Source organism: Porites lutea, chromosome 7 (assembly GCF_958299795.1).
Source record: "Porites lutea chromosome 7, jaPorLute2.1, whole genome shotgun sequence".
NCBI classification, from domain to species: domain Eukaryota; kingdom Metazoa; phylum Cnidaria; class Anthozoa; order Scleractinia; family Poritidae; genus Porites; species Porites lutea.
The window spans coordinates 5059888-5131976 of NC_133207.1; the positions used below are offsets into that span (position 1 = coordinate 5059888).

The window sequence follows — 72089 nt, forward strand, 5'->3', positions numbered from 1 at the left end:
TTTTATGCAGTTTTTAAAAACGTTTAACGAGTAAAAAGTTTTAGTTAAGTAAATCTTTCTTAATCATAGTAGTCGACGCTTCTGCACCACATTATTTAAGCCAAACACTTCAACAAATTTAATGTCGGATGACTTATTCAGCTTCAACCCTAAACTTCAGTGGGACTGAGGGAGAAATAGTTGTCAAGTTACTGGATCCATTTGCACAAACCTTAAATCCCATGGGAGGAAAAGCTAATATTTGATGGGTTAAGCCTAAGCAAACCCTACATTTTAACGCATGTCGTCAGCATTTTCTTCTGAAGTCAGTTTCAGTTGTGAACCTGCTCCACTGGTAAAGATGGGCTTATTAAATGCTTATGTCACGCTATTTGTTACCTTTTTCAGAAGCTAAAACGTGTCTTCGCATCAATTGAATTCCAACAATAATGGTCCAGTTTTGTTATTTAAGACTAAATGCGGGCATTAAAACTGTTTCCCGTCGTCTGTTGCAACCGATGGCATGGATGGACACGGATTGAAACATGAAAGAGTTACGCAACCCTTTTCATTTTTTAATGCCATGCCTGCAAAACACCGAAAAATTTTTATGGTTAGTTCTCCCTGCTGAAATTTGTTTGCTATCTTCCTTATATCTCTACGGAAGCATTTTGTGCGTGGGGTAAGGCACTAAGTAATGACTCTAGCACAGAATTGATCTCAAACAGCAATATTTCCTTTAATAGACGTTGCTAGGATCTCCACAAACCTGCAAGTTGATGGTATGAGATAACTGGACGGGTCATTACCTTTTTTTTTTAATACGAAAGAAGGTCGGCAGGAAAATGAGGCATAAGAACAGAGATTCTCCATGTCTGTTTGTAATGGTCAAAACGTTTTGAGAGTTTTTCTTCACCAAAATTGCCAGCGTTGCTTTTCTTTGCTTACATAGCACCCAATTTAGTATGAATTTCATTACTTTCCAAGATACACCGTACCCCGGACAATTTGTCGTGTTTTTTGTGGCATTCTGCTGCATAAAACTTTACACTATATATATCACATGGGTAGTAAAGTGTTAAGAAGAGAAGACCAACTTTAACTGAAAGTCGACAGATTAATTGAAGAGCGTGCAAAAATGCAAATGGGAAACCATATTGTATTCAGTTTAGTCAGTAAATTCCTTCTACCGCACTAACACCGGTAGCGAATGAAAAGGTAAAGGAATTTTTTTTTTTGCGTGCAAGGAAGAAGGTTTTTTTTCCGTTTTGAGGAAGAAGGAAGGAAGACGTGTGTTGTTGACGCGAATCTATAAATAACAAAAATTGTTATGCACTGACAGCGGTAAGCGTGAACGAAATAGTAATTGTCCTCAAAAATGTTTTATGTAGTGGTTTAGGGAGCAAGGCAAGTGTACATGGCGTTTCATTTAATGCCAAGCCCGTGATTTCTTATAACTTGATCACGAAAACACGTTTTTTTTTAAGTCTTAGCTTCAAAAAATATTTTAGTCTGGTCTGCTCATTTTTGTTTTGAAAGCAAGATAGATTCAAGAGAACGAAATAACCCCAACAGTTGTTAACCGCAGTTAGACTCCGTTAACCCTTTCACTGCCGGAGTACTTGATGGAGTTTTGTAATGTGACTCTAACTTTTGAGTCTGTGGACGAAATCGTATGATGTGACCATTCAAATGAAAGCTCTCTGCCTGTACTTGCACGTGGTGCTATTTATTTTTCAAAATTTCACAAAATGAAATTTGGAAATTTGGTCGAAATTTGCTTTTGGCTAAATTTGGCAGTGAGAGGGTTAAGTTGGTGTCTAACATCAAAGGCATTTTGCCAGAGGAAAATGCTGGTAGTAAATTTTCTCATGATTTAACCTCCCTTGATCCCAATTATGACATTCGATGCCCCCAAAGCATTTTCTACTGGCTTTAAAGGTTCAACTATCATATAAAAAGCAATTCAATCTCTCAGTCACGTGCACCGTGGATGAGTTCAAGCCCCTTCTATGAATAGATCCCTCCACGATATTTTCAGCTTTTGACTATAACAAGTTAGCAAAAATCCATCAACAAGGCTGAAGAGAACTACTTAAAATCAGTAAAGTTGCTAAGTTTGAAAGTGATTTGTTGACTAAGTGAGGAAAATATAGCTCTGTAAAGTCGCGGAATTTTACAGGACAGCGTTAGTATAACTATTCAGTCGATTAAAAAGATTCCAGCGCTCTAATTGGTCGAGATATTTTTGGTTGAAATATTAAAAGACAAAGATGATTACCTTGATGCAACCATGATAATACGAGAAAGAAAATCGTGAAATCCTAAACCTTAGCTTCTTTAACAGGTTGCGTCAAACAGATTTGTCTTTCTTGCTTTTGAATTTATTACACATATTTGTTCTTTTCTTTTTCTTTTCTTTTTACTTATTATCTGTAATATCTGATTTGTAATAGAATTAATTTGGCACGCCTCGACTAGCGTTCTTCGTTTTTTTTTCGCTAACTGCGTGCCAAGAAAATGTACTTGCAATATTGTGATAATAAATGTCTTGTCTTGATCTGTGGCTATATTTAACTCGCGCGTTGTGGTAAAAGCAATCTCTGATGACCATGACGAGTGCAAACTGAGAGCAGCCGCCGTTAACTATGCAAGAAAATTTGATTTCGAAATCCTCATAAAAACGTGTCTTATTTTGGGATAATGGCTATAAAAGTCTTTTAAACACTACTGTAAAGGGAAACGTTGTTGCGAGTGAACTAAAGCATGTCATAGAATCAAATCAATTCAATTTTCGAAAATCAAGTGAGTCTTTCGTAGAAGTACAACATGACACGTTTTTGCATTAATAAAATATGGAAACTCGGAAAAAAAAACTCGAGCTCAGATGGGATTCGAACCCACGTCGCTCCATGATCTTGTCTCCCTCGCAGCCGTTTTTTGGATGTCACGCGACGCTCCCCTAAAAGAACTTTCTTTTGGGGGAGCGTTGCGTGACATCCGAGAAACGGCTGCCAGGGACTCAATGGCGAGCAAGAGGGATATGTGAATCTTTGACTAGAACCGCATCACGCCGTCACACAGTCAGGATAAGGACTTGTATGGTTCCAAATCCGTTGTCTGAAGTAAATTTACAATGCATAAACTGGAGCTTCGCTTTTAGCTCTAGCTAAATATATATATATATATATATATATATATATATATATATATATATATATATATATTACATAATAAACACGATATTTCCGTAACTATCTCCACAGAGTCCCGAGTGACCAGGTTGCTGTTTACATTGAGTCCAAGAGAGGTTTTATCGCAGCTTGGCCTTAAAGTAAAGGCTACTGAAAACTATTCACATCAGAAGGCAGACACACCTGTAGAATATTGCCTGTTCACGCTGTCATTCACAAAAGACAACGCGATGAATTCCAAACGTCTCATCATCTTCATTATGCTGTGGCTGATCATAAGTTGCGAGCTGTTAGACTTCACCGAAGGATTTGTCATGTCAATGTGCAGGAAACGTCCCAGATCAAGAGGGTGTGTGCATAACAAAAGGCCAAGAAGACACAGAAAAAAAAATCGTCGTGGTCCTTCTAACAATGGACGGGGTGATTTGAATCCGACTAATAACTGGGTAAGTGCTTGTTTGACTTTTCAATTCAGCAACTGTACGCATATCACCCCATTTAAGGTTATTCGGATTCCGGAATTCAACAAATAAACATCAGTTTATTTCTGCCATGACTGTGGACAGACAAATAAAATTACAAGAAATATTATTAACAAATCTACCACAGTTTTCCACGATCTGCACTCTTATAGACCATAGAAATGACGTCATAAAATGTCCAAAACTCAAGTGGAACCACGAGCCGCAGACGAAACTTGTCAAGTTTTGAACTCGAAAACTTTTTCAAAGTCGTGCTTGCGTGATTAGCACGCGAAGCAGCAAAATATCTTGACTCCACAACCATGTTTACATACTCTCATGCAAACACTCCTCTCCGCCAATCAGAGCGCGCGTACTATCTTAGTTACTTTATAAAATGTCATAAACCATAGTTCTTGACCAATCAGCGCGCGCGGATTCGCTCAGTTACTGTAAAATTATAAATAAACAATACATACAGTAGTGGGACACCCAAGATAACTAAAAAGCTTAACTAGTTGGGCGACCCTAATTATAATAATTGAACATGTGAAAAGCTTGGAAAGATGGACAACAAATACATTGGTACACATAACCACATTGGTACAAAAGTAAATAGACAGAACAAAGCAAAATATCAGTAAAGATTAGTGGAGACATAAACGGACACTTTGGGACACCAAAAATAGTCCTGAAGAAAAAAGCCGTAAGAATCTGCATTAAGCAGTGAGCAAAACACGTCACCTGCAGTAAGAAAAAAACATCCGCCATCTCTGCTGACCGCTGACCACTGATTTCGGGAAAGTTTTGCTGGAGGAATATGCAGGAATGGGTTTTGGAATCCGGAACTTAGTGTATGGAATCCAAAACCCCGCCTACCAGTGAAATCTGGAATCCAGGTTCAACTAACTAGGAATCCGCAACCCAGTACCTGGAATGCCATGAATGACGAATCCAGTGCCTCATACAGAATCCAGGACTGGCTTGGATTTCTTTACATAAGGCGCGTGTAAAAACTAGCTTAACTTTTTTTGTGCTTTAAGATCAAAGGAGTCCAAAATTGGAAGTAAAACTCGGAACTTTTTCTTGGCTCTTTTGGTATTCAAAAATAGTGTTGGGAATAAATCTCAAAAGTGTTTGAAATAGACCATTTATATGATGACGTCATTTTACTGCTACGACCAGAATCTTTCATTGTTTTTGCTTTCTTGTGCAAATTAGGGCTATTGTTATCTAATGAGTCTAATTACCAAATTTAAATGTGAGAGAAAAACGAAAAGTATTCTGGTTGCAGTAGTAATTTGTAAAATGACGCCATCTTGCATTGAGAACAAAGTAACTTTTTTTTCCCTCTTTTTGCAATTTGCATCGATGATTATATTCAACAGAATCAAAATAGAATTATATTGAGCAACCTTTTCAAATGTTAAATAAGGGCGGTTCGGGGGAAAGAGGGTCCACATTGAGGCCACATTGAGGTAAGCGTGATTACCAAGTAAACTTATTTATTTATTTATTTATTTATTTATTTTTATTTATCTTTTTAGAGCACACCAGTGGAACGTCAAGCCGAAATGCCAAAACTTCCCGAAAGACCCCCTGAATGAAGTTTTAAAGCAACATTTCTCTTGTGATGTGGGCTGACCAACATGTCACTGTTCTGAGGCGCTAATTTCTTTTGACCTATATTAAAATACTGATTAATCACTCTTAAAATTTAGTCTTCTTCACAGCCGTTCTTTGTGTTTTTTGTGACGTCACAAAGAACTGCTGTGGAGCAGACTATTTAAAATTCGGCACATGTAGACAATATATTCCCAGCATTGACAACCCCTTGTAGATGGCTTTCTTAGTGACAACGTCTTGTCAAGCATATACTTTTGTTGTTGTTCTTGTTGCCGCAGTTTCTGTTTTTGTTAGTGACTTTTTTTGTTGGTTGGTTTCGTTTCTTCGTCTTTTTTTAAGTCACCCAGCAGCTTCAGTTAAAAAGAAGAAATAGCAGGGTTTGTCAAATAATATGTATATATTGCCAACTTCTTTCGCTAAATTAGCGTAGGGTTATGACATTATACAGCTTCCGCAATTAGACCTTGACCGGTAACGTACAAAATCAGCCATGAACATGGTTATTCAAGATTTGACTCGGTTTGTTACTCCGAAAGTTGTGGGGAGAACGTTTTGATGCAAATGACGGGTTTCACCACACTTAATAAAAAAAACTTGATATCGGAGACTCTTGGTTTGATGAAAGAGGTCTCTTGTAGAAGCTGAGTTAGTTAATATGGTTTAGATCTTATTAGTAATCAGCTCCGGATCTTATTGAATGGGCCGAGAATTCGACGCGAGGCTTTCGCTATTTACAGCGCTTAAGTCAAAGAGCAGTTGTTAAAGTTAAGGAAAATCTTGTTAGTAGCTGAAACCCTACTTAAACCAACGTTAACTTTCCAAAAAAGGTAATTTAGCAGAATCTGTACAGTCTTCCGATCAATGCACAAAACAAACCATTGATTATTTCATAATAATTGACAAGCGTCTTTAAAATTAAAATTCCTACTGAAAAAAAAATTAAGAATGACGAGAAATAACGGACATAATCATTTATATGAAATCTTTTGACAAGTTTGGACTCCCCTCGCCCCACCATAGCCACACCCCTTTTTAATCGGTAACTTTAATTTCTACCTGAAAATGAACGATCCTAAAACTGTACGCCGAATAAGTTTCCTTGTGCAGATTTTCTAACAACTCTTAGCCTGGAGTATATAAAATTCTTTAAACGTTTTTGTAATATTGGTTTGAACGGGTTATTAGAGTATTAAACGACCGTGTAAATATATTTTACTGAATTTTCGTAATGAAAACAAAATTGGGTTAGTTAAAACCCGCCAAGTGTAAGACGGATCTTAAGTCTGCTTCATTTGCTGTCAGATGGCATGTAAAAAGCTTTTTTTTAAATTGTGTGATAGATACTAAAAGGAATATTACCAGTATCTACGACGCAAAGCGAATAAATGTTTTAGTGTACTTTATCAATGTCTCTTGATAACCGAGGTTGAGGTTAATATTCATGGGCAATATCTCTACAAAGATTGAAATGCTCCTCTATAACAGAAAATTTACCACCCATATATTGCGTGCGCTGAGTCCCACCGAACGCACGGTGAATATTACAGCAACATAATTATGATTCAGTCTTGTGCAAATAAATTATAAAATCATTACTACAAGAGGATATGTATAACCAATTAGGCCGTTGTTCTACGTTCGCACAATAGTAAGTAGCTTAAGATATTTTAACCCGTCATTTATTTTTTAAACAGACAGTGTTATTTCTGATTTTCTTTTATTCCAATGTACAAATAAAACTGTGGAAAAGTTGGCAAACAAAGCAGCCTAAGACATCACTTTGTTGTATTTGTCCAGAAACTCATAAGGGGTTGAACAACCTCTTATTGGTATCGGATTTGTCACAATTATCTTATATCAGTATGCACTTTATGTGAGAGCTAAGCTAAGGGTGTTGGGCCTAGGCCAAACGTCGAACTTTTCATGAGACGAACCAAACTCTAATTTGGGTCGACCTAAATCAAGTTAAGATCGTCTGTTGGGTCAGAAGTCGAACTTAGGACGCGTCGAGCCAATCAACTGAATGAGAGAAATAAGCAATTTTAATCATTAAATTTTCTCCCGAACAAGGTTAAATAAACGTTATCACACAAAGTTTTCATTTATTAGTTTAGTTCGTCGCATGTGAAGATCGACGTTTGTTTCCTAGACGATCTTCGGACGTTCTATCCGTCTGAAGCAGACGGATAGAACGTGTTGGACGATCCAAACTCATTCAGACGAACTTAACAGAGCTAGAAGTCGAACTTTTCATGAACGTAACTCACTAGGTTTGTTTCGTCTCATGAAAAGTTCGACATTTAACCTAGGCCTTAGGCTCTGGGCCAAAATTATTGCATGGAGGTTGGTGGAGGGGCCGTGGAAGCCAGTGAAGTAATAACGGATCACAAATTTAATGAACCTCTAAATTCGTAACAAAAATTGGCCACAGGCGTAGAAAAGCGCTTAAAGTAACCAGAATTGACCACGAAGGTCGTAAAATATTATTTTCCATTGGTGTTTATGAGTGATATTTTGAATGTTTCCCCCGGGATTTTGCCTTCCGCATGCGTTTGTCAGGGTGCACTCACAGTCGTTACTTCCCGCCGTTTAACGAGAGCAAAATCTCCACCAAAAGTGAAGCAAAGCTAAGGTTTTATAAAGGTTAATTTATTACTTTAACGCTGTTAACTAACTTAAGTACCAAAAACTTCCAAAAAACTTCCAAACTATCTTTAAAAACAGAAACTGGAGAGGTTTCTTTTTGTCCATCCCAATTTGTTAACATAATTTTACTAGTATCGTTTTCAACGAAAAGTGGCTCATAAATTTGAGAAAAATACGAACAACATTAACTGGACTCCAGTTTCAACTACATGTACGTGGTAAACGAAATCCAACTAAATAATAATAATAATAATAATAATAATAATAATAATAATAATAATAGTAATAGTAATAACAATAATAACAATAACAATAATAATAATAATAAACGTCCCAGTGGTTCATCACAGTGAAAAGCCCCTTTTTTGAGGAACAGGATTTCGCGCCAGTCATATATTGCAAAGCAATTCTTAGAAACAAGTTGTCTTTGTGGTATGTTGGACTGCAAATGTTAATAAATGTGATTCCGGCGTTTGACTGTTCACACTCTTGTATTGTTTCACCTGCAAGCAGAGCCTTTGTTGCGTTCGCTCGATTTTGGCGTTGACGCGAAAGAATATGCTTGAATCGAGTAACATCTTTGTTTAGCATGCGCTACATGCTGCTAGGATACAGTTTAGAACCCAGGCCTAATGGCCGTGCGCTTGTTATAGAGGGCTCAGTTACGACCATCAGTATATACAGTCGAACCTCCACTAAGGGTCACCTCTCTAAAACGGCCATTTTTTTTTTGGCCAACAGTCCACACATTGACTCTTGTTTAAACCTCTCTACAGCGGTCAGCTCTCTACAATAGCTACTTTCTCCTGTCCCCAAGGTGGCCGTAGAGAGATTCAACTGTATATGTAAACTGATTCTCGCAGCCGAAAAACCAGACGAAATAAAACAAGATTGACTAGTCCAGAAGCTCGGGCTAAGGCGACTGCTAAGGCTTAACGCAATTCAGGCATGCGCAGAGCCTCCTTTCTCCACCTTGAACAGGAAGAAGGCAAAAGGAAACTCTGCTAGCAGGGTGGTGGTCCGCCACTCGCTGACATCTTGGTTTCTCATAACCATGGTAACAAGCGAATTCTAAGGACAGTACCCGTCCCTTGGGACATTTGTGCTCTTACCCTCGATTTGACTTCCCATAAGGGAAGGACTATTAGGAAACTTAAGTGAGAAGGTGAGGGCGAGCGACTACAAAAAATATTTGACATACATATTTTAAATATATTCATGCACTGGCCTAAGAAATTTCCTACAAGGGAAATGTTACCGAAAAACATTCATGCGGCCCGAAATGACATCTGACCCATGGCGAGCAGTTAACAAGGGGAGGGGGTGATTTGCTGGGAAAATAGAGAAAATCCCCCTCTTCGAGTTCCAATATAATGGAATTTAAAGAGATGAGCCTTCAATCATTGAGGTCATTCGCACCGAACTGTGTCTAACGGTGCAGCAGAAATAACCCTTTCCTTGACAAGGCTCATCAGTATGTCTTTTCTCACAGGAAGGGTTTCTTGTGACTGGAAGACAGCTAAAGTGGTACTATTGTTCAAGGCAGGCAAGCATGACGATATGCGGGGATAATTATCGCCCCATATCCCTATTATCTTAGTGTCTAACGTTCTTAAGAAGGCTGTCCACAATCAACTCGTTAACTGCCTAGAGTCAAATTACCCCCCTCTGTGGGAACCAGTAAAGGTTATTCTACGCAAGCCGCTGTAACACGACTAGTGGGATTTATAAGAAAGAATTCGGAGCTTGGTCATTCAACTGATGCAATCTTTATCAATCTTTGCTAAGCGTTTGACGATTCTGTTCCCCATATTCACCTCCAGAGTAAGTTCACTAAATACGGGATACAGGATAAACAGTTACAATGGCTTACAATTTATCTAACAGCAAGAAAACAAGTCGTGTGCCTTAACGATGTAATATCCTGCCCCACAAATGTCACCAGTTGAGTTCCGTGGGAAAGCATTTCATTGCCCTCTGCTATTTAGCAAAACCAGTGAAGGAAGAAGTGTCAGGGAAGCTTTCAAGGACACGTCCATTAAAAATGAACAGTACAAGGGCAGAAACACCTTGGGGGGTGGGGGGTGGGCAACAATAGGTTCAAGGGAGTATTTAGACGATCATGTTAGCAAAAAGGTGACCAATTGGATCAATGACATAGCTTAGTTAGCTGAATTTGCCCTATCTCAACCACAAGCTAATGGCTCTAATCTATTACAGCCATTAGAGAATGCAATATCTCATATGCTCATGGGAAACCCTTCCCTTGAAGCAACTGGCACGAATATGCTTCGTCTGTCAAAGTAACAAAGCCCCTTGTTGAACAAATTGTATCTCAGTCACATCAGTTACCAGAAGATTCCCTCGCAAATTAAAAGTAGCACAGCAGGAATTAAGAAGTGAAAGGTCAAAGGACTTCGAACACAGGGCAGAGCGTATTAAGGAGATGGCACTATGAAAGACTCAGCGAGCAGCTAGAAGATCTGGCGGCAGAAAGATCATCAGCATGGCTTACAGTGCTTCCTCTCCAGGATTTGGGCTTTAACCTGAATAAGAGGGAGTTCCGTGATGCTGTTAAACTACGTTACGACTGGCCAGTGGAAGAAATCCCCTCCACATATGCTTGTGGGGAAGCCTTTACGGTTGATCACTCTATGATTTGAAAACTAGGAGGTTTTATTACTAAACGCTACAACGAGCTAAGAGCTATCGAAGCTGAATTTCCGAGTGTGGTGTGCAGCGATGTCAAGATCGAGCCAGTCCTCCAAGACATCTCCGGCGAACATTTTGAACAGAGGATCTAATAAAGCTCAGGATGCGAGGTTAGATATCCACGCACGTGGGTCCTGGGAGCGCCATTCATCGGCATTCTTCGATGTGAGGGTCTGTCGCCCTAATGCTGTATCGTATAGGGACCTAAAACCACAACAAATTTATCGTATCCATGAGAACGAGGAAAAGCGTCTCTACTCAAGGAGAGTTCTTGAAATCGAGCATGGAACATTTACATCTTTGGTCTTCACCACAACTGGCGGAATGGGACGGAAGGAGTGCTTGATGTATCATAGCCGTTTAGCACAGCTGATTGCCATCAAAAAAGGGAGCAGTATGCCAAAACCATCTTATGGATCAGACCCAGAACCTCATTCGCACTCTTGAGATCTGCGTTGTTTTGTCTTGGGGGCTCCAGAACAAGAAGAGTGCCATGTGAAATTAAGAATGTTGATATTGACGTCGAAATTGTTAAAGGAGCCATTAAATAGCACTGTTGATGTGTTTCCTTTCTTTTAAATGTTTACGTCTTCTTATCGGGAAATTGGTACGGAAAATGAACAGCAATAGATATATATCTCGCCTCATGGATCAGAAACTTATCCGTATTATTTGAATCACTTGACTTTATGTCATCCACTGAGACTTTTGACTTGATTTTTTATAACTCTATGTGATTTCTTAGAATTTTGAATTGCGAAGAAGTTTGACCGGAAGTTTGTATTAATATTGACGTTTTCTTTTTATGAATTCTTTGCTGAAGTTTTGTGTGCAGCTTTTTATAAGATTATTATTATTGTGACACGACTCAATCACTAACTTCATTGCCAAGTCACTTCAACCTGTAATTTAATAATGTTCACTCTTCACTCTATGCCGGTGTTAATTGTTTTCTGAATCCCTCAATAATAACTGGTGAAAATTATCGTCCAGATCTTCTTTTCCTAATCCAGTCCAAATGCCTATATGTTCTAGAATTAACAGTTGGTTTCGAGTCTAACCTTAATAACAATGCAGTGCGTAAAAAAAGAAAAATATCTGAACTTGATCAAAGAAATGAGTAGAAATAACAGATGTGTGAAATTTTTAAATCTCTCCACGAGCTCCCTTGGTGTTTTCTCCGATGAATGCTCCACGTTCTTAGACATGATGAATGACATTGCAATTGACAAAAAGCAGCAACTTTATATAATCAAGAAAACGATCAATATAACCACTGGAGCAACATATTACATCTTTTGTTGTAGAAATAGGAATTGGGAAAGCCCAGACTTAATGCAATTTTGATTTTCTTTTCTTCTTCTTCTTCTTCTTCTTTTTGAATAATTCAATCACAAGAAGCATTTGTAAATTGGCTAATGTATATGTAGCGAGATTTACAATTGTACATTCAAAAACACAAATAAAGTTTCCGTTATTATTTCATTACTGAAATTGGAAGGACCATCCTCTCTCCCTCCTCACCTTTGGAACCATATTTTGCTTAACTTTCCCTATTATATATTCAGGACAGCGTTAATATTAAATTTCCAGTATGATTCAATTGCTTGATATAACTCTCTTTTCTTAACTTTATAAATATAAAAGTACATGTCGTAAATCATGATCAAAAGTCGGAAGTCTGAACCAAGAAGTCGAGAGGCGGAAGTGGCCCTTATCTGCCACGGTAGCCTGGTATCTACTCGCAGCACTTGGTAAGAGTTTTTTTTTTTTAGGGTCATCAACCGTATTATTCATCGCAATGGCGAGCCGCAAGCCTTAGCGACCGAAATATGGGGGAAAATTTGTCCCCCATCTGACCAGAAGGCCATTGTTTAAATTCAGCCAAGCATAGACCGTTGACAGCTTGAAACCATACTTGAGCTGAAATGCGAATCTCTTTTCGTGGCCTCCTGTGAAGCTTTTTCCGACATATCTGTCAACCGCTCAATTTACCACACACTACTAAAAAGCTGATGAGACGAACACAACTAAAAAATAGAACCTGATAGAATGAAAGTCGCTCCAAAACAGTGCATCAGTTGGAAAACTTGTGGCGGTGTAGAGGAGTTTTGCAACAAACAGGGGATACCTCAGAATCAATATGCATTTATTTACCGAAGATGAAGGAAGTGCAGCGATTTAAAGTTAATAGAATTTACATTAACTATAAATTCAAATAGTTTTTACAGTAGCTTTCTCTGGAGAGCAGAATTTAAATAGGAGACTTCACCGGCCTTTTCTCAAAAAAGGGAATAGTCCCGCTTTTAATTCTGCTCCCCCGAAATTTATATTTCTAAATCTAAGTAGCTTTCTTTTCCTTTTAAAAAAATTTTACGGGGGAATCGAAATGAATTTTGGTTGATTGGTTGCGTCCATCGCGGTTCCCCCTATTTGTTTTTTAATAAAATACTATTGCACAAACGGTCTCTATTATTTTTCACGAGCCATAACCAACCAAGTTCCCTTGCACTAAGCGAAGGCGACACACCCGATCGCTTGCTTTTTCAGACGACTCACCCAGAAGAGCACGTGTAGACGGAACTTTGGTCGTTGTTTAGCTTTATTTTGAATCACTCAAAGAATAAGTTCAATTACGAATTCTAAGCGTTTAGTTGACTCAATACAATCTTAGCAAGTCCCAAACAAAAGAAAAATATATTTGGCAAACCGTTTTCCAAGACTATTTTACCTTATAAACTTTCCTAAGGCCTCGTTTTTTTACAGAAAGATTCATTTAATATACACGTTTTACAAAGTCTTCTTGCACTAAGCGAAAGCGACTCACCCGATCGCTCGCTTTTAATCAGGCGACACACCCAACATAAAGGCACGTACAGAATACCCTGAACCATGTTCATGAATTTGTTTTCGGTGAATTATATCAAAGCTCTCTGCTTGTGAAAAATAATAGAGACCGTTTGTGTAGTCGTATTTTATTAAAAAAAAAAAAAAAAATAGGGGTGAACTGCGATGGACACAACCAATCAACCAAAACTCATTTCGATTCCTCCGTAAAAATTTTTAAAAGAAAAAGAAAGCTACTTAGATTTAGGGCCTTACAAATAACGAGCAAATTTAACACTCAGCCCTCTATCTGTGAAGTACCTTAGGTAGGTCGGTAGGGGTATGGGTAACACGAGCGTCTGATATTTTTAACGCGTTTCATTTCATTTTTGATCAAAATAAAAAGCTTTTACGAGGTTTATACTTGCATGGAATAGCCCTTATTAATGGCTTTGTAGCACAATTTGCTACAAGTGGGAGTCATATCCGCCTATGCGATACTAGGAAAACGATTATTTTCATAGGCAGAGCTCCGTCCGGCTGTGTTGAGAACGCATGCAACAACGCAATATTACGCGATAATTACTGGCCTTATTGTTGTGCAAAGAGTGTTTTAACTGTAAGATAATTTTCTCATTAATTGAAACAAAGATCTGAGCATGAAGTGACAACTATAAATCGCACTGGATCATGATGAATCATTTAAACATCGGCAACAAGCAAAACAGTTGAAAAAAGGTCAGAGATATAGCAATTTGGCCACTACGTGTGTATGTGTATTATAAAACACGAACGTCTATAATTTTCAACACATTCCTTTGTTTATCAAGAAAATGTCGCACGAAATTAATAGAGCTTTTCGACTTCTTTTTAGGGTACTTTTTGTACACAAAATTGCCTCCAGTGGAAGTTGTGCTGGGCCTGTTTCTTCCTAAACACGAGCTGTACGATCGGGAGCGCCACATTAAATTTGGCGGGCATTTAGGAGGTTTTGGCGCGGATATGTTCGAAGCAGAAATAAATAAATCGAACACTGTGCTTACCTTCAAGGAGTCTTACGATTAATCAAGTCATTATACAAACCAGAATTAATGTGTCGCAAGGTAAACCTACTGATCTAAGGCTGAATTGGCCTCGCATTTGAACCAATGTGAAGAAGGAAGGCTGGCCATCTCCGGTTTTCAGAAGAGAAGCTTGAATTCTCCTAACCTGTCCGATCTGTTTACAGTCAAACCAGGTCAAGCGTACCCCCCAAGAATCCATTAATGAATTTATTATTCAAAAGTTGAATCCGTTGCTAGTTGTAGATTTCAGATTGATCTCTGCATTCTTGTATGTGTAATGAGCCGTGAATTCACACGCGAGGCATTTATGAAATTTCTACCAGCTCCATTTTCCTGAAATTGATGTAAATGTCTTCTAAGAAGCTTAATCCATTCAAAGATTTCCAATCTGACCAAATACAGAGAAGTTCTCGTAAAATATTCACTGCTCATTACGCATGCAGAAATGCCGCTTTGAATTTGACACCAGTTACGGTAACGACTAACGGATTCATTTTTCAAATAATCAATTCACTGATAGAATCTTGGGGGGTACGCTTGACTTGGTTTGACTGTAAATGTTCTTGAAATACCAATCGCTTCTAAGGGAAGCGATTTTGATCGCGAATCAACACAGAAATTCTCAACCAGGAAACGGCAAAAAGTAACCCACATATTCTCCATACAAGGTGGCTTGATCGGGCTGATCCGATCCGGAGAATAGTTGAAAAGACCGCGCTCGACTTTATTTACATGTATTTACCCCACCTTGTATTGTTTTAACCATATTAACAGACAGTTGCGAAATTTAGAATTGTTTCATCGCCTCTGTGAAGATCACTACCGATGACAGCTAATCTGACCCCTGCTAACATGCACGAGGTCGGAGGTAAAATTCTAACAGGAAATTGAGCATAGCAACCGTCACTCAAGATAATTAGAAAAGGGACTCTACGCGGCAAGTAATGAAAGTAATTAGTGAAATTGCAATCGAAGGTTTCAAAGTCCAACCATGAATAATACTTCTGAAGTTGCCGAGGCTTTTAACAAATATTTTCGAGTTTCGAGTCACAGCCTACAATGTAGCTAAGGGTGTAAGAGATATCGTCGAGACTAATTGAAACGTGTTCCTAAAAGAAAGGAAGCTAATCAGAATTTTCAGCATCGCATTTGAAATGTACTTTGATTATTGTTAGGTAGCGCTGTGCGCGGTTTCCTTAGGAAAAGGCGGGTATCATCACCTTGTCAAATCACGTCTGCAAAATGGATATCAAACCACATTCATAGCGTACCTACACGCAAAAAAGGTAGGAAAACCTGTCAGAAACCTGTCAAATCTGTCAGTTTTCTTAAAATAATATATAAAACAATACGCAGTTATACCTGAGCTATAATGAGCGCGTAACGAGTGATGTTGTTCTGCGACAAAACTTACACCTGCATCAAGGAAGTTAGATTTTCACAAGTGCAGTTCCAATGTAAGTGAACACTTTTCTTTTTTCCTAATTATACACCTGTAACTTGGCATCTTTGTAAAACAGACGTTGTTTTTGTTTGTTTCTTTTTTTTTTTCATCTTACTGAAGTTAATTTTGTGCAGATAGTGTAGTAGAGCACGTTTGGGCTCCTCACGAAGATTTGTTTTCAAACCAGCGTGCCGGGCACAGATAAATGACACTTATTAAGCGTCCTGCCAGTGCTGCTAAGATTACCCATATAAACACACATTGTCTGACAAAGAGAGACGAACAATGCTATTAAGCAAAAAGCCTTAAAGACGGGATTTATTTACCGACGTCTGATTCAGAAGGCGCACCGCGTGTCGAGCCTACGTTAAGTTCGATTAACGTTCGACAGACTCTGTCGAACTTAACGCCTTTGTCGCACCAAACTCACTAAAACTGCCGTGCCAAATTGATTAAGACGCCGCTCTTTTTCCGTACTTAAAGCATCGGCGAACATCGGCATTGTTTCATAACATTCGAAATATAAGGATTTGTATGGGAGAAAAACCTATCGTTTCAGTAACCTACCTACTTCCTGTGTGGTCCATGGTTTTCCCTCTTATATAAAGAGAGAGAAAACCGTTTACAGTTTAAATTCGTGATATCTCAATAAACCTGATGAAGACTGGTATTGGCCAGTCGAAATATCGCAACTTACATCTATTCCACGTTGTTTGATCAGTCCCTGCAAAAGTCTTCTTGACTGTAACGTTTTCAATTTGATCTATTTTGACTGATCATGATCTTTTTGGATCCGACGTTGAGCAAGGACAGCAAGATTGATCGTACACGGTTTTTGCAGTGTTTTTTTTTTTACCTTAACTAAACATAACTCTTCTTGATGTGTAAAACGTTGAAGAGTAACAAAATAGATGTAGATGCAGATTGCCGGTGTTCGCCGATACTCATATTTCGAGCTTGGGCTACTTGTGGTTAGGTTCTGCATATGCCTGGAGCGGTGTCTGAACCAGGCCTAAGGGGCGGACCATTAGAAATAAACGGAGAGCGGGTGAAAATTTTTCGATGCATGAATTTTTTTCATAAGACAATGTCTGCATGATTTTTTTTTCTGGGGCACAAGTTTTGCACCATTTTTTAGACTGCGAGCAGTCTCTTATTTTTCTTTGCAAAGTTACTACACGCAAAACCTAAGCACGCGAGCGGCCGGGAGGAGAGGGACCAAGCTAGCGAGTGGTTGAGTTGTTGGAGAAAATCGCGATAATGTTAAAGAAAACGCGACCATATACTGTCGCAGTTTGTAATAATCATCGCACTTTGTAATACCTGTCGCAATTTGCAATAAACCGTGCCGCACATTTTAATAAAAAAGCTGTCGCAATTTGTAATAACTGTTCATCGCACTTTGTAATAAACTAAGCTGTCTCAATTTGTAATAATTCCATCACACTTTATTATCAACTAATTATTTTCTTTGGTCAAACATGCATGTCTTCCGTTATAAATTTTCCTCCCTTGATTAATCACGTGACCAACGAGAATCGCCTTTTTTATGAAAGACATGAAACTTCCTGTGACATGTCACCAAAACTGAGGATATGAATCACTGGAATTCAAAACACTTAAATAACAAAAGCAACATTTAACAGCAGAAAATTCATGAATAATCCGGCATTCGTCGTCCAAATCCATGTTCAGTTTGCTTGCCTCGTGACACGTGAAGTCTTAAGGGGGCGGGGGGGGGGGGGGGAGGGGGGGATCCCATTTATGGACTAGGTAGGTAAGTACCTCTGAAGATCTCGAACTTAAATAGGGTATCATTTTTTGCCTTGTTGGTTTTGTGTCTTTGTCCTTAGATAGCGTAACTCAAGTAGTAATGGATGATTTGGTTTATTATCCTTTCCATTTTGTGGTAAAAAGTACTCCTGAGCACTCTCGGAAGAATTGCAAGGTCTTTCGTGATGTACGCGGGGAAGGGGAATTTTTTACTATCCCAACGGTATTTACCAGAAAGAAATTGTTTTAAGATGGAATGACACTCCTTTCTCCTCCGTTCTCCCCCTTTGTGTCTAGTGTGTCTAGATTTTGTACTAGGACAATACTCTGTCCGGATTGGCCATATGAGGGAGTATGCCCCGCCCCTGACAGGTTTTACAAAGTGGGATGATTATTACAAATTGCGACAGTACAGACCATAAGAAATATTTTCATTGCCATCCCGTTCAGTATCTTAAACTTCCTATTACCGCAATTTGACCACACAGGAAAAGGTTTAAACGATGAATGTTCATCCTGCTTTGATAAGTGATAATCCGCAAAGCTCAGTTAAACTCAGTACAGATAAGTCGAGGAAAGTGGCACGTATATAAATAGACATCGATCCTCTATTTCCACGTCATTTAAGATATTACTTTCACAGATGAATGCTGAGCAGGGTCATTGGTGACGTTAAATCCGACAGACATAAATGCTGCTTTTCAACTGACTGACTAGTGTCCTTTTCTGATCTCTTCCCCCAGTCAGATTCGAAGTGGCACTGTGAAGTTTGGATGTTTCAATAGCTGGAAGTTTTAAGGATCGAAGAATTATCATTGTGTTACGCACTTCAAACTGTAAGTGAAACTTATTTTAAAGTATTAAGCATTCTATGAATCAACGCCAGTTGGGAACACGTTGGAGAAGATTCGGTACATTCGGTACATTCGGTGACGTTAAATCCGACAGACATAAATGCTGCTTTTCAACTGACTGACTAGTGTCCTTTTCTGATCTCTTCCCCCAGTCAGATTCGAAGTGGCACTGTGAAGTTTGGATGTTTGAATAGCTGGAAGTTTTAAGGATCGAAAAATTATCATTGTGTTACGCACTTCAAACTGTAAGTGAAACTTATTTTAAAGTATTAAGCATTCTATGAATCAACGCCAGTTGGGAACACGTTGGAGAAGATTCGGTACAATGGAACCGAGAAACGTGAAGTCAGTTGCAGAGATACTTTTATTTATAGATTGCATTTCCCTTTTTTGTAAGTACCAAAAATTTGAATACTTCAAACGAATAGCAACTAAGCAGTTGGAGGCTTTGATGTGCTCAAAGGTTTTCTTTCTTGCCCTCTCTAGTTCATGCACCTTTTAAGTTCTAATTACTATACATAGTGTATATCTGCAAGCTGTGCCTAAGAGCCAGTGCAAGAAATACAACCTACGAGCACAAAAGCCACGGATACATTTGACTACAGCTTAACAGCCAAAATAGATGGCGAATGGCTTAATTTCGTCATCGTTTGGTCATTCAATTTGTTCTTTGATAACTGAATTATATTATTAAGTAGGGTAAAAGGGGTGGAAACAGAATAATGTAACGATTTCTTTACAATTTTATCGTGGATGAAAGCTTGTTTGTTTGCAACTGCCACGCAATAGTTTAAGATTTCGTTATAAACCTGAAAAAAGCGTTTAATTTCAGTTGATCTGTGGTTACAATCAGTACTACTCGCCTCCAGGGAGATGGCGTTTTCGATTCCCAAGCCCAAGCGCGCAATAGCTTTGAAGAGCGAGGTTAAAGTTAGTGGCTTGCCTTGCAAACGGCTAAATTAACCTTTACGTAGTTCGATAGTCAAAGTAGAAATCATTGTCGGACACTTGTCCGTCAGAGAACACAATAGTGTCCTGTACTACATTTAGCGTCATATCAAATGCGTTTCTGCATAATTCAAGGACTGTCTCAGGTGGATCGAGGACAATAGGAAAAGTAACTCGCGCACCGTTAGAAAACGACCGCCAATGACCACCAATGACTTTTGGATCAATGCTTGTCGTGCTGGGGTACGTCTTGTGTCTTAAGAATCGCATTTGAAAAGAGCGTTGGCAAAAAAATAAATACAGAATTAACGGAAAACTTCACGCGATTTGCTCCGGTCATTGACATTGGTGCAAGTGGAATCCAGTTGCAGCTGGAATAGTTCGGCAAGGCTCTTAAACATGAACTGGAAAGCTTGTTCATTCCCCCGGAAGTTGTTCCTTTCTTAATACTAGTATTGCTCGTGTATGGTAGATATTAGTGCGGAAGACTTCTCAAAGAGCACACTTAAGTCAGAGATACGTGGAAGAATCAAAGATATTTTCTTAAGTCAACGATGATTTCCGGTTGGCCAAGGCCAACGAAAAAAAGAAACTACAGAAACAAAAATAACGTAGAAGATAGACAAACTCAGTATGCACACAAACTATTTACAACTAATTGAGTGAAACATTAATAAAAATAAGCGCTCCGAAATGCAAAAGAACGCGCGGATGGAGAAACTTAAAGAACATTAAAGCGCACTGAAATTGTGGTTTTTGTAAGCTTGTTACCCTAAACTAAAGTTTTCCAAATTTCTTTGTTATCATAATTAACGTTTGATGTAAATTCCTGCTTGGGAGGTACATTTTTGAGACAAGAATGATTGATGTTGATGGTTTTTTTGTTTTTTTTTGTAATTCACGTCAAATAATTTCTCGTTCACAACGTATAAGACAGAGTTATTGACAATATTAACAAAATAAAGAACTAGACAGCCGTCACACAACCGTGCTGGCACTCATCAGAAAGTTAAAAATTCCCTCACTTTCCCGGACTTTTCACTGACTTTTAAACAGTTTTCACTGACCTTGTATCAATGAGAAACAATCAATGCTTGTATTCGCTTTAGCTTTTTTTGCAGGCCATCGATATTTTTCTCTTCATTTTCAACCTCTTTCCGCGACAACGAAAACCACTGACCTCAACTACTACATGTGTCAGGCGTAGAGTGTCAAATTAATCAATTTGCTTGCTTTGCAGCATACTTTTCATCTTTTCCGAAAGAAAATGCATTTCACAGTCTTGAAGAAGACTTATGAACTATAAACCGGAAAACAGAATTCCCTGACTTTTCACTGAAATTGACAACATCAATAATTTTCCCTGACTTTTTAAAAATTCCCTGACTTTTCCCTCGACCGATAGCAACCCTGCAATCAAAATTAAACAAAAATTAACAAAAATTAAATACGGATAGTGTGTCTTTTGACACTGCCAAAACGGTCGTCTATTCTAGCCGCTCACATGTTCACTTCCCGGGGTTCACTTACGTACGTGGTTATTTAATAACTCAACCGGGCGGCTACTCCGGAATTCCTCCTCCAGTTTTAGAACGGAATGACAGAGAACTTTTAAAACACCCCCACAATCTTGGACAGGATAAAAAAAATGACGCATGTTTGGTTTACGCTAGGGTTTATCCTTCATTTTCATTTATTGTTTATAAACGGTAGTGTTAGTGGGCCTTAGCTTATGTTTTGCTTTCCAGTCAGCATCTGGCTATTATTTAGGGACAATGAAGTTTCTAACATAGAAAACTTTGCCGACGACACTACTCCACAGGTTAAAGTACCGTATTTATTAGATTAAACGCCGCGGCGTTTATTAAATTTTTCCAATGCGGCGTTTATTCAAGGGCGACGCTAGTTCGAGGGCGGCGTTTATTTCGAAATCACTTTTTTTTTAATCACTGACAATAGTTATTGTAAATAGTTTGTAAATATTACGTAATATAATGGTTCCAATATCTCCCTTTTTTGCTGAGATAGAATCGTAAATGTCTGGATGGTGTAAATTACCAAGTTGTACCGAGGTTTTTCTTATTATCCTCAAGTAAACACCGCATTCTTCGTATTACGTGCGGCGTTTATTCTAGGGAGGCATTTATTGGTAATTTTGCTTCCTGCGGCGTTTGATCGAGGGCGGCGTTTATTCGAAGAATGTAAGAATAAAATAGATTTTTTTCAGGAGGTTGTCAAACAGTTTTTCAATTGGTAACAAGCGGTGAATTCGATTACAACATACGCGGAAAGCCGTCTCATTTGCTTGCTGGAATATTTTCATTGTTTTTAAGCTCAAAAATTATAAAAAATATATCATATAGTTATGTGCCGCTCCAAAAGGTAAGGTTTTTGTGCCGTTTTGGTCTGAAAACGGGTATAGTCTCCGCCCATTTTGGCCTGGAATCGGGTATGGTTTTCGAGGGAACTACGGGAGTGTATGAACGCAAGAGCCATAATGGGATGGCTCTTGATGAACGCTGATTTATCATTTCATTCCAAATGAAGAAAGAAAGAGAAACATACGGAATCGAAATGGATTAAACCGTGAAAAGGCTCTCTGTTTCCCCAAACAGAGAAAGAAATCTTCTTTTGTCGCTGTTCTAATCTAAATAATGATGACATAATTTTTTAGATCACCAAGAATTCCCAGGAGTTCCCACGGGTTGTTTTGGTTCTTTCTTGCCCTTTTAAGGCATACTGCACTAGAAGCCGAAGTATTTTTGTAGCTACATCAATTTAGCTTGGGTCGCCAAGCCGCCGAAATCCAAGTTCCCCTGACAAGGAATCCTGAATCCAGTACCCGGAATCCGGAAAGTGGAATCCATTCTTGGATTACCTCGGAATACCTTGCATGGTTGAACTCGGGGTTCATGTGTTTCTTTTTGGGTTCGATTCGCGCGGAGTGCCGTGTTCGCCTTTCTTGGCTCTTAAAGTGCCAGTTATGCAGGTTACAGGATGTGGTTTTACAAAAGACAATAAAAGTTAGAGAAACGTAAATATATGTGCAAAGGCAGAGCGGCTTGGGTTTCAGTTAGCGTAGCGCCTCTGAGAAAACAATCCTGGTTTTCCTTTTTTTTTTCTTTTGGCGGTTAGCCTATGATAACAAACTATCATCAGCCACCAGTATTCACCTAAACTCGTGCAAACGCAGATGTATTTCCGTCGCTTTCTCTGTCCACTCGAAAAGCAACAGCCAGAAATACGTCTCGATCTGCGTTCGTAGGCGGGTGTTCACATTTCTTGGGCAATTCTAAGAGGGGGGCGTAAGGGTTTGCGGTATTGCGGTATTGGGTTATTTTTGGTGCGGTGTTGCGGTAATTTTTATTTCAAAGTACGGTATTGCGGTTTTCAGAGTCCAAGCGGTGTGCAGTGAGTTTAAATTTTATGTCACGGTAGTCGGTGAAAAAATCGTTGTGTCGCGGTGATCTGCATCTTTTTCATGACAAGAGGATACAAATCCTAAAAGGTCTCCATCCCTAGCTAGCCTGTGTGACCAGCGTGTCTTCCTATAGTTGCACAGTCGGGGATCGTATATTGCGCAAACAGTCCAGACAAATCGTATGGCTTGTAATTTCAGTTAATACTTGATATGATTAACGACATTAACTTTTTTATCCAACGATACGTAAACAGGTCGCATTATTTATGACCTCATGGACCTTGTGGGAATAGTCAGCTTGGTTAACCTCCTTACCAATCTTACCGCCACTTTCATGCCAGTCGCGAAACAATGGCGAGCGATCCAGATGGTCAACTAAGTGATCAGTCAGATATCCCAGCAAATAGTGAGGTCATTAAGGTCCTTATAAATTACGTAGTGTCGAAAGATAATCTATGAAGATGGTGTGGTCTAAAAATTACTACTAGTCCTTCTCGTTGTGCATGTAGGAACATAGAATGTACAAGTATCCGTGTGTGCTTAGCCTACGTAGCATGGCAGCCGGGGGGACGAGTTACTTCCTTGTAAGAGGCTAGTGGGGATGTGCCGCTGGATTGGGTCGCATTTTAAGAGAGTTATTAGAATGGGGTCGCACATTTTCTGATTTTTGGGGGTAAGACAGTTCTTCACATTCACGGTTAGCAAATGTACCAGAATGTTTGTACTGTAGATGAAAAGTCAAGTGTTCTTTATTCAATCGAAAAAAATGGTCAATTCATAAAATTAGAAAGTGGCTAAGCTGGGATCGCGAAAATTAATTATTTGTCCAAACGTGACTAAGATGGGGTCTACAATTAGCCACAGAAGAGACTATAATGGGGTAGGAGCTCTGAGAGGCCAGTGCCACATACCCAGTAAAAATTAACCCAAGTACCCCCGTTGTATCATTTATGTAAACGCATACATGTAATGAACAAAATTAAACGAGTGCGACGATCTTATGTTTTTTGCACGCTTGACTTCGACGCACCTTAACTTGGAAACACTGACATAACAGTATTATTTCTATTTGAAACGAGGATTTGTAATATTGACAGCGTCAACTTTTTCCTATTTGTAACTGCGGTTTCGGTATTTGGCTAAATTTTGATGCGGTATTGCGGTATTCTCGCGCTACTATGTGCGGTATTGCGGTATTCGTACCCCCCTTACGCCCCCCTCTTCTAACAACAGTTCTTTCATCACCATCGAAGTGGCTAAAATAATAATTGAGCCAAAAATTGAGAAACAAGATCGGGATCACCCAAGTTTCCTCTTCAAAAATGTTAGGGGTTTCCTCACAGAGCAATAATAGTTTCAATGAGCATATCAAGGTTAGGATACAGGGAACCAACAAGTGCCTTCGCGTGATTTAGTGGTGTAAAGAGGAATACCAACAATCAGATATAGGTACGTTTTTAGATCAATAGTTTACCGAAAACAATTTACGGCTGCGTCAGTGAATAAACAACGATCTAAGTTTTCTACAGCGAGGGAATGAGCGCAAATACTTATCTTCGCGCTATTCAAGATCTTCAGGAGGCCCTGCCACCCTCTGTGTCTTTCTCTCCCTTAAAGGTCGGGTCAATACCCAGCAATTTAAGAAGAGCTTTGTTTTATCAATAGGCGCTATTTTAAATACAAAGCGTTACTCTTTATATTAATCTAAATCTAATTATGTATTCAATGTTCACCGTTAACTGTTTAACCCTTTTTTAGCTTAACGAAATGTAATTTTAAAAGTTAAGCATAATAACCTTTGCTCAAACAAAGACTACAACGGACTAACTGGCGCGTCAGTATGTCGCCTGCGCGCAGACGCACGTCTCACGCGCGCAACAAAGGAAATAGGAGACGTCTACACATAGGCAATATAATATGTAGACTAACTACAAGTAACAATAGGCTACTTTATTATTACATTCAACAGCTGTCAAAAAATTGTTAGAGAAGTAGCTGCAATGAAGTAGGGGGCTTAAGCAACCACGACTGCGATTAGAGTTTAAAAAGTCGCACTTCTAGAAAGTGAATTCGCTCTATTTCAAACTTCATCGCCAATCTTCAACCTGAGGGTTCTTTCAACTTGTCAAAGGTCGGCGAATTTTTTTGGAGTTAAATTCCAAAGGTCTTATCCAAGTCTCAAAATAAGAAAAAAATACTGCTTTTTTTGCTTACGTCATCCTTAAAACGTGAGGTTTTGTAGGAAGTTGGATTCATGTTGTCCAAGACCGATTACTGGCTTCTTTGCGGTGACGTGCAGCGACGTGGAGGAAATGTAAAAAACAGTGTGCTGCTCGTGCAAACTTGTATTTTCTCCGGGGGTGGGGGGGGGGGGGGAGTGGGGTGGGGGCCGAGGACACTGCCTTTCGTTAATTATATAGTTATGTGCCGCTCCAAAAGGTAAGGTTTTTGTGCCGTTTTGATCTGAAAACGGGTATAGTCTTCGCCCATTTTGGCCTGGAATCGGGTATGGTTTTCGAGGGAACTACGGGAGTGTATGAACGCAAGAGCCATAATGGGATGGCTCTTGATGAACGCTGATTTATCATTTCATTCCAAATGAAGAAAGAAAGAGAAACATACGGAATCGAAATGGATTAAACCGTGAAAAGGCTCTCTGTTTCCCCAAACAGAGAAAGAAATCTTCTTTTGTCGCTGTTCTAATCTAAATAATGATGACATAATTTTTTAGATCACCAAGAATTCCCAGGAGTTCCCACGGGTTGTTTTGGTTCTTGCCCTTTTAAGGCATACTGCACTAGAAGCCGAAGTATTTTTGTAGCTACATCAATTTAGCTTGGGTCGCCAAGCCGCCGAAATCCAAGTTCCTCTCACAAGGAATCCTGAATCCAGTACCCGGAATCCGGAAAGTGGAATCCATTCTTGGTTTACCTGGAATACCTTGCATGGTTGAACACTGAGTTCATGTGTTTCTTTTTGGTTCGATTCGCGCGGAGTGCCGTGTTCGCCTTTCTTGGCTCTTAAAGTGCCAGTTATGCAGGTTACGGGATGTGGTTTTACAAAAGACAATAAAAGTTAGAGAAACGTAAATATATGTGCAAAGGCAGAGCGGCTTGGGTTTCAGTTAGCGTAGCGCCACTGACAAAAACAATCCTGGCTTTCCTTTTTTTTTTTCTTTTGGCGGTTAACCTATGATAACAAACTATCATCAGTCACCAGTATTCACGTAAACTCGTGCAAAGGCAGATGTATTTCCGTCGCTTTCTCTGTCCACTCGAAAAGCAACAGCCGGAAATACGTCTCGTTCTGCGTTCGTAGGCGGGTGTTCACATTTCTTGGGCAATTCTAACAACAATTCTTTCATCACCATCGAAGTGGCTAAAATAATAATTGGGCCAAAAATTGAGAAACAGGATCGGGATCACGCAAGTTTCCTCTTCAAAAATGTTAGGGGTTTCCTCACAAAGCAATAATAGTTTTAATGAGCATATCAAGGTTAGGATACAGGGAACCAACAAGTGCCTTCGCGTGATTTAGTGGTGTAAAGAGGAATGCCAACAATCAGATATAGGTACGTTTTTAGATCAATAGGTTACCGAAAACAATTTACGGCTGCGTCAGTGAATAAACAAAGGTCTAAGTTTTCTACAGCGAGGGAATGAGCGCAAATACTTATCTTCGCGCTATTCAAGATCTTCAGGAGGCCCTGCCACCCTCTGTGTCTTTCTCTCCCTTAAAGGTCGGGTCAATACCCAGCAATTTAAGAAGAGCTTTGTTTTATCAATAGGCGCTATTTTAAATACAAAGCGTTACTCTTTATATTAATCTAAATCTAATTATGTATTCAATGTTAACCGTTAACTGTTTAACCCTTTTTTAGCTTAACGAAATGTAACTTTAAAAGTTAAGCGTAATAATCTTTGCTCAAACAAATACTAAAACGGACTAACTGGCGCGTCAGTATGTCGCCTGCGCGCAGACGCACGTCTCACGCGCGCAACAAAGGAAATAGAAGACGTTTGCACATAGACAATATAATATGTAGACTAATTACAAGTAAGAATAGGCTACTTTATTATTACATTCAACATCTGTCAAAAAATTGTTAGAGAAGTAGCTGCAATGAAGTAGGGGGCTTAAGCAACCACGACTGCGATTAGAGTTTAAAAAGTCGCACTTCTAGAAAGTGAATTCGCTCTATTTCAAACTTCATCGCCAATCTTCAACCTGAGGGTTCTTTCAACTTGTCAAAGGTCGGCGAATTTTTTTGGAGTTAAATTCCAAAGGTCTTATCCAAGTCTCAAAATAAGAAAAAAATAATGCTTTTTTTGCTTACGTCATCCTTAAAACGTGAGGTTTTGTAGGAAATTGGATTCATGTTGTCAAGGACCGATTACTGGCTTCTTTGCGGTGACGTGCAGCGACGTGGAGGAAATGTAAAAAAAAGTGTGCTGCTCGTGCAAACTTGTATTTTCCCCGGGGGGAGGGGGGTGGGGGTGAGGACACTTCCTTTCGTAAATTATATAGTTATGTGCCGCTCCAAAAGGTATGGTTTTTGTGCTGTTTTGGTCTGAAAACGGGTATAGTCTTCGCCCATTTTGGCCTGGAATCGGGTATGGTTTTCGAGGGAACTACGGGAGTGTATGAACGCAAGAGCCATAAGGGACCGGTCATTATTTATCGCCTGGGGGGGGGGGGGGGGGGGGGGGGGGGTCGGAGGATTTTGAGCTAAACACGATGAAATTTAGCCGATCCCCCCTTTAAATGTTATTTTAGTGAAGTGATCCCCCCTCATAACTATATATAACTTTCGTGATCCCCCCCCCTATGTCTTTGTACCCATATTCACCTTTCGACGTGTATATTTAGTGTTTTAAACGTTCATATACAGGTAGGATTTCTAACTATGATGTACTTACAGCATAATAAAGCCGTTATCGCGCAGTCTTTTTTTAAAAGTGTCTCTTGATCCGTGTCTTTTTCTAGTCTGGATCCAGACATCTGAATTCAGTTGACATACAAGCAATCTTGCGTAAAACTGCAAAGTGCTTGAAACTGCAATCAGTGCTTGAAACTGCAAAGTTACTTTTTTTAGAGTGCCAAGTAGCAGTTCGCCAAGTCCCTATCAGCAGGTCATATTTAGCGACAATTCGGCCATATGGAAGGGCTAGGATCGGAAACTTGACCTCAATCGAGGTCGCGGGGCAAATTTTCGGTTCAGTCGAAGAGAATGATAGAGTTACTCCTGTAGATAGCATCAATGCTGACTTTGCTAAGAAACTAACAAGGAGTTTGCATCTAGACCCTTTGCTATGGCTACTAGAAAAGGGTATTTTTAGCACGACCCTAGCAAAAAATCTAGAGCAAGTAGCGGCCATTTTAAGGGCACAAAGTCCAGGGTCAACCTGCCGAAGGGGACTAAATGTTGCTGTTGAATCGGATGACGAGGCTCAAGAGGCAAATGAAGTTGTTGAATGGGATGATGAGGCTCAAGATGAGGCAGATGAAGTAGTTGAATCGAATTTAGTATAGAGCTGACACAGGACGCCCATTCCTGGAGAGGCGATAAATGGTTTATGTTTAAACAAACACGCTTTTTACAATGTTTCAGTTATCAGAAGTTTATATAGTTCACAATTTAGAATTCACCTGTCATGTTTAAAGATGAATATTAGCTAAGTCATGAGCACGTTATAAAAGGAAAAATATAAAGCGTTAAAACAAAGCTTTCTCGATATAAATTGAAATGCACACATTCGCCAGTGTGACAGACTTCCGTTTTTAAATAAAGTTGTGTTAATAGAACAAATTGAGATTGCAAAAGCCATCATCTCCCAGCAGAATGGGCACATTTATGTTGTATGTTTTCAAACTGGCATTGTTCAAGCAAATTTGAGTTGTCCCCCCTCTGAATCCTTCCAAAATTTTCAGTGATCCCCCCCCCCCCCCTTTTGGGCTCTCAAATACGACTGATCCCCTCCTCTGTTCTCCTCAAAATCAAGTGATCCCCCTCCAAAATCCTCCGACCCCCCCCCCCCCCCGGTGATAAATAATGACCGGTCCCTAATGAGATGGATCTTGATGAACGCTGATTTATCATTTCATTCCAAATGAAGAAAGAAAGAGAAATATACGGAATCGGAATGGATTAGCCCGTGAACAGGCTCTCTGTTTCCGCAAACAGAGAAAGAAATCTTCTGTTGTTGCTGTTCTTATCTAAATAATGATGACATAATTTCTTAGATCGCCAAGAATTCTCAGGAGTAGCCCACGGGTTGTTTTGGTTTTTGCCCTTTTAAGGCATACTGCACCAGGAAGCCGAAGTATTTTTGTAGATAGATCAATTTAGCTTGGGTCGCCAAGCCGCCGAAATCTAAGTTCCCCTGACCAGGAATCCTTAATCCAGTACCCGGAATCCGGAAAGTGGAATCCATTCTTGGATTACGTCGGAATACCTTGCATGGTTGAACACTGAGTTCATGTGTTTCTTTTTGGTTCGATTCGCGCGGAGTGCCGTGTTCGCCTTTCTTGGCTCTTAAAGTGCCAGTTATGCAGGTTACAGGATGTGGTTTTACAAAAGACAATGAAAGTTAGAGAAACGTAAATATATGTGCAAAGACAGAGCGGCTTGGGTTTCAATTAGCGTAGCGCCTCTGACAAAAACAATCCTGGCTTTCTTTTTTTTTTCTTTTGGCGGTTAGCCTATGATAACAAACTATCATCAGCCACCAGTATTCACCTAAACTCGTGCAAAGGCAGATGTATTTCCGTCGCTTTCTCTGTCCACTCGAAAAGCAACAGCCGGAAATACGTCTCGATCTGCGTTCGTAGGCGGGTGTTCACATTTCTTGGGCAATTCTAACAACAATTCTTTCATCACCATCGAAGTGGCTAAAATAATAATTGGGCCAAAAATTGAGAAACAGGATCGGCACCATCTCCAATAAGCTGACAAGATATATGGTCAAGATGCTTTTGTTTTGTTTTATTTGTTTTTGCTTGTTTGTTTATTTGTTTGTTTGTTTTTTTCTCAGATTGAGTTTATTTTTTTGCGTTAAAAGGTTCTATCGTTAGTAAAGTGATGTTGGAAAAGTTATTTTCCTTTTATAGCTTGAACCATTTTTATGATTTCAGAAGTCGTGCAACGAACATGGACATCTAAAATGTAAGCCTGGCGTTGTATACTAGAGAATGTGAGCAATGTGGAAAGTGAAAGTCATGCATCGCGTATCGTATCAGCAATAAAAATTTACGATACCTTGGAAAGATCCGCCCTAAAAATTCATCGGAGAGTGTTTGTTTCTTGAAGCCGTGCTAAAGGTTGCAATTTTGCGGGTTGTTAACATTTTGTTCTGAAACTTTCGTCGAGAAACTTTCCCCGTTGGACGCGCTACGCAACTATGGCGATCGATAAGGAAAACTACGTCGTGTAATAAAACACGAGAGTCACCCGGGAGCTTCTCTTCGCTGATTGGCCAGAAAAATTTTTTTCTGGCCAATCAGAAGCAGGCAATTCAAACGCTTCTGGAACTGGTTCGGTAAGAGTAAGTGCCCAGGGGCTCGTCTCGATCTTACAGTAAACTTTCACCACGAACATTTTATCGACCCGACTAACTGCCCCTGGGTCTCCGAGGATGGTGCAAACCTTGCAAATATCGATTCAGTTAAATACTTGCCAGATGGTGATCACGTCTATGCTATAATGGAAATCTGTTAACAGGGCCACAAATTACCATTTTAAAGACGTAAAAATATTACCGGTTTTTAGTAGGTTATAATTCAAAGCTTTTTTTGTTTTCTTTTCTTTTCATCCATGGGGGTGATAAAAATTACGTTGATGACGTCCAGGAAAGAAATATACAAGTGAACAATTTAAAATTTTTCAGACTCCTTCTGTTATTGAAAGAAAGAAAAAATAGCTTTTTCATATCACTCGTCTGTCCTTTGAAATCACATTTGGTTTAAATAAGGCCCTGTTACTTAAATTCGGACAAGCGACATGACTTTGAGACAACAAGATGGCTTTGAACAGCGACTCAAGCCAGGAAAAATGGCGACAAATGATATAAAGCCACTAGTCAGATCCGGAACTTTACTATGCAGCGGCAACATCTCTTGTTGCTGTCTCCATGATTTTAGCAAATCTTTCTTCAGTCATATCCGGAACTACCTCAATACACTGTAAAAAAAATATGAGAAACTCCGTCATAAAAAAAAAAATAAATAAATAAGAAAAAAGGTCGCCCATCGATATAACCTGCTTAGTAGGAAATCTACACCGCGGCTGACAAGTCAGACAATAGGGACTTTAAGATCCAACGACGCGGACGACAACGAGAACGTCCAAAAAACAATTGGTTTAATTGGCAAAACAACAACTTCGCATCACACTTTTTTGTACATTTCTTTCCCTTTTTCGCACGACTACGACGTGAAAATGCCTCATTTCGCGTTTTACGGAGGACGTAAACAAGCAACGACGAAATTTTTTTTCTCTTTCTGTGCTTGAATATTGTCCCTTGAAATTCAGCTTCAGGAGGGTTCGCCTACAATTGACAAATTAAGTGGGGAAGAATAATCGCTATAAAGACTGAAAGAGCGCAAATTCTCTTTTTAAGCGACGTTCTTGTCGCCTCCTGTCGTTGGATCTTAAAGTCCGTAATGTGTTAAAAACGTAATTTGGGCGGCGCTAGGAATTACGTGTCACCAATCAGTAGCACTAAAAAAAATTACCCGTCAGAAGCAAGACAGGCTTTTTTGTGTGCAAATGCAATGCCAATTTCGGTTTTCAAACTACGTAGCCACCAGCAGCATAGCCTGTTCCAGGCTCCGAGATGGTGGTGGAAAGTCGTTCAGTAATAAGAAATGTAAAAAACGCGCGGGCACCCTTTCCCAAGTCGTGCGCGTCTTATTTTCGCTTTGCTCGTTTTAATACGTTCCTACGCTACTATCTGAGAGCCTGGCACAGGCTACCAGCAGCATCACCATTCTCCTATTTTTAAGGCAAGTGCAATGAGTTTTATCTAATGGTTAGTGTGTACGTTGTTTAGTCAGTTATTTTTCAGGTTCCTTTAGTTAGTCACCAAGTGTTCAAACAGTTATTACATTTGCAATCGAAAGGCCCCGAATTCAATTTCCGCCCCGACCGCTAGCTGGATTTGTTTTCGCAAGTAGACCCAAGTTCAAATCTCCGGCCACACTTGTAAATACCCAATCTGCCATACGACGGCCAAGTAAGCGCTGCCAACGGCCAGCTCTTCTCTCAGTAACTATGACGGCTGCCCCTCCACATTACGGCTGCTATAATGTCCCGATAGATATGTTACGGGTAAAAATTTGATTTCAGATGCATCTGTCCCAGCTAAAGGCGGCTGTTGTGGAAAGTTTCCCGACAACGGTCTTAATAATGGATAATTTTGTCAACGAAGATATTTGATTTTTAGAGTGTCGTTTGACCTTGGAATGGTTAAGCTCGAGCATAATTAACTAAAAGCAACAAATGAACATGAATACAAGATTTTGATTGGTTTTTCGAAAAAATCGAACGCTTGTGGCTCTTGGTTTGTTCACAGGCGGCCCAGACGTAGTATGTGTCACTGAATGAATATATTAATATCCACATGGACAAATTAATGCGATGAGTCGTCGAAACTCCCATGGACTAAAATAGTCTAAAAGTCAAAATATAACAAAACAAAGCTAAGATACCTTCAACTGAACGTATCCTTGTCTTTCCTGGCCGGTTTAAGTGGCATTTTGTTGAGTTTTGAAATTGTAGGTACTATCCACTAAAGAAGAATTAAAGGCTGGCTACAAAACAAACAAACCATCTCCACGCGCCTTCACACGAAGCGCTATAAATTCGAGAATAATCGACGAATCCGCTCCAAATAACCATCGGCTAATCTGCAGGTAACGTGTGCTCCTGCTTCTGGCTCGCTTGCTCCACAAAACCCATCACAACTGCACAATAATTGCTCGCTCATCAACAACCACTGTTGACCTTTACGCTTCGATATGACCGCATACGACCAGGTTTAATACGCGACGTGAATATTCAAGCTTAGCGACCGCGTTCGCGCAACAATGCAGCACTTGCTATGGGAGGGATGGTACTATTGCTTCCAGGTCAATCAATCGGGAAAATAATATTGATGCCCTTGTCATTTTTTAAAAAGATCCAATTTGCCCAAGGAGCACCGAACAGATACGAATCTTATAGCGGAGCTAAAAAAAATGAGCGGCAGTGGAAAAAGTGAATAAGAACATGTACCACATTTTCTCCATAAAAAGTGAAAACCAGGAAGTTTTCTGGACGTTTCACGTTGCAGTCATGCAAATCAACGGCAAGGAAATGTACAAGAAAGTGTGCTGCAATTAGACCTATTGTTGTTTTTCACAGTTCTGGTCAAGGGCATCCAACTTTTAATTTTTCACATTTCACTCACCGGGTTAGGCTATTTTTCTTAGAGAGTAAAATGGAATCCTAAAATTTTCGGATTCAAAAATGTGATGAAAGAAGGTATCTGAAAAATTATCTCCTTCGTAATACGTTAAATTGCATCTAAAATTTTCGGGAAAATAATTCTGAATTCCTCGTAATTTCGAAAAGACTCAAGTTCCTCTAGAATGGCCGAACACTGAGATGCAAATTTTATAGCGCCACTTAGAATGCATTTCTATAGAGCTAAAAGTACTTTATGAATAGCTACAGAAGTGTTTTCAATTGAAAGTATTTGAGGAAACAGTCGTTGGGTGGCCCTGTCTCGTTGCCTTCTCCGCTTAGCATTACACGATATATTTTATATTTAGTATGAGCAAACTATAAATCATTAGCTTCGCTTTTAGCCCTCCTGACTAAATTTATGTAAGCGCTGTTTAGAATACATTTTTCGATCAAAAGTACCCTGGACAGCCTTAAATGTGTTTTCGATGCATTTAGGGGGAAATCATCGTTGGGTGCCCCTGAATTTTGAGAATAATAATAATAATAAAAAAAGATATCGCGCACATAAATTTTACCTTACGATATCTTCAGCTGTATCTTCTATTCAGCTGCATAGCGGGGGCCAGATTTTGCCTTTTTCCTGGGCGGAAAATTCTCGTCCTCCTTCACCAGTTTGGACAACATATTATGGAGTAAGACGTTGTTAATCTAAGCAAATAAGTCTGGTAGAGTCAAGAACCTATGCAAGCGGCTGGACGAACAATGTGACAGCAGCTGAGACAGAGAACGTTAGAAGAATTCGAACATGAAAACCAGGGCTGCCCTGTTGAAAACTTACGGACGGTCCCGCGATCGCCTTTTGTTTTCTGGTCAAAACTAACGCAGCGAACCTTCGGTCAGTCGATTGACCTGGAAGCAATAGTACCATCCCTCCCATAGCAAGTGCTGCATTGTTGCGCGAACGCGGTCGCTAAGCTTGAATATTCACGTAGCGTATTAAACCTGGTCGTTTGCGGTCATATCGAAGCGTAAAGGTCAACAGTGGTTGTTGATGAGCGAGCAATTATTGTGCAGTTGTGATGGCTTTTGTGGAGCAAGCGAGCCAGAAGCAGGAGCACACGTTACCTGCAGATTAGCCGATGGTTATTTGGAGCGGATTCGTCGATTATTCTCGAATTTATAGCGCTTCGTGTGAAGGCGCGTGGAGATGGTCTGTTTGTTTTGTAGCCAGCCTTTAATTCTTCTTTAGTGGATAGTACCTACAATTTCAAAACTCAACAAAATGCCACTTAAACCGGCCAGGAAAGACAAGGATACGTTCAGTTGAAGGTATCTTAGCTTTGTTTTGTTATATTTTGACTTTTAGACTATTTTAGTCCATGGGAGTTTCGACGACTCATCGCATTAATTTGTCCATGTGGATATTAATATATTCATTCAGTGACACATACTACGTCTGGGCCGCCTGTGGTTTGTTTCGGTAGTTTAGCGAGCACGCAACGCTTGTGCAGCTGAAGATCGATTGCCGAAAACTAATTTCCATACAACTCAGTTTGCCAAAAAAAGAGCTCGACATTCGAACGATGCCAGCTCCTGACGATACTTTTTTTTATCTTAGGACTTGTTTACCTGCAAAACTTCAAGCGCATTTTTTTTAACGAATTCCCTGTGGATCGTTTCGCGCTCTGAACTGTGCCAAGAAAACACGTGTATCAGCGTTGGCACGTGTCTCGAGCTACTCAATTCCGGCACGGGTTATTCTTTAATACATCCGCAACTGCTTAACTGTTAAAATTGCGGATTGTTTTACAATCTTAACTTGACAGGAAACACGTGAATGTCAATTTATTTCAGCTGTCTTGCGCTGCAAATAACTGTACTTTCACAAGATTAACATGTATATCAAGTTGTTTTCCACACCGTCTAGCCAATAAATCAACTTTGCCTAAAAATGGCGTTCCTTATACGAAACGTATTTTTAAACATTTTACTATAAAGAATAGACATTGCATTCCAAGGAGTAACAAATCTCTCCAACGACTGTTTTTTTTGTGAAATATCTGTTCGGAGAAGCAAAAATTGCATAGAATTTTCCAAATTTTCCGAAGGAAGGCTAAAAATTTCTAGACGACCGTTCCATTCATGTACAAGTTTCGAAGATTGTCTAACAAATTCCCTACGATTTACGATAAATGTAGGTTGTCAGCGGCGCAAGATAGCGGGTGGAGAGTTAAACGCGTTGAGAGTTTAACAGTATAGAATTTAAGAGTTACTTAGTTCTATTTATTTAATTATTTAATTTAAATAGTTTTTTTTTATTACTACCGTATAACCTCCACCCACTGGTAACTGCTCTGTGGTAGTAGCCAACTCGAAAGCTTGGCTCCTTTGGCTGCTACACACTCTTCCTTTTTTATGTTTAATTCAATGTATAGTTAGCTCTGTTTTAGGGCCCGTTTACATGGAGTGGGGGACCCCGGTCTAGTGGGGTTGGTTTCTTTTGTTTTCACGCTCTGGAGGACACAAAACAAAAGAAACTTACCCCACTAGACCGGGGTCCCCCACTCCATGTAAACAGGGTCTTAGTTCTTCCTTTTTTTTCCCTTATTGTTGTATTGTAATTGAATAAGTGTGAATAAATGAACTTGAACTTGAAGTTGAATTGTTCGCATTTCTCTCCCCAGGTAAAGTTATTTTTCGTAGAAAAAGGAAAACCTAAAACTTTCGGATTCGAAAATGCGATCATGGAGAGAGGAATAAAAAAAAATCTTACTTTCTTTATGCTTTAAAATGCGTCCCCAATTTTCGGGAAAATAACTCTGAAGCCCCTGTAATTTCGAAAAGACTCAAGTTGCCCTAAGATGACCGAACAAATGAATATTTTATAGCGCTGCTCAGAATGCATTTCTAGAGATCTAAAAGTGCTTTGGATAGCCTAACCGAAAAGCCGTTTTTAATGCATTTAGGAAAAAAACCGTCGTTGGGTGTCCCTGGCCTGTTTAATGTTTGGAAAGGAAAAGGAGGAATTTAAAGGGACTGTTTCACGGCAAGTTGATTTTGTAAATTAAACCACTGTAGGGCCTCTTTGGATAGCAGTTTTTATCTTGTACAAAAACTGAAGGAGTTACCCTATTCACGGTTTTCACTCACGTGAGAAAGTAGAAATAAAAGTGGAAACCTTTTAATACAGAAGGTCTAGAATCTGGGAAATGAAAGAAGATAAATATACAAAAAGCCTTGTCAAAAATCAGGTCTATGCAATAGTTCATATGCGAGATATTCGGAAAAACGTTTTACCCAAATTTATAAAGCTTTGTATGGAGACGCCATGTTTGTGTCCCTTTCAGGGGCACATAATGGCCGCAGGAAACCAACAGAAACATCTGTTTTCGAGTTTTGCTACTTATGCGTGAATTCTTCGCTTGAGGAACTCATAACGATTAAAGTAATATTCATTCTAAGACAAGGAACGTTTAGATAGCAAAATCTCCAAAAAACCGTAATTTTTTTAACCCACATGAGAGCTTTCCCGGCTGTCAGCTAAATGCCGCGTTACGCAAATTCTTGGAAATTAAAGTGTCCTGTATCGCAAAAAAAAGAACCCTTTTGAACCGAAATTTTTTTGTACAAAGGTTTTAAAGTGCTCTAGTATCACATGAAAGTGGAAACGCAGAAGAAGCGATAGTTTCTTAGTTTGAATTTTGGTGACGTCATGTGAAAACCAAGAATTGAACTATCTATCTGGGGATCCTTATTATCTATGGAACTTGAGAAATTACGTGTGAGTGACGAAGTCACAGCTTCGTGTCATTCAAATATTTTTACAATTTAATATATTCCCTTGTTAACTGGGCAAATAGGTTTTCAAAATCTTCACGTTTGTCCAACAGTGCCTTCTTTTTCGTATATTTGCAAGGTTCTTTGTGCCTTATTTTCATCAGTTATTTTCGTGTTTCAACGAGTTTTGTGGCAGTTCCCACTGTTTGAATTTTGATAAATTTCGTGTCAGCACCTTTGCAAGTGAGTATTAATTGCCCATCTTCTCTTCCGCCTGCAACTTAAAACCGCAAACTTAAAACTTTACTTTAAACGGTTTGCGGCGGTCTGCACCATCGGAATCCGTTTGCGTTGGACAGTATTAGTAACTAGTAGTCAGACCATCCCAGAAGCCACGAGTGGAAGTCAGTTTCCAGTTTGTTTGTTGTCCGGTAATGTTATGTTTGTTAGTTGTCTCAATGCAGCCAGTCAGTTTAATCGCATCGCTGTTTTAATCTTTGTCTGAGTTCTCAGGGGCACACAACGACAATTTTCGGAAAACATCTGTTCGGAAGACGATTTGATATGTAGAATTTTCGTAACATGTTTTGTAAAATTTCTTTCTTGCCTGCCTCTCCTAGGATTTTCGAACATCTAAAAAATGGTATAATTGCCTATTTTTAACGGATTTTTACCCTAAAAAGGTCACCTAGAATTTTCGGGAGCCTTTTTTCTGGCTGGAATTTTCGAACGGGTAAGTTTTGATCCCTATAATTTTCGGATCACTAGACTTTCAGCTAGGAAGTCCGAACTGATGAAAAATGTTTAGGGGATAAAAATATGCCTATATCTACCATTTAAATACTAAAATACGTTTAACAATGCTATGTTTTAGTGGTTTTGAACTATATTCTCGTTGGGTGCCCCTGAGTTCCTTGGATTCAAATTCCAGTTTAAATTTCTTGCAAATTTGCAGTGCTAAGTTGCATTTCATATCAGAACTTATGCCTTTCGAGTTGCTGAGTTTGGGCTAGTTTGTCTTTCGAAACTACTCAAGCTTCCGCGCCATGCCTTGAAACGAAGCTTAGCTCATTCATAATTTTAGTACTCCAAGATCAGTCTTCAGAGTTCAAAACCATTGAAATGTCGTCAATACGAAAGACTCATGAATTCACAACAATTTATCGGAAAGTTAGTTTCCGCCCTTTCTTCTTCTGGGACAAATTGTCGCATGCAGTATAGATCGGCACTCTTTTGATCAACGATTACTTGTCGATTAATGATTACATTCCAGAGATAATGGGGCTTCAAGGGTTCTAAATCTGTTTTGATACGTACTAAGGCGTTTATGTCGACTATAGCCACAGCCAGTTAGTTTAAAGTTTGTAAGGGTGAAACGAAGAGTCGACAGCCCTATCATACTGTGTAACTGCTCACAAAGTGATGATCAGTGATCAGGTTTTCGGCCAAAATGAAACCTTCCTTGTAGGAGGCAGCGTGGCCGAGTGGTTAAAGCGCTGGAATTGCAATTTGGAGGCCCCGCATTCAAGTCCCGCCCTGACCGCTAGCTGGATCTGTTCACGGTAGTCCCAAGTTCAAATCCTCGACCAAGCATGTAAATAGCCAGCTGGTTTGCCTCCGGCAAAATGGTATCCTTCACCCTGTTAAGTTTAATTTGAATTATTTGTTTCAGGCATTTGCTCGGCCCCACAAGCATTAGTGCTATAAAATACTGCCGAGGGTAAACAAAGAAACTTACTATTATAATAATTATTGTTCCTTAATTTAGGGCTTGAGTAAACTGATGAAGGATGTATGATTAGACACCAAAATTCAGTAAGTAATTATGGGCACCTACGGACGGAATCAAATCGTTGGTTTTCTCACAAAATCGTCGCATAGCAAGAATTGTTTTACGTGTTCACGCTACTATCGGGCTCAGCACAACGTCAAGGACGACGGAAACGAGAAAATAACAACTGAACGTAAAACACACTCAGTTTTTGGGACAGGTTTCTTTGCCTGCCTTCCACGACCAAGTACGACCAACGTTGTCAGACTTGATTGAAATGGCAATGCGATCGCCGCGACTTCGATGTCGTCGGAAATATCAATACGGAGGATCAGCTGTTCTTTTTTTTTTTTTTCGATTTATGGGTATGCACTGTGCGTACAATGACAGTAAGAGTCAACGTTTCAAGGCTACTGAGGTTGTTAAGTTAAATACGTTGAGATAAATAAAGTCACCTAACCAGCTTTTGTCACGCTACTGATTCTGCCTTATTTGAGGCAACCAAAAGTTAGTAATTCAATATTGACCACGCCAATAGTACAGTGATTCATGTCTGTATCTTTCTGGACCTCGAAAAGACTATGAAAAGGCTGTCCACCATGCCTTACTGCTATTACTGCTATTTAAATTCGATTATGACGGTATAACTGGCCCCAAAGGAGAGTGGCTCATGTCATACCTTAGTGGTCGTGCCTACATAATTTTGTGTTGTAGTGAATGACCGTAAGTTGGGTGAGACATTGGTATGGAGTGGTGTACCCCAGAGGACCATTTTAGGTCCCTTATTATTTTCACTGCACATTCATGACTTTTCGAATTGCCTTTTCGACTCGTTCAGCTCGGCTGAGAATTTTTACTACCACTATGGGCATCACCTATGCTGACAATGATATCAACTGAATGAGCGGCTTAATTTTGGTCTGAACAAGATCTATGTTTGGCTTGAAGGTATCAAGCTCACCTCCGAGAAATCCGTCCTCAGGGTGGATTTGAATTAAGAAATCCAAATCCGGATTTTTTGGATTTCCCTTTTTGTCGTTCGATTGGGAAATCCGAAAAAGGATTTGCAAAACTGTTCTTGTGAATAGCGGTCTTCTTTTTACTAATTATGCGTGTGCATGCAAGACCGCTTTTCCTAAGGACAGTTTTTCAAATCCTTTTTCGGATTTCCCAATCGAACGGTAAAAAGGAAAATCCTTAAACAAATATTTCAGCGTTGAAATCCGTTTTCGGATTTCGCGTTCGATTGCAAATCCGAAATCCGGATTTTAAAATATAAATCCAGATTTCCCAATCGAACGCACCCTAAGTATAGAATTATTCACCAGTCGAAGAGAAATTTCGTATTTCCAAGCAACCATGTAATGTTTTATTTATGATATAAACACCAATGAAATACCAAACCATTTCACTTTAATAGCTTTTTCTGTGAAAGGCGCGATTTATTATATAGCCCGATAGCATCGGTGATCTTTACATATGTGAAGATAACATGTTCTCGCGCGAAAGCTCACCTGGTACTTCATTGGTGTTTATACTTAAATAAAAGGTATTTATGAACTCTATTTTCGGACATAAGAGTGACCTTAAGATACACCTTTTCTGCCTACGGGTACGGGTAAGCGAACATGCTTGCCAAGTACTTAGAAAAGGAAACCATTATTTCCCAGACGTCATAGTGGCATCATTCTACCCGGTACCCTACCCGTTTCTTCGGGGTAAGAGGCAATCTACGGGCTACGCGTACGGGTAAATTATTCGTACCATGGGTTCCTGTCGTACCCGTACTCGGAAACGGTGTATCGTAAGGACTCCAACACGATAACATGGCCTCCAGGCCAACACGTTGAGAATATTATATCGATAACGAGAGACACAAATTTCTCTTGACACTTAAAAACTAGAGATAACAACTAATATAAGTGAAAAGCTGAAAAAGCCAACAATTTTCTTTTTCTTTTTCAGCTGAGATTCAAGTTCATCTTCGGAACAGAACACCTGGTAAACCGGAAGAACGATATAGTCGATGGATTCCAAACGACTCTTGACGATCACTTTTTTGTGGTTGATTGTTTGCTGTGATCTTTTAGACCCAGCTCGGGGATATGAGCGACCAGGTCTTACGAGAAGACGAACGCCGACAAAAAAACCTACAAAAAAACCTACAAAAAAACCTAAAAAGCAGAAGGCAAGGGGACATGAATTCCTTGCAATGTTCTTGGTAAGTATGTACCAGGTGTAACGGCTTACCCTTTTAGATATAATTTTCACAGAAAAGTTACCCTTTCGCACTGATTTAGACTTCTGCAAATGCACTGCCTCGTAAATACGAATAAATCACTAATCCAGAAAGTTTTCTTGACATTTTCGCAGCCACAAAATGCGTCCGTTGGCCCTTTTCGTTCCCTTTACAAACTGAAAAGACATATTTGCCTTCCCTTCCATAAACTTCAACTGGTGAAATCTGAAACCCCTACCATATTATATATCAGGGGCATGTAGACGACGCAGTCATATATTATCATGTAGAAAACATAAATGGTAACAGAGTCCGCTAATAAGTGATTTATGGCCACATACAATTCTCTAGTGAAGAACAAATAATACGGAGTATAGGGTATTGGAAAACTTCCTACTCTCCCTCCCCACTTTGTACCTCTCAGTTAAACCAAGATTTTGCCCTAAGAGAGAACTTAGTGTTGACATTAGGTTAGGGGAGGGATAGTGTCAGGGGCAGTGTCCCTGAATCGTATAAGTTCAGCCCACCCACCCCTCTCTTAACACAACAATTAGTCCAAAGTGAGAATTTAGTTTAAAGTTTGAGTAAGGGGAGGGGTAGGTTGGCAATGTCTTTGAATCGCATGGAGCGTTTTTACTTGAAATCACGGCGGCTATGTTGGTGATCCACTTTTTTGTTACAATAAATTTGCATAGATGACGGCCTCGCGAGTGCACGCGCTCTACAGCATACCGAACCATACAATAGGCTTTTGCATGATGGCGTCATTTTATTACTATGACCAGAATCCTTCAGCGTTTTGCTTTCTTCTGCAAATTAGGACACGTGGAAATGTGTTGTTTTACCTACTAAACTTTATTCTTATTTTTTTTTCTGACAGCAAAAGTTGGCGGCTAAAATGACTGAAAATGCCACTCAGAATCCCAAGCAATCGGTAAGTAGCATGCTCGCGGACGACTAGTGTTTACTTTATTGCAGACTGAAAAGCGACGCTTGCAAGACAGCTTCGCTAAACATGTCGCTGAAACCAATTTCGCATAAATTATTCCTGGCAATTCTCAATAACTGCCACTCAGAGATGATGCTTCCAATGCCTTTTGTCAGGCAGCCAATCAGAGCATTTTACTAGAACAAAACAGCAGGATACTACTTAACGGTATTCATTATGGGGTCTTTACGCAGACTTCCCTTCACCGTGTAAAGAAAACAGATTATAAAGTTTATGAAAATGGGCGCCATCTTGGACTTTAGAGACAATTCCGACTAAAAATAATAACATTGGATGATTAAGCATTTTTTTATGCCAGAGGTTTAGTTTATTTTATAGCTATATACTTTGCTACTTTCGGGGATAGTTTATAGGTTTTTTCTGCTCAAAAGGGAGAATAAACAAACAGACAAAAAAACGTAAAATGTCTTGACCGCGTTTTAGTAAGACGTCATATCTCAGTAACCATAGCAACCATCTGGCACCAAATTCTGCCAAATGTCTAGGAAGATAGAATAAAACTCTGCTAAAGAGAAAAAGCTCCTCCCTAATGTTGTTTTGGAAAAAAAATCTTGGAAACCTCCCCTTCTCCATCCCCCAACTTCTTAGGCCAAAACAAAATTTCCCTCTGCCGCGCCCGCCTATTGGCACTAGAAACATTGTTCTGCCCTCACTTATTTATTCGTTATTTTTTTTCTTTTCTTTGGGTAGAAAACAAATGGGACACGGAGTAACCCTCGCAGGAGCCTTCGGAAGACAACGCGTAGCCTTGAATGAACTTTCGCAAGATGAACATTAAGAACTTATCACAATGTTGATCGCTTCGTTTATTATCGAAACCTTTATAAAAGCCCACGTTCGATATATCAAAATTCTAAGACCACTCCGAGGCTTTCTGGTCATATTTCTAGATTTGGTTTGGTTTTCTTTGTACTCAATAACAAAAGTCTCTTTTGGGAATTGCGAGACAATTGCAATTTTGACCCTCAAGCCTCGGAGTCATGTTAGAACTTTAATATATCGAACACAGGCTACTATGATGTTACTATAAGACCATACTAGGATTTGCAGTCACTTCGTACGTTTAGTTATCGGGGACGAAAGCTGTATTCGATTGTTTGAAAAGAAAATATCGCCTTGTGTAAGGTAATGAAAATTCCAGAATACCGCATATTTTTGCTTTTGGAATCCAGAATCCTAGACTTTGAAATCCAGCTAAGGATTAGAATCAGGAATCCCAAGTTCCAGTGATTAGAAATCCGGACTCCAGTGCCTGAAATCCAGAATTCACATCGTGAATTTGCAATCCACAGTGCGGGATCTAGAATCTAAGGCTGTCTTAGATTTCCTTACATGGGGTAAAAAACAGTTTTGTTTTCAGTTCAGGAACAAAGGAACGGTATAAATTTAGCTGCGTGCGTCGCCCTGTGCATATAGCCCGACTCATTAGCAATGCTACACCAACACTAATGAGTTGAGTGGACGCAGCCATAGCATCTTATGAAAACTGCTCGGAACTGTTTTCGTTAACTCTACGCACGCTATTGGAAAAAGTGTAAGTTAAAAACGTCCTTTCATTTTTTTTTTTTTAATAATAAGGTATTTACAGAGTTTTGATTGACTTGATTGGACTAGAGTTCTTAAGGCCACTGTATATACCTTCCTTCCGATAATCGGTTGTTTATGCGCCATGGAGATTAAACTTGATTTGCTTCTGTTTTTTTGTAGACCGGGAACAATGCTCTATTAATGCGCAGTTTCTCCCTGTGTTTGCGGCAAAGTATATAAAAAAAGTTGTAATTAGAATTATTGTTCCTTAATAAAAACTCTTCCTGATGTGGTTTCTTTATGTGCTTAACAGGTATTTTTAATTTAGGTAGGTACCCGAACCCCCATGTAAACAGGCCATTAGTAGCAAAACGGAGTCATCGTAGAAATGGACTATAAGCAATTGACGCCACTGCCAAATGACGATATTTTGCTCACCGTCGCCCAATAATCGCTGTTCTTTATTATTGCCAGCACTGTCCAGTGTTACACGGGGAACTTTGCAACTTTTTTGTTTTTTGCGACATTGTTTCGAATTGTTACAACAATTGCCTTAAAAATCGTCGTTGCAATCGTTTCTTGCAATACAGTGTAAGCTCTCGTAAGCGGACACTTTCGGGACGCGGAAAAGGTGTTCGTACCTGGACCTGGCCGCTTACGAGAATGTAAAAATACAGGGTTTGTACAGGAGTTGAGAAAAACGGACTTTTGTAAAGGTGGCCGTAAGTGGAGCTGTTTGCTTACCAGAGTGTCAGTTACGAGAGCTTCCACGGTAATACGTTGTTATCTGCAGAATGCACCAACGGCAACATTTAATGAACAATTTCCATAAAAATTTACTTCTACATCATCCAAATTTATTATCGCTGTTTCTTTTCCGAACAAATCTACACGACTGCTATATAATTTTAAATGCACTGAAAGAGCTTTCAACGAGGAAGTTAATGTAAGACCTTTTTTCTCAGTGATAAATAACAAGACCAATATTGTTTTTTTCTCAAGAATAAAATATTTACCAAGATGAAACGGTGAAATTTGCAATTATATCGCCTGACTCCAAGGGGGGATGTGTTACCCACGTGACATTACATCACCTATTTCTAATTCTCAGGTTGTTACTCGCGTTACGGTGGGCATTTACAATTGTATAACATGCACATCTTCATGGTTATATTTCTGATTTGACGGTGGCCTCTACGCACAATGGTATCATCTACTTTCAAGGTAAGTATTATCTTAAAGCCGTTTATTTTTCGCAAAGTCAGAAAAGGCGGTGAAAGCGCTTTTCTCTTGTAGATTTGCAAAATTGTGAACATACAATGTAACTTGCAATCTTTCCAAATATAGGGATACAAAGTCCATAAAATACACCTCCCTACAATACTCCCATTTTTTAAAAAAGCCGAAATTAGAAACCCGTACTTGATGGACAGGCTTTAAGTTGAAAGAAAAGACTTAGTAAGTCTTGAAGACTGGAAGACCCAGACTGGAGTTCTGATTGTCCATGTCGGAGAACGCATAAACCGGGAAAAGGAAACCACTCCCACCCGGCTTGTCTGCCTTCCCTGTTTAGTCTTGTATGTTTAGTTACCGGGGCTTGCATTGTCACCGGCAGGAAGCCATGAAAGGTGAAAAGGTGCATGGTTGCTTTAACCCTCAAAAACCTCCTTTCACTTGCATAATGTAAATTTTAGCCCAGTGGAAGGGAATGAAGCAAAGTACAACGCAGGCTTTTTCACGGGTATAAAAACGTCAACACCACGATTCAAATCAAATCGTTTTTGGATTGTTGTCCAACCGGTTCCCAACGTTTCTGGGGTACAGTTCATTTCCATTTATTATTCCAAATACACAAGTTTTCGGAAACAAAAAAAAACACGAAAACTTCTTGGCTTTTCCCGCTGTGCACTGGAAACTAAAACGCTGCAAAAGCAGTCCACAAAAACACTCAAAGATTCCCGTAGCTTAGGACTCATCTGGCAGCAAACAGACTCCTAAGGCCAAAGTGTCTTTTACAACAGTACTTCAATGAATGCCAGACTGTTCCTCTCATGTTTGTTACCTATACAGGGATTTTGGTTATAGCGCTTTGAATAGCTTTAACTAGCGAGTCCACACAATCAGTTGGCGGCCTTGAGCCCCAAATTGATCCACTCTTTGGGGATTGTTTTTGGGAGCTACTCTGGACTTTCTCCCTTTTCCGACCAGCAACGCTGTCATCATCCTTGCTAGGTCCTGGCACATCAGACGATGCGGATGCTCCTTTAGAACTGGTTTGTTCTTCGCCTTCTAACGTTCTCCTTCGCTTTTTCACCGGCTCCGCCTCTCCACCTGTCTTCTTGTCCTCGGACTCTTCGTTTTTCTGCTGTTGCTCAGTCTCGCTCGCAGCGCGCGTGGCCTTTGCATTTTCTTATTTTTTGTTTTGATACCTGCGACAGACTGACAGAAGTGCATCAAGACTCGGCTGTAGTAGTGGGCTGATGTCGGACTTCTGCGGCGCCCGAACAGAGAACAGTAGAGACATTGCTCGGAGTTCCTGCGAAATTTTATTGCTGTTAGGAACGTCTCTATAGTAATACTGAAAAACACCTCCTGTTGTGTGAAAGTACTGCTCATTAGGCTTTGTTTGACAGAGCACGCTGAAGTATGGAAGGCAGCGTGGCCGAGTGGTTAGAGCGCTGGACTTGCAATTCGGAGGCACCGAGTTCAAGTCCCGCTCCAACCGCTAACTGGATTTGTTCACGGTAGTCCCGAGTTCAAATCCTCGGCCGCGTTTGTAATTAGCCAGCTGGTTTGCCTCCGGCCAGTTGGGATTCTTAACCCTGCTAAGTTTTATTTTGGATTATTTGTTTAAGGCATTTGCTCGGCCCCACTAGCATTAGCGCTATAAATAGTGCCGAGGCTAAATAACAGAACTATTATTACTATTATTATTATTACATTGAGTTTCAATCATAGACACAGCCATTAAAGCAATTTAAGTACTGAGTAAGGGATAAGTAGTGCACAGAAGTAGATGTACCAGCGCTCTAACCGACTGATCTACGAGGCAGGCCAATAGCGCTATCCAGATTAAGAGGCCAGATTGAGAGCATTTAGGCACTGAAGTTTCAGGTTAAAACCAATCTATCCGAACAACTTACCGCAGTAAGTCTCTTGGCTATAACACACAGATCCGCGTCACTCGCCTTCTCCGCTGCAGGTCTGTCGGCAATTACTGTCGTTACAAGTGTCTTGACTAAGTTAGTCCACTGATTTACCAACACCTGCTTAGACACCTGTGAGGGAGGCAAAAGGAAGGAGAACAAAAGGTTTGAAAACTGCAATCTGAACTGACTACTCTTCAGTTAATAAACTTCCTCATGTTTGGGGACCCAAAATTATTATACTGAACAGCAACTTGGTGTGGCTCAAAAAGAGGTAGTGGGTGACAAAGTGCTCCACTGAAACTTAAAAGGTCGGCCCTATGTACTCCTGGATTTTTGTGAGCTAAAGAAAACCTACCAGCAGGGTGGTACACCGACGGCATCGAGGAGGGAGTTGGGCCTTCTCCCAGGGCCGACTGTGACCGTTCTTGGGTAAATATGCACAGACCGATATAGGGGAGGGAGTTGGTCCTCCCCTCAGGGTCGGCTGTGACCAATCGTGGGCCTCCCTGAGGCCCCCACTAGCCTATATGTACATCCCAGGAGTACAAAATGTCGAGTCTATGGGGGCAAAAGTCTGAAAAGTGTGACGCGAGGAGCACTTCATCCCCATTCCCAATTTTTATTGAAAATACACTACTGACTTCAGAGAAAAATTGTAAGAAGTAACTAAATAGATGTCATATCATTGCCTCGAGTTGAAACTCTTAACTGAAAAGGACATCAACGTGTCTTTAACTAATTAATAAGTTATATACATAAAATGATTACTACTTGACAACATGGCACTTAATTAAGGTTTCGCAAGTCCTATGTCCACTAAAATAAAATAAAACAAAGTGAAGGGTGGGATGGGAGGGAATTTGAAAAGAAACTTCAAGACATTGTGCTTGGCCGTGAAGAAAAAACAGAGTGACGAAGCACATGGGAATGCAAGTTAAGAGTGCCATGTGATTGGTCAAATAAACAATGAAGAGTTCGTAAAGGTTGCACGTGAAAATCACTGAACATAGGACAAACAAGTGTTGCTCATTAACTAAAATTCATTTTCGTTGATCAATTAATCATGATAAACGAAAGCAGGTAACAGGGTGGAGCAACCTATTCCTGATGCTAAAGTGAAAATGCATTATGCTTACCCTCGGAAAGAAACAGCAAAGGAACGTGTAGATATCCCGCACATTCAGACTTTCCCGTTCATCTAGTAAGATCAGTTCTATGTACTGAATAGACAAGGGGACTCAATCGTACAACAAGAACACTGGACTATCTGTTTATCAGGTTATATTAACAAAGGCTCTGAGAGACTTAAAACGATCTACAATAGACTTTTCACAGAAATGTCTTTTCTCGTTTTGTATTGGATGAACGCGAAAACTTACGCCAGTGTCAAATCGCTTTGCGAAGGACTGTCGCTCTCTTTGCAGTTTACGTCAAGTATATGTAAACTCTATGAAAAGTGTACAGTTTTACAGGCAAGTTCTCCTTAACAACCCTTCTTCAAAACTGGACGTCAAAATAATTGTCAAGCAAAACTCCAAGTCAACAGTTTGAGTAGTTGAGCAAAATGCTCTGCGTGACATAGAGGTCGGCGCGGGCAAAATTTGTAAATTAACATGTGTATATAAGTCCTTTTTCCCGTGACCACACGTCCAGCATATTGGTGTACAAACAAAGCCAGTGGGAGTGGAACCTTTTCTTGGCCAAGTGAATGAAAAAGCTCTATTGTAAAGGTAAAAGACTGACTGTTCCCTCAGATGCTACATCCAGTTGCATATGAGAGTTGCAAAAAGATTCGAGGTACTGGACCTTATCATAGGACGTCACGTGATTTATGCCCCTCTCCCTCGTCGTCCAAATTATAGGGATTGCAAGATCGTACTCAAAACTTGCAATGACAACTTTAAAGGAGAAAACTGGGTTGGGGAACTCCCTTGCAAGATAAAAAATGTTTCCGCTGAGGTTCACTGAAGCATGAAAGGTGTTTTCCTGTAACGCAGCTGGTTCTAGCGAACTGAACTTGCAAAGGTCACTTCTCAAACGTCACTTCACGTACTGATCATTCGTTCATCTTACCTCTAAGAATTCCGGCTGCTGACACAGCTGCTTTATACAACTGCTGTATTTTGTATTCTGCAAAGAAAAAGTTTCACCTGTAAGCACTGCACGGCTGTCATTAAGGGTCGGGGCCGGGTATTTCCCGCAGCTTATATGAACATGACCTCCTGGCTACTTTCATAAGAAACACAGGAAAATAGAGCCAAAAGTAAGCAGCAGGGCTCTCATTTAAGGGCCGGGGTCCGGGGCCGATGATTTCTCCCTGCTAATATGAGCATGACCCCGTGGCTACTTTCACAACGGAAACAATGGAAAATAGAACCAAAAGTAAGCAGCAGGGCTGTCAATTAAGGGCCGGGGACCCGGGCCGAAAATTTCTCCCTGCTAATATGAGCATGACCCCGTGGCTACTTTCACAATCGAAACAATGGAAAAAAGAACCAAAAGTAAGCAGCAGGGCTGTCAATTAAGGGCCGGGGACCCGGGCCGAAAATTTCTCCCTGCTAATATGAGCATGACCCCATGGCTACTTTCACAATGAAAACAATGGAAAATAGAACCAAAAGTAAGCAGCAGGGCTGTCAATTAAGGGCCGGGGACCCGGCCGAAAATTTCTCCCTGCTAATATGAGCATGACCCCGTGGCTACTTTCATAATCGAAACAATGGAAACAATGGAAAATAGAACTTAAAGTAAGCAGCAGGGCTGTAAAAGAAGGGACGGGGTCCCGGGCCGATGATTTCTCGCTGCTAATATGAGCATGAACACGTGGCTACTTATGGATAATTGAACCAAAAGTTCATCCCAGCTTTTGACATGCCCGCCAATTAACGCCATTCCTGCCAAGTAACCATTCATTTAGAACAAAAGACACGACTTACCTCACCAGCCTTCTGGTACACTTCCATCCAGAGCTTGCTAAAGTAAGTGAAGTGAAGCGAAATAGCTTCCACCGCAAGAAGGCAGCCTAAAACACGAACGCAATATGACATGTTTTAAAAAGAGTACTGAACTGAGATGGGCTGGGACAGTTGCGCCCACAATGGGACCTAAACCCGGGTGTGATAAAGAAGATTTTACAACATAAATATAAAAAGTATTCTCCCTAGTGGCCCTCTAAAAACAAAATTGATAATAATAAATTAAAACAGTCGTGATAAAAAGCCTATTAACAAATAGTAATTATAATAAAGGATCTTAAAAATTCTAAACAAGTATTCTCCCTCCCTAGTGGCCCTCTAAAAGCAAAATTGATAATAATAAAATTACAACAATCATGATAAAAAGCCTATTTACAAATAGTGATTGTAATAAAAGGTTCTTAAAAATTCTATAGATTTAAAAAATTGAGAGATGTAAACACGGAAGTGAATACATTGGTAAAAAAGGGAATCCAATCTACAATGACATTTAAAAAAAGCACGGATTTTTAAAAATCAGAATAACTTTTTAACTTTAAAATTATCCACCGTATAGTGTGAGGCGACGTTATTAGCTTATAATTTATGCGAATAGAAGAAATCAATGGGATTAAGGGTTATCCATCCAATGTAAAAGCTATCAGCGAACAACTGTTAACAATAATTTTGGAGATCGAGAAAGAGTCATCGGTTTCGTCGCAAAGCTCCCTCCGAGACCTGCATAATTTTTCAAATTTGGTCAGCGCCAGTTGGCTATGAAAAACTTGACGGGTGATTTAGGCCAAAGAGAAGCGGAAAATATTTTGAAAGAATTACAATAAGATATGTATCTGCTTCTTGCTGGAAAAGCATACGAGGATAAGTGTAAAACCTTTCTTCTGAAAATGAGTTTTTATTTGCACGAGAATAAAGAATCTTTTTCATATCAAGAGCTCCGCACTTAGCCTCGCAATGAAACAGAGGATTGGCGCAACTGGGAATTGGCTTAATTATTTACGGTGCTAACTACGGGCCATGGCATCAAGAGCCATAATCCCATTATGGCTCTCGATGGCATGTAGTAAGAACAGCACAATTATTTACAGCACTTACTACAAGCTATAACATGATCGGGTACTTTATCCTGATTGAATCCAAACCGAAGAAGTTTATCCACAAACGAATGATAAGGTTGAAAATATTCAGTTACAGCTGCGTCGTAGGACTCCTCGACTCCCTGTTAACACAACATACAACCAATAAAAAAAGGGCATTTCTCGCTTGAAATTAGTGAACTTGCCAAGTGTGAAAGTGATACATTTGTAGCGAGCGAAGTTATACCTTTGCAGGAGCCGCGAATTGTTACAGAGATTTGTCTGGTGGGGAGCACAAACTTACCCTACACCATACAAACGTCTATAAAAATTCGCGACTTCAAAAGTTGAAAACCCGTGGAAGAGTCTATTAGTGCGCGACGTTGAGGAAAGCATCTTGATTTGTCAGAGTCGAAGAGATCAATTATCGCAGATCAAGAGACATAATCAAATCAAGATGTTCTGCTCCACCAAGTTCATCTTCGTTACACGTCAACAAATAACTTTCAAACTCGGCAACTCTACTAGTTTGTAAGACACTTTTTGTAGCGGTGTCGAAGGAGTTTCGTCAACTGGTCCATGTAAAAGGTAGAAAAACCCCCGGAAGGGTCTATTATTGTGCGAGATTGAGGAAAGCATCTTGACTTGTCAGAGACGAAGGGATCAATTATCGCAGATTAACAGACAAGATATTTTGCTCCACCAAGTTCAATAATTTATGACACTGATGACAAATAAATGATAATTACCTTAACCCCATTGGGCTTTTCAGAGGTATTGAAGCAAATGATTCAAATAGAAGATAGCAAGTTTAAGTAACCCTACTGGTAGTATAGTAGGGGTTCCGGGGTGTTACGGCCGCATTCCACGTCAATATGTTTAGCGTTTAGTTCTTTGTATAGCTGCACATTCCTTTCACACTCTTTTCAGTTATCGCTATTCATATTCTGTTATATTTCTCTGCCTAACTTTCTTTGTTCTTAGATCATTTTGTAAGTTTCATCGTTTATTCTAATTCATTTCGCTTTAGCGTTCACGGCAACATCATTGCAGTTTTTTTCGTCCAGTCTTATTAGCCATCGTACCTTTTTTCCGTTCAACTTTCTAGTCACACAACGTTTGTAAGTATTTTCGCTTAGTTTCTTTCCGTTTCCTGTATTTTCGTCGTTTCATAGCTGTAATTTGTATTCCTTAGTAATTTGTATTTTTTGTTTCGCTTTTAGCAACCGTAATCGTAATTCGTTATAACTGTAATAAAGACGAGTTGGAACCGTGGACCATTCTTGGATTATTCGCTATAATACGGGGTGTTTGTTGGTGTTGCGGAAACCATTGTTAGTTCGCTTTTGTGATGTAGTCTGGGTATTGCTAAGTGTCTTTCCAATCGTTTGTACCACGTCACAGGTCATTGCACCCGTCCGAGGCACAAAGAAGCTCGTCGGGGTCGCAAGGAAAAGCGGAAGAACTAAGCCAATCAAGCGTGGAAATATCAACAATGTGATTGGTTTATCCTTCCGCGTCTGCCTCCGACTCGACAATCTGGTTTTCACCAGATCATAAGGGACGGAGACATAAGGGAAGTCGGATGAAAACGGAAACGCCCTTATTCTTCCGATTCTGATTCCGTCGAGCTTGTTCTCCTCCGATTACGACTCCATTGGTAGTGAAAACCAGCCCTAACATAACACAAGCTCGAAGTAGCGGTCATCTATGGGACATAAAGCACGTCCTTCCCAACAAGGAATGGAAAAAATCAAGACATCCAGAGCCTGCCTTCAGCAATTATAGACAAATCAAAGTTGTCCCAATGCAATTTCATTGAACGCAAAACAAATAATATTTCAAGATCGTTACCTTTGGTGAATCGAGGAACGAAGGATGTAGGAACATGTTAAGTTCAGGTACAGCTGGCCGTGGTACGCTCTTACTGCTCACGATCACCTTAGTGTGTCGACGAGGAAAATATGGACCGAGAAGTCCTGAAATAATGTGGCAACGTTTGATTAATGTACAGCCCTCGTTTGGCTGACTAGCCTGTAAGCCAGCTCTTTATTTGAAAGTCGCTTTCGCAGCTTGCTCGCGCGTGACCTCGCGGTTGCTAGAGGAAAACTCCAGCGTAACCTACGACGCGGTCACGATTTTCAAAACAGAGCTTTCTCACAGTCTAGGGTTTTACCCACTTTTTGCCATTGGAACTCACGTTATCTCCACTATCAAATGCAGGAGCTTGGAAATTTTGCTTGATTGGTAATTCTTGGGGTTGAACGCGTAGTTAAGATATGAAGAGCGTGAGTAATTAAGTTTCTAACAACAGCGCAAAGGCTCGCAATCGGAACTCAACGTAAATCAACTCAGACGAAATAAACGTCTCCTTTTTGGAGTAAGGACACCGACCTGGAGGAGACGTTTTGTTCCAGTGCTGATGGGAGCCATGGATGATAGGAATAATCGCTTCTGAGAAGTCGTCCGGGTACAGGATCAACATGGCGTTCAGTACCTCTGCCAAAGAAACAAAATCATTGCTTTCTTGTCAACACCATCGTGGGATAAAGACAAAATATTCCAGTGTTCATAACTGTGCACGCAATTAAGCGAGTTTATAAGATGCCAACGACACATTAGGTGCTCACCTAGGCAAGACTGTCTCACTTCCTTAGGAGTATAAGAGTTCAACAAAGAAAGAGTTTTTGTGCCACATCCAATCTCTCTGTCCAGGTTGAAAGGCTATTGCGGACATCTGAAATACAACAAACAGACACAGATAAATCGTAAACAATATAGAAATTGCACACTGAACGAAACATCGAAGTTTTCTAGCGCTAGCATTTAGCTTTGATAAGAGAACAGCATTTGCTTGCTCTCTTAGGACACTTTCCATTTGTCAGAACTAACCGGCCTGACCATTCCAGTCATAATGAGAATTTCACTTTAATCAAAACTATCCAGCCAGATCAGTCAAGTGCTTTAAATAGCATGCACGAAGGGGCTGGTGTTTCAACAAAAACTGTTGGAAAAAAGCGCAGGCTAACCAGTCGGCGGTATTGGTGGAGTTAGAGACAGCTGTTGGGGAGAAGAGCGTAGCCTGTGTAGTTAGTAGAATAAGCGGGGTGAATGCTGTTGCTTTTTGGCGACGGAGAAGTTTGGTAAGAAAAAAAAAGAATTGATAAAGGTGCACTAGAGCCAAAGGCCCAAACGGCAGGATAGCATCCCGGATTCCTTACAATGAAACATGCCCAGGAGTATTGCTACTCCCCCCTTGGACAGGATGCTAGTCCATCGCAGGGTTACCCCCCAGCAGTATGTCGCCGGTACACATTTATACACCTGGGTGAAGGGAGACAAAGTGGACTAAAGTTCCTTGTCTAAGGAAACAACGCGACGGACGAGGCTTGAACCCGGACCTCCAGATCCGGAGTTCGAGGTGTTAACCGCTTGGCCACACATGCCTCCACAAGAAGTTTGGGAGCTAGTGAAACTGAATTCGAGATTTTCCCTCGTGGCATAACAATCCCACCAGCTTCGCTGGCTAGGCAGAGGGACATAATTTAAGAGTTTACCTTGTTTGAAAAAAATAACAACAACAACAACAAAAAACAAACAAACAAACGAAAACGCACTTGTAGCTTGATACACGCGGCATGTATACTGTAAAGTAAACCATACATTGTTTAACTATAGTACCTGGTCTGTTGCTATGCGGCCGGCAGCACACCAGCAAGTTATGTAATATCATAAGCACTTCTGTCAGGTCTCCCGTTACGTGACAGGCCGTGGCCTCGTGGTACATCATGTGAAGGGTGGTGAATGCCTGTTTGATAATAAACACTTAATGACTGGCCTCCCGCGTCGGGAAACAAAATTAACTGTTTCCCTCGGGACCAGTCAGTCAGTAATTTCTTATATAGCTGGAAATTCATTACACCTCACTGTAACGGCGGTCGTCGGTCAACATTCTCGCACTCCTACATTTTCCTACATTTCCTAGATTTTGCAATGTTGGCCGCTAAGAGATTTTGGCGGGAAAGAGTTTCATTGTTAGATGTCATATGACCTCGAAGTAACCAATGACAGCGCGCGCTGTTGGGAAAACAGTTTCCGGCTATATAACAGTACGGAATGATGTTACGGTAACTAAGAAATACTCTACCAATGTAAAGACATTCTGCGATCTAAAGATGGAAGAAAGAATCTTAACTTCCACCTGACTTTGCCATGTACTAGTAAGTGCAAAAATACCGGTTAAATGTCTAACGACTGTCAAACTAATACAATAAACCTGTATAATTATCTGCCTCTTGGTTTGAAATTTTTAGGAGAAAAATGTTTTTGTGGCTTTTGCTAATTTATAAGTCTTGAAATTGTGTTCACTAAACGTCTCATATAAGGACTTGCTTGAACAAAACTTTATCTAAATAACCGTCCCTGTATATTTTCCTTTCCAAGCAAATTTCGCCTTCCTGCATTAGTGACTATTCATAATTCTATTAAAAGAGCAGTCAACAGAATTGTCTGTTCACAGACCTTGTACCTTTCTCTTAAAGGAAAGTCGAGCGCTCGTAAGGAAATAAAAATCGAAGGGAATTTACTTGCCGCTAGAGTAATAAGTAGGGATGGGTACAGGAAACTTGCTTTTTTTTCTCGCGCTTCGCGTTGATGCACTTCAGCTGCGCGCGTTTAATTCCTCGAAGAAGGGGAAATACATCAAAAGAAAAGACTATCAACTGACTAGAGTTGAAGTGCAATTTAGTCTTACATCTGACAGTGTCAAAAGTCCCTGGTTGGCAACCACTGTTAATCTGTCCTCTTCGGTCTGAAGCAAGATTTTGTAGGCACTACAAGGGAACCAAAAAAACGGTTACTAGCTGTACAATCACTCTGTTCATGCCGTTGCGCATATCCAGTGATCGAATTTCACCCCTGGTTTAAAATCTGTTCTCTTTTACAGTCAACTCGTTCTAAAACGGACACCTTTGGGATCGGCACTATGTTCCGTCTTAGAAAGATGTCAGAGAGTCAACAAAGGGACTCTTTACATTAAGGGGGGGGGGGGGGGGGGGGCAGATAGGTGGGGTAACCCGCCTGGGCATTCAATCCCTCATATGGTCACCCCAACTATCATGCGAACGTGATCAAATCAAAATGAGCGATTATATGGACAGGCCGGTTATCTAACCTACCTGGGCTCCAACACCTCCATGTAAACAGGCCCTAAAAGGAGCAAGAAAGTCAGGGGCCAACTCTAAGTGTCCATTTTAGGGAGGTGTTCGTTACGAGAGAGTTGACTGAATCTCAACAGAGTCGAAATATATAAGATAATGTATTTATACCTTATAAGCGTTGCCCACGATGCGCCAGGGTCCAGTACGCTCTGATACAGTGCAATGGTGTCTTTTCTGAAGGCCGCCTCAAACGCTTCTTCTTCTTTAGTTTTCTCCCTCGACGGGTCACACGTCACACCAGCAAATAAACGCAGGAGAGCAAACAGCTCTTCCACTGCCTGTAAAGGGAAAAATATAAAACATTTAAAATTCCTTCCGAAGATTGAGTTGATCAAGTGTTTAAGAAAACAACAAAAGAACTTTGAATCATCTCCACACTTTCACATGGCAGTATTTAGTTAGTATGTAGTTCTAACTTATGAGGCTGCGGGAAGAAGTCCTATGTGCGACCATTCAAATGAAACCTCCTTATCAGTACTTTCACATATGGCGTTTTTTTACTATGTTGTAAAAAAAGAAAAAAATATGACTTATTACTTCTAATAACTTCTAACTTTTCACACTTAAAGGTAACTTCTCACATTTAACTCTGAGTCTGTGGATGAAATCCACGAGTGAGACCATCCGAACGAAACCTCTTTGGTAGTTTTGGCATTACTTTTGCATGGTTGTGTTTGTTTCTCAGCGTTTTACAAAATGAAATTTGAATTTGTTTTAAATTTTGGGAAAGAAATGGTCCACCCTTTAGGTCCCAAGAATGATCAACATCAAATCACAGGGGCGGGGGGGGGGGGGGGGGGGAGGGGAGGGAGACTCCGATATAAAAGGGGCAAGGATGCTCGTAGAAAAGTTTGAAGTAAAACCAGAAAGGAGGCCAATCTGGGCGTGGCCCTTTATGTCTAAATATAATGGCGTTTTGTCCAGTGCGCCCTACAGAACTGAGGAAGTGAGACCAAAATCCGAAATTTACTCCCCTAAGCGAGACGACGAGCATTCCCGCCCCTTTCATATGGTTGATATGGCTTCCCCATCCCCCCCCCCCCCCCCCCCCCCCCCTAACCCGGCATCAAATTTCTTCTAACGATATCAATACCTGTGGGTACTGGTTCATGCGAGTGGTGAGATTCTCAAAAGGCCACTTCATGGTGGAATGAGTGGAGAGCTGGCGTGTGAACGAAGGAGAGTGCTCACAGCACAACCGCAGTAGACCATAATAAGCAGGTAGAACATTCCTGTTAAACGTCAGTACTTCAGGTTCGTCACTAGAGCTGAAAAAATAAAACACAGTGAACAAAATAGTTAGAATGTAATGGTGGTGTTGAGATGAATGCAGATTCAGTTAAAGGGTTGCATGAGCGAAAACAAGGGTCAAATTAATGGAAAACGTATAACAACACAAATGCAACCAAAGTAAAAGTCCACAAATCGACTAGTTCATAAAACTTTACTAACGATAAACGCAAACCAATTGATCGCAAACATGAATTTTCCGTCTACACAGTAGGAGAGTACTATTTCGGTTGGACCAAACTGATCCAGTCGCAATACACAGGACCACACTTGTAACTCTTGGATATCTAAATTCAATTAATTTTTCCATGTTTCAAATGAACAGGTTAAAAAGTCGGTAACAACTTAAAGAAAGCAAATTCCATCTACATTGTAAAGACCCGTTGATCCGCAAAGCAAGAAAAAAAAATCGACATGAAAAAAGTTTTGTGCTGAAAGTTGTTTTAAACCTCTCCACGCCATTATTATGTGCCAGCAGGTTTTGCTAGACAAACTATGACTAGGAATTTTGAAGGACCCAACACGAGTAACATAAACAAAGCACTTGAACAATGGATACACAGAATTAATTAAGAGGGCAACTCACAGAATGTAGTTGAGCGGAATGTTGGTGGCAACGTGGTTATTTTCCGTAATAAAGTCGATATTGTCCTCACAGCCAATGCAAGCGTGAAACCAAAAGATCAACAGGGCCTAAAAAAAGAAAAATAATAATGCCTTACAATTTAACCCACAACTTCAAATGGCTATTCGTGGGCATTAAGCAGAGGTGATCTATTTGGGAAAAAATTAGCCACACCAGTAAGCAGAAACAGTAGGTTTACTGAGATATCGTCGCGTGTTTAGCAAGTATAAACATTCAACTTGTACAACTTAGTTTTCTACTCCTTTTCTTTAAAATGACAGCCTGACAAGAAATAGCCTTCATATAGTAAATTTGTAGTGTGATTGCTAAACTGAATAATAACAAATTTTACTTAAAACAAATAATAAAGAGAAGATTAAGGGACCGTTACGGTTTTGTTAATACCGCAATTTGCTAGAACAGAAAGAAAACAATTCAACACTCGTAAATGTACATGGAGAATTGGCACAAGCTTTGATACAACGGCTTCTGAGATCCCTTGGTAGACTATCTAAAAGTCCTTGTTTCCTGGTTGGAAATACCTGTTTGGCGCGAAATACACCGGTCGAAAACCCTACCGGTGACGTCATGACAGTTGACCAATAGGACGGTGTGTGATATTTCACGTCGCTTCCGACACAGCATATGTCAATCATTTTTTTAACTTATAATATGATTCAGATTCATTCACGCGAAACAAGTCGACCTCGAGACTTCGTCGCTCGCTCGGTCGCAGCGCAACCTCATGCATTGAAGCTCGCTTTATAGCAAGTCTAATCCCTAGGGTACACAAACGTTGTTTGTGATTGGCTGATAAATGGGTAAGGCAACCAGTAGCATATAAGTACTTCCACTCTTTTCCCAAATGAACCCAGAAAGTGCCTAAGCCTCCATACCTACAAACTGTGTCGCAGCAGCTTAATCGCATTATGGAATTACTAACCTGTTTGTTTGGATGTACAGCGATGTTTGGCTCTGACATGAGCGGGTGAAACAAACGCCATAACTCTGCACAATAAGACGTGAACTAAAGACAACAGTAACAAGGAATCAAGTTCAAACTAAAATGAACGTTCATCCAATGTAATTACTTTATTCTATTAATACATGAATTACACGTTTCTATTGCTCATAGCTGACTCATGAAAACTTCGCCAAGGTCAACCTTCGCCCCTTCCTCTCTCTTTCCCTATCTTTCTCTTGCCATTGTGCCAAAATTCGTAGTACTGATGTTGGCAGTTCGCTCGCGCTTCCAGCGCGAAACGTTTTGCTAACCACGTGCCCTTATTAGATCTTACTAGAAACCTGTAGTAAAGATTCTGTTATGTGACTTGCATGGCACTTCGCAGCCTTAATCGCGTGTTTGCATTGACATTCTCATTTGTAAAGTTTTCCTGTCTGTGATAACCACACCGTCTTTGTTAGGGATCTTTAGAAAATACAACGGCGACGACGACGGCGTCGGCGACGGTAACGTCAAAAAAGCAATAGGTTTAATAAGCAAAACAACAACTCTACACGTGCATCAGGCTTGTTTTTGTAAATTTCTTTGCCATCCGTCGTTGTCGGATCGTAATGTCCCTATTATCCAGTAAGCCAGTAAGATGAAGCTAAACCTGTGGTTGTGATTGATTGCGTGGGCGGGCAAGATGGGCATATCATCATATCACATGTCGCACTGTTTGCTGGTGCTTTAAGTTTAAATGTATGGAGAATAGCGAGAAGATATCCGTTGACAAATCAGAAAACTGTGAGAGCCTTGAACTATACGGTCGCAAGAAAACCAGCTCTGCAGCGCTCGGTCATCGCTTCTCCCCTACAAAATAACCTTAAGGCACACCTTTCGGTCGTGCTTAAAGGCTTATTATAGTTTCCCTTTATAAAATCAGTGAATGTACCTAAAATTGTAACCCACGATTTAATGGTGTTTATGCAAAGGGGTATATAAAAATATTATTTTTGTAATGATAGCAAAACTGTTTAAAATAAATAGCAACAGTCAGCATACCATTTCTTTTTCAGTGCGCGAAAGCAGGCAGTAGTTCAACACAGCAAAATAACTGACAAGCTTTGTTGTACCATGGATATTACGATCTACAACAGAGAGAGTGAGAGAAAAAAAATGAATCAGTCTAACATTCTGACAAACTGCCCACTTCCCTCTCATCTAATCTAACATAAATACCAGCTTCTCCCTTGGGACAAAACATTGGTTAGGGGAGGGGTAGGTAGATAAAAAATTCATCGGTATAAGGTTCTGGCAAACTCCCCCACTACCCCTCTCCTAATCCAAGACTAACTCTCACTTTGCGCAAAATGTTGGGTTGGCGGAGGGGTAGGTGGGTAGAGAAAAACAAAATGAATCAGTATATAATTCTGGCAAACTGCCAACCACCCCTCCCCTAATCCAACATTCACTATTTTCATACAGCCCATAATGCACTCCCAAAATTTTGCAAAACCACTGTTTCCAATTTCTCCTGGGTATTACAGTCGTCCCAAGAAAAATCGAAGACAACGGTATGTATGTATGGTTTATGTGAAAAAGGTGAATTAACACCAGCTTATCTTTTTGGTAAAATTAGTCATTTTCTTAACTGTTGCCGCACAAACGACAAAGAAACAAAGATAGCTGCCACAATAAAATCGTTAATTTACATGAATAAACGAGCTGTTAGTCTTAAGTAATCTCCCATGGCTGAAAAATTTTGTGCTTGTTTTTTTCGACTTCCATCCAACAAAAGGCAGTACGCTCAAGTTCCTTTCTATCTAAAACTCGAAAAGTGGTATGACTGGCCAACGTGTTATAATCAACTCCCTACAAACACAACTCTATAGACACTGATCGAATTTAACACACTAGGGATACGGAAAAGACAAGCAATTCCCACAATTTTATTGTTGTTGTAAAAATAGTAGTCGACAGCGATCTAAATGATTTCCAGTTGTTTTAGCTAACACTTTCAGACCAAGACAATAGTGGGCCAAAAACTCAAAGCAATTTAAATTCCGTCCGTAATCCACATACCGCAGTATTTTCTTGCCCTTCCAAGCAACGTTAGCAGCGTTTTGAAAATCTGTTCAAAAATACAAAACAACAATCAATAAACTGATAATTAACCGACAAAAGTGTAACAGAACAATAACGAAAACACATTCTACCAGAAACGTTTTGCACCGTACGTCGTGAAGTATGGAAAGAGCATCCTTGCTTAGCTGAAATACAAGAGATAAGACTCTTCAATGTTTCAATGTATGGACGGCATGGACATTGCTTCCAAGATTTTCGCACTCGATGGCTTTACCATCGTAATTACACCAATGACAGATGCGAAGTGGTATTAACTGTGGCGCTGAAGAATTAACGTTCTGTTAGTTTTAATACTACGCCGTACCCCGGATGTCAGGAGAGCACCAGAATGTAAATCTCTAGCTGAGCAGAGACAACCCCTCCCACCCCATCCCCGAAATTCAAATTTCCTTTTCCTAAAATCCTAAGAAATCAAATGGCAATATGAAAAAGTTCTGCAAAAGAGGTTTCAGTTTAAGGGTACTACCATAAGATTTCGTTCACCGATCTTAAAGTTGGAGTGACAGGTAACCTCACCATAAGATTCTCAAAAGTGCCAAGGTGATGTTACACGAGACGATTTGCAACGACGATTTTTAGGGCAACAATGCCGAAACAATGTTGTTACAGTTCGAAACAATATTGTAACAGCGTTGCAACGTTGTGTTGCACTGGAATAGTCGATGCAAATCCCCCGGTGTAACATTGCCTTGAGGGTTAAATGAAAAGAGCTGCTCCAGTTACCATCAGTTCTTTGTGAGGCGCAGAAAAGCTTCTTGACCTGAGGGGAAAAAAAAAGGACAACCAGCGGTTACATTCGCTACTTTAGAAACGGAAAGGGAAAGGAGTCGAAATGTGTCCCGCAATTGTTTCTGGGATGGTTACTGGGGACACGCCGGTCAGCTATTGGTCATACTTTTTTTCTGTCCCTAGCAACAGTCCCAGAATTCTTTGCGAAGGTTAAAATCGACCCAGTTTTCTTTCTCTATCTCGTATCTAAAGAAGCGAATTGTAGTTAAAAGCGAGCTTAAGCAAAGACACTTTTGAGAGAGACACGTCAACTGGAAGTGGGGATTTTTTCCCCTTTAATATGCCTTGATCCTATACAATTTGTATTGCTTGGTTTCTTTACACTTGAAGAGACGATTTAACTGAAAATTTGGGCAAAGTCACTGCACAGGAATGTAAAGATTCCACTTCCGGTTGTCGTGCGTCACTCAAAAACGCCTTTGCCTGAATTCCCTAAAATGACACCAGCAATCTGTGATTGTACTTACAGGAAGAAAGCTTGGCTTTAATGACCGATTAAGGACAGGTATCCTTAGATTTATTACGAGTAAACGACAATTTTTCCCTTTAAATTTCACTCAGCTACTACTGACCAGCAAAATGAGAAACTTGGATAAAACTGACACTGATAGTTATTAAAGTAGGGAGCCTAAGCAACCACAACAGTGACAGCAACGAGAACGTCAAAATAATAATAACAACAACAAACTATAGGTTTAATACACAAAACAACAACTCTGCACGTACACCCCATTTTTAAGTGCGTTTATTTATCGTCACTGCAAGAGTACGAGGTGAAATTTCCTAATTTCGCGTTCTATGGAGGAAGTAAACATGAGCCCAACGAAATGGAATGGAATGTACATCAAAGGAAGGAATCTGACACAGGCACTCACCTGAATCCCTGTCTGAAGTGATTGTTGGGAACAAGACTCACAAGCAAATACGCTGAGGCTGAGGGAATACAAAAAACAAAATCCACAAGCAATGTTCAGGTCTTCAGGTAGCTCTACTGATTATTTGGGGGGCAATACCTACCATATTTGCGCATTTACTGAGTGAGTCGCAATGAACAAAGATATCGGAACACGGTTACCTCTTTGCATAGTTGTATCTACAAGATATCCAAGACTAAGATCACCTACCATTTCTGATTCTAATGCTGTTGTCTGCTATTAAATACTTCTCAACCCATTTATCCATGTTGTCCAGAACCCACTGATGAGCCTACATAGCGAGGAATGTAGATATCAATCAATTGATTATTATCAGTCACTCGCTACTTCTAAGAGGCCTTAATGTGTTCGAAAGTAAAGTAACCAAAGCAATAATATATAAATATATATTAGGCAGTTACACGATACCAATCAAAAGTCTAGCAAATGCATGAGAACGCCGCTAAACGCATGACTAACGAACGCGATTAATTCAAGATTAGAGGGTATTAAATTCTTTAATAAAAATAAGGGGGAGACAAAACAGGGACAAAATTCTAATTTTTTTCCTTAACTCCCCTGCCCACTCCTCTCCACCACCGACGTAGTGAACGAAATCCACTTACCACCCCTTTAAATTCACACATACTTTATCACACCCTACGGGGCTTCCAAAAATATTAATAGCCCCCTCCATCAATCAGGGCTTCCCAACTTAACCTACCCCCACAATTTTATTGACCAGCCCCCAAGGACATATTGAATAAAATTAAGCCTCCGCAGTTGCAAAACTAGCGCAAGAGTTTTTAGCCAATCAAAAAAGAAGTAATGAAAAACAAACAAAAAAACCGACGCCGAGGGAAGTTGTTTTAGATGCCTCATTTAAAACAGCGGCAAAATGGGAATAAAAATCTACCATTCTGTTTTTAGGCGCCATACAAGTCAACCAGTCAATACACAGAGCAGCATTGTACTCAGCAGCCTGCGACAGAGAAAACAGGCACGAACATTATACTGATTTCAAAAATGAGAAAACAGGGCACAAAGTTTGCACGTTGAAATATTTCGACTTTGCGCTCTCTATGCGTATTATTAAGGAGCTCATGCAACAACGAAGGCGATGACTACGAAAACGATACTTAAAAAGTTACGTCGCGCTCCTCACATTTTATCGTGATTATTCCATCTCGTTCAATTCGTCAAATGTCAGCAATTTTTTTTTTTCTGGAGTTTAATTCTAAAAGACCGTATCGAAGTTCAGGTAAAGAAAAAGAAAGTCGTCGTTTTGTGTTCACGTCCTCCATAAAACGTGGAATTTCACGTCGTAGTCGTGCAGTGACGGCAAAGAAATGTGCAAAAAAGCGTGATGCACGGGCAGATTTGTTTCTTTTTTTTGGCCAATCTAAACCTATTGCTTCTATGAAGTTCTCGTTGACGTCGCCGTCGTCGTTCCTTAAAGTCCCTATCTACTCTTACCGTGCTTCCAAAGCATGAAAATAATCGTTTCAGTATATTAAGCATCTACGTGTTCAGCAAACGATTTTGGGACTAGTAAGAGATGAGCAATCATGATAGCCGTCACCTTTCATTCATCTGTGTTATTGTGATCATACAAATGAAAAGTACGTAGTAAAACACTCCTATGGTGCTGTTGGTGATACTGTGAGTATCATATCGGTGAAGCTGCTAAGGCCTATTTTCTTTGGAGACCTACAATACCTAACAGGGGTGACAGTATGGGCCGCGGACCGGGGACGCGGATTTTCCCCGGCTACTTTTCGAGGAAAGGAAAGGAAAGTGCTAATAAATGTAGAAGTGTTATGATAAAATAGAAACAAGTGAGCGAGACTTTTTAACAGAATTGGTAAATAATTGCAACAACTCTTACCTCCCAAATGCGAGCAAGTGTCAGGTTAGTAAACGATGGCATTCCAGGTGGACCCCCCTGCATCTCTGTCAACATTGACAACAGCTTGAAGAAAGAATGCGACTGCTGCAGGGGGCAATAAATAAGTGTAAGCAAACATGTGATTGTTACGTTGACACCAAAGTAATGATGATGATGATGATGATCGTCGTCGTCGTCGTCGTCGTCGTCGTCGTCATCATCATCGTCGTCATCATCATCATCATTACAAGACAGCCGCATAAACAAAACTTTCTTTAATTTACTAGACACGTTTTGACGGTACATCCGTCATCTTCAGTGTTACATATTGTGACATCACCGTAGAATTTAAATCGCGCGCGACGTTTTTAAGTTCGTTACAATGCATTGACAATATTATGTGCCCTTAAAACTTTAAATTAGTGACGTTAGTAAGGGACTTACAGGGAGAGAGTCACATTTATGTATTTCACCTGCTGGTTGGGGTCGGGTTTCTCTGATTTTATAAACATGGATTCCTTAAGCTTAACTTGATACACGTACTTGTTACGACACACAGTCAAGGTATCAAACAATAGACAGTCTCTTATTTCTCCTAAAAATTTCTGCTTTGAGAACGATGTAGAGAACTACTGCGCACACCGGCCTTCAGGCCAAACACTGACCACTGGTACTGGTGACGCTCTTAGCTTTTCACTCCTTCAAATTGCATTAAAATGCATCAAAAGTCTAAAAGCAACATTTCCTTACCTCTGGTGCCAATTTCTGAACCGAGGACATCAACAGGGAAATTATCTGAAACAAACACTCACGTTAAGCTAAAGCTCTCTTAAGAAGAGGTTTGTGATTTCCAAGACAAGATTCTAGTGACAAAATACCTGAAAAAGGATTACAAATATAGCAAGATTTACGTTTTTTTCCCTTTTCTACGAAAGACATTCGTTGAAAGAAGTATATCACATGAAAAGAACTGTATTATTAACCACCTCTAATTTAAGCAACTGCAAAGCACATTTCTGCACTATTGCCTTTTTTATCTAAACGTCTTTACGATAAATTTTCAATTCACAGTTTTTCTGGTGCAATGTTGAGTGCTTTGAAGCTCAGTGGGAGCTACTGTCCTTTCTGCATCTGTGCTCACATTCTTGGAGGCTCCTCCGCAATGTTCTGCAATCGGTACAGTATTTCGTGGAGCCGAAACCACTCTTGGAAAGGTTATTACCGAGTTCCAAAAACTCTCATTTTCAAAAAGATGCAAAGAGCAAAAGCTTTCTTGTGAAAATGAGTATTATTTGCATGAGAATAAAAAGAAAAATCATTTTCACATTACTGCATTCGCACTTAGCCTAATCTTGAAACAGAGGCTCAGGGCTACTCGGAGAGGACCTGCTGCACGTATTTTAGGCAAGCTACTAATAAACGACCGTGGATATAAGCGGTAGCAGAGTCGTTTTTAGTCTGTCCCTTTTTACTTGTTTGTGGGAAGAATCCGAAACATTAGTAATTTTGACTCACATTTTCCGCGAGCTTGACATTGTATCGACACAGGCTGAAGATCAGGTTCGTTGTGTGGCGCAGGTTGATGCTGTCTTTAATGGCTTGGAAAAGGAATGGAAATCCCTGCAAGTAAAAATTAACTCATCATTCAAGTACACTAATAGCGGAGCTCTCCCCGGCGCACTGGAGCACCATTGGTAAGAAAATTTGGTTCTCTATGCCTCCAAGAATTTTGGTTCTTATAAAATCGTTCGTACGTACGTCTACACATTCACATTAGCGGATGTGAAAGGGCACACTTGCTAGCTGGAAGTCCAAGTAAGACATACTGCATACTTTTCATGTTTAACTTGTTATTGGACATGTTATGGTCAATTGACAACTGTCAAACAAAGGTATCCGCTGACCATTGTCACATAACTGTATCGGGGGCTCATTTATACAACTCATAGAGGTGACGTATCTTTTAAAGTTATCAGCTGACCAGCTTTTAGTTTTCATTTGATCGCGGGCTCAGGTCCATTTTTACAAGGTAGAATTCAGTTTACGTTCTGCTAAAGGCAAAAGTTGAATTACTTGAGGAAGACTTCTCTTACAAGATCCCTCGAGAGCTTCCCTTTTGGCCTTGGCTACATGTATATATTAAAGAGTGAAAACCAAAAACCGAAAGAGATTCTGTAAAGTAGACAAAACACACAACGCTCAACAATTACCTTTCCACCAGTAAGTGCAGCTAAATCATTTTCTCACAGATGAAGTTGTCTGGCAAACCAAAGAAAATTAATCACTTAGTCAGCACTAAGCTGAAACCAGTTTCTAAAAATTCAAACAGCCATAAACTGGTTTGTGCATTCATTCCGTTTATTTTCATGCCGCGTAAGAGGGCGAACACCCCCCCCATCCCCCCCCATCCCCCCCCCCACTCCCCAATCTTTTTGGGCAACAGACGGCGACCTATTTCAACAACCCGATTTCTATTTAAGTTACAGATTTTTCCAATGGTGCAGAAAGAGATGTAGTGTAAGTGGTGCTCCGTGAATTAAGATATATGGCCTATAAATGGTGATGTAAGTTTTGTTATAGACGAATCTTGGTTTACATTTTTGGCCTCATTAACATTTGCTCATCATTATCTGATAAAACCTCTGAATATTGAAAGAGCGTAACAATTTCAGTTATCTCTGAAAATTTGAGCCCCATGTACCGAATGGTTTCGGAGAAAGTCTCTTTTAAAAACTCGATGTTGCAAAGAATGTATGGCTCATTAACTTTTTGCCACCCCGCAATTTCGAAATTTTCGATGGCTGATATTTCCTTCAATATTGCGTGCAAAGAGCTGAAATTTGTACAAATAGCTCAAGTTAATCAGCTCTTTTGACTTTTGCATTTAGTTCATATACAGCTATTTCGAGAAAGGTTGTCGGCAAAAATGTGCACGCGACAATCCCGAAAGGTAATATGGGATATGATCAATACACTGTTCCTGGCACTGCAGCTGTCAAAAATTCTATTGTTGCTTTCCTTTAGCACTCGCAAACATATGTCCATGGCCTCTCGTGCCATCCTTTCAAATTTCTGTGAAGAACAGCGAACTCAAAACCACCCACAATACCTTTCGGGATTGTCGCTCTTTCCGACAACTTTTTTCGAAGTAGCTGTATACGGCCACGGAGTTTATGAGTTAAGTCGTATGCTAATGAGGAAAAATGTAAATAATGACGTTAACAAAGACTCGCCTATACGAACCATAAGTAATGAAAAAGAAAAATAATACGTCACTAAAATCTGCGGTTAACATCATCAACAACTTGCGACCCTTATTCCTAACATAAAACGTGTTGTTCTCGCTTTGTATATTTTTGTTCTAGCATCATGGCAAATATCCGTGCACAAGGTGAAAAGATTCCTGAAGGAACATGCTCATACTCGAGGAAAATTTTTGTTTTTTTTTGGGGGGGGGGGGGGACCCTCGACCACAAGCAGCAAGAAGTTGCAAAGAGGTTGCCATACTGGTCGCAAAAAGCAAACAAACAATAAAAACAGCCACAGCACTTTAATTACTTCACTACACCTCAGAGGAAGAAATCGAAAACAAGGGAATTACCCCCCTCCCCTAACCCCCCGCCCCGCTTCCACCTTCCACGGTTCGAAACTGTCGCTTTAAGTGCTGAATACGATATGGGAATCAACAGAGCTCAGAACAAGACTAAGGAATATAAATCATACGATGACTGACACACCGCATCTATGATCCTAAAAGTGTCTTGAGCTTTTTTGAAACTGGTGAAGTTTCACTACCCAGCTGTACGCACCTTTCACATCGCGATTCCTCAACCAACACCGCCATGACCGAGATCATCTTCTCCAAGGAACCCACGCGGTATTTATCCTCCGGCAGAATAGTGACCACTTCTTCGTCATCATCGTCATCACCTTCGTCATCATCTTCTGTTGCAGAGTCATTCTGTACCAGTACAGGTTATAAGCAAATGTGAATAACAATACACAGCCCAAGGGACAACCATAGGAAAATGGGGGAAGTCTAACAAACTGTCCCAGTAAGAGAATCATACGACAATATAATTATTCGTTTTTACAACAACAGAGGGCATTGTAACACGAAGATTTTCTTTCTTGTAATTTAATGACTTTTACTGCTCTTTTCACAAAAATGATGAAATTACGCGATTCTAAACGCTACAATAATGGTATCAAATAACAGTACTGACTATAATACAAAGATGTTAACGCAGCTTGTGAACAATTCCTCAGCAATCTATAGAATAGTCTAATAAATGAAAAGAAGAGGCTCGTAACCCATTGAACAGCATCCACAAAATACTTTAAAATACCATATAACCCGGTTGTTTGAAGATATGAAGGTCTTCTTTTCTGTTTGAATTAAATGTTTAAGCCATTCACTGCGGCCAGTTGTATACAAAAAATATTAACACTAGAAGGAAAAATTTGCATTACCTCCATACATGTTTGTACTTACAAGTTCAGATGCTTTTGTTCCCAGATAGAATCCGACCATCACTGATATTGCATCCATTTTTAAAAGAAATTCACGCTAAAAGACAGTGACATAGTAATCTGATAATTAGCCAACAGTAATTAAAAACAGCTGGCGAACACGACACTTATACTAAAAGATACTTATTGTGATTAGTGTGATGATGATGATGATGATTATAAATGGTGAAGATGATCAATGATAATAATGAAGAAGATGAGGATATAGTTGATGATAGAGCGATTTTCGTATGACCTTGAAAAATGGTTTCGGTAAGTGTTTGTTATTTGTTTTATCGGCCAATGGATGAAAAGACCAAAACATGGACTCTTCGTTTTCCCGCCAAAGAAAACCCTAATATGGAGAAGGTATTGCTGATTGACCATTCGTGTTGCAGCATGACGTCAAAGCGAAGTATCGGTTGATTTCCAGAAAGTTCTCAGGCATGATATTTTTTCACCCGAGCGTTCGCTTGACCATAATAACCCACCAAAAGCCACGCATGTTTGCATCCGTTGGATAAACCAATCAAATCGCTCTATTTCCGTTCGTTTGTTGTTTCTGTTTTGTTCGCCTGTTTTTATTTCAAGGTCATGCGAAAATCGCTCTAACGACGATGTTGATTATGATGATGACGACACAGGCAAAGACGAGTTCCAATATAATGGAATTTAAAGAGATGAGCCTTCAATCATTGAGGTCATTCGCACAGAACTGTGTCTAACGGTGCAGCAGAAATAACCCTTTCCTTGACAAGGCTCATCAGTATGTCTCTTCTCACAGGAAGGGTTTCTTGTGACTGGAAGACAGCTAAGGTGGTACTATTGTTCAAGGCAGGCAAGCATGACGATATGCGGGGATAATTATCGCCTCATATCCCTATTATCTTAGTGTCTAACGTTCTTAAGAAGGCTGTCCACAATCAACTCGTTAACTGCCTAGAGTCAAATTACCCCCCTCTGTGGGAACCAGTAAAGGTTATTCTATGCAAGCCGCTGTAACACGACTAGTGGGATTTATAAGAAAGAATTCGGAGCTTGGTCATTCAACTGGTGCAATCTTTATCAATCTTTGCTAAGCGTTTGACGATTCTGTTCCCCATATTCACCTCCAGAGTAAGCTCACTAAATACGGGATACAGGATAAACAGTTACAATACACCGAATGCAAATATGGCGGACCTCTCGGCTGGCCCCGGTCTAGTTGCGCGAAAGCGAGGCTAGTGAGGCCTCAAGAGTTTTGTTTTGACTGCGCGTCTTAGAGATTATGTCGATCGATATGTTTTGCTCCGAGTTGTTGCATACCTGAGAGCCACCAAAAAGAAGATTTTACTCTAGCTGGAATAGCCTTTACTTTCCCGAGATCTTTTCACAAAGAAAGTTAAGGATTCATGCGATTCGGCGCGGCGATGGGAAGCACTTTACAGCGAAAGTGTGCTCGTTTCACTTGCTTTAGATGAGAGGACTCACGAAAGTATTTGAATGAAATGATTTTCACAACAGATGGTGCTGTTCCAAGATGTTTTCAGGTTTTTTTATTTATCCAACAAGAGGTAAACATTCTCGAGAACGGGAGCATCCGCTGTGGACTGTAAGATCTTTTAGATTTCACGCTGAAAACAGCTGCATTAAAATATAACAACAACAATAACAACCGCCTGGTAATCTTACAAGCGTGACCTGTGAATCTGTGTAAGAACCAGAAGAAAGCGACATATTTCAAGAACAGTCCTTGACTAAAGTGCATTGAAAAAAACTAACAGAGGAAGCGTTGCACGCTAAGAAGGTAAGAAGAAGGAAAAAGGTTCTGGCAGAGAAAGAGCGTGCAAGTATTCAAGCACTGTATTTGACCTTGCGCGTGATCTATTTTAGCAACTTGTCGAATGGTTTCGAGATAAACTAACAGCAATTTCCCAAAAATTGCTTCTTTTATGGTACTGCTCAAACTCTTGAACACAGGATCGTGAAGACTGTGAAAACATTCGGCCTTGTTGCCTGTCGTTGTGTCCCAGACAGCGCCTAAAGATTGGTAAGTCGCGACGGCGGATTCACTCGTTCTCGAGGATATTTACCTTTCCTTGGCAAGAGAACGGACAAAGCAAACTTGAAACAGAACCATGAATCTTTCAGTTATTCACTCATTCTAATAGTTTCGGGAGCGAGCACACTTTCGTTCTTTTAACTCCTTGATAGTAAACTGTAGTAAAGTGCCTCCATTCGCCGCGCCGAATCGCTTGAATCCATTTCTTTCTTCGTAAAGAACCTTGGCAAAGCGAAGATAATCAACTAGCGTCTCTGCTGGAGTTAAATCTCCTGTTTGATGGCTCTTAAGCACCTAACAACTCGAAGGAAACCATAATGATCGACTGAATCGCTAAGACGCGCAGTCAAAACAAGACTCTCGAGGCCCCCTAGCCTCGCTTTCGCGCAGCTAGACCCGGGCCGACCGCGAGATCCGCCATATTTGCATTCGGTCTATGGCTTACCATTTATCTAACAGCAAGAAAACAAGTCGTGTGCCTTACCCGTGTAATATCCTGCCCCCAAAATGTCACCAGTTGAGTTCCGTGGGAAAGCATTTCATTGCCCTCTGTTATTTAGCAAAACCATTAAAGGAAGAAGTGTCAGGGAAGCTTTCAAAGACACGTCCATTAAAAATGAACAGTACAAGGGCAGAAACACCTTGGGGCAACAATAGGTTCAAGGGAGTATTTAGACGAATATGTTAGCAACAAGGTGACCAATTGGATCAATGACATAGCTTAGTTAGCTGAATTTGCCCTATCTCAACCACAAGCTAATGGCTCTAATTTATTAGAGTCCTTAGAGAATGCAATATCTCATAT

General features: G+C 40.1%; 2 protein-coding genes and 4 long non-coding RNA genes across 6 annotated transcripts in view; 2 read left to right on the forward strand and 4 right to left on the reverse strand.

The window, feature by feature from the left end:
- LOC140943641 (uncharacterized) overlaps positions 1–7022 on the forward strand; it is a 7849-nt gene extending 827 nt beyond the window's left edge. Inside the window, exons 2-3 of the long non-coding RNA XR_012166615.1 lie at positions 3246–3619; positions 5182–7022. This is a non-coding gene — a long non-coding RNA (uncharacterized lncRNA). The remainder of the gene's footprint in view (positions 1–3245; positions 3620–5181) is intronic.
- An 11647-nt stretch (positions 7023–18669) lies between these two features.
- On the forward strand, positions 18670–44006 carry LOC140943739 (uncharacterized). The gene is made up of 4 exons (XR_012166628.1): positions 18670–18824; positions 40909–41164; positions 42063–42116; positions 42882–44006. It is a non-coding gene; the product is annotated as an uncharacterized lncRNA (long non-coding RNA).
- Positions 44007–45570: 1564 nt separating this feature from the next.
- Positions 45571–53400, reverse strand: LOC140944324 (ubiquitin carboxyl-terminal hydrolase 34-like). The gene is made up of 8 exons (XM_073393486.1): positions 53310–53400; positions 52770–52894; positions 50935–51058; positions 49804–49889; positions 48941–48997; positions 48004–48087; positions 46862–46996; positions 45571–46254 (listed from the first exon to the last, which is right to left on the reverse strand). The coding sequence occupies exons 1-8, from the start codon at positions 53398–53400 to the stop codon at positions 46129–46131; spliced, it is 828 nt and encodes a 275-aa protein (XP_073249587.1). The 3' UTR covers positions 45571–46128.
- Positions 53401–53598: 198 nt separating this feature from the next.
- LOC140942994 (uncharacterized) lies at positions 53599–55768 on the reverse strand. Its single transcript, XR_012166584.1, has 3 exons — positions 55669–55768; positions 54597–54723; positions 53599–53652 (listed from the first exon to the last, which is right to left on the reverse strand). It is a non-coding gene; the product is annotated as an uncharacterized lncRNA (long non-coding RNA).
- Positions 55769–56262: 494 nt separating this feature from the next.
- Positions 56263–58075, reverse strand: LOC140942846 (uncharacterized). The gene is made up of 3 exons (XR_012166574.1): positions 58011–58075; positions 57228–57402; positions 56263–56412 (listed from the first exon to the last, which is right to left on the reverse strand). It is a non-coding gene; the product is annotated as an uncharacterized lncRNA (long non-coding RNA).
- Positions 58076–63093: 5018 nt separating this feature from the next.
- Positions 63094–69298, reverse strand: LOC140942606 (ubiquitin carboxyl-terminal hydrolase 34-like). The gene is made up of 6 exons (XM_073391526.1): positions 69227–69298; positions 68541–68692; positions 66247–66351; positions 64732–64836; positions 63760–63825; positions 63094–63135 (listed from the first exon to the last, which is right to left on the reverse strand). Exons 1-3 carry the CDS (start codon positions 69281–69283, stop codon positions 66288–66290), a joined length of 273 nt encoding a protein of 90 aa, XP_073247627.1. The 5' UTR covers positions 69284–69298; the 3' UTR covers positions 63094–63135; positions 63760–63825; positions 64732–64836; positions 66247–66287.
- Between the last annotated feature and the right edge of the window lie 2791 nt (positions 69299–72089).

Bases quoted from the DNA above. Each gene is read 5' to 3' on its own strand.
- LOC140942606 (XM_073391526.1), bottom strand. From the start codon at position 69,283: ATGGATGCAATATCAGTGATGGTCGGATTCTATCTGGGAACAAAAGCA. The intron at 68,693-69,226 runs GTAAGTACAAAC...GTACTGGTACAG, and splicing joins GAACAAAAGCATCTGAACTT to AATGACTCTGCAACAGAAGA. The intron at 66,352-68,540 runs GTGCGTACAGCT...TTTTACTTGCAG, and splicing joins GAGGAATCGCGATGTGAAAG to GGATTTCCATTCCTTTTCCA.
- LOC140944324 (XM_073393486.1), bottom strand. From the start codon at position 53,400: ATGTTGATCCTGTACCCGGACGACTTCTCAGAAGCGATTATTCCTATC. The intron at 48,088-48,940 runs GTAAGATGAACG...TTGTCTATTCAG, and splicing joins AGCAGCCGGAATTCTTAGAG to TACATAGAACTGATCTTACT. The intron at 46,997-48,003 runs GTAAGCATAATG...CCTCCCTCACAG, and splicing joins TTTGCTGTTTCTTTCCGAGG to GTGTCTAAGCAGGTGTTGGT.